The following is a 72,089-nucleotide window of genomic DNA, read 5'->3' as shown; positions in this document are numbered from 1 at the left end:
TCCTCCTGCCTCAGCCTCCCAAGTAGCTGGGACTACAGGCACGCACCACCATACCTAGTTGGTCAATTAATTTCTTTCTATTTTTAGTAGAGACAGGGTCTCGCTCAGGCTGGTTTCGAACTCCCGACCTCGAGCAATCCACCCGCCTCAGCCTCCCAGAGTGCTAGGATTACAGGCGTGAGCCACCACGCCCGGCTAGGGTTAAGGTTTTTTACTTCAGCATTTTGAATATGTCATGCCACTTTCTCCTGGCCTATAAGGTTTCCACTGAAGTTTGTTGCAATTGTATTAGAGCTCCATTATATGTTATTATTTTTTTTTCTTTTTCTTTGCTTTCTTTAGGACCCTTTCTTTATCCATCACCTTTGGGAGCTTGATTATTAAATGTTTTGAGGCAGCCTTGTTTGGGTTAAATCTGCTGGATGTTCTATGACCTTTTTGTACCTGAATATTGATAACTTTCTCTCGGTATGGGAACTTCTCTGTTATTATTTCTTTGAACAAACTTTCTACCCCAGTCTCTCTCTCTACCTCCTCTTTAAGACAATAACTCTTAGATTTGCTCTTTTGAGGCCATTTTCTAGATCTCGTAGGTATACTTTCTTCTTATTTTTTTCTTTTTTCTCTTCCATGTATTTTTCAAATAGCCTGTCTTCAAGCTCACCAACTCTCTCCTCTGCTTGATCAGTTCTGCTGTTGAGAGACTCTGACCTATTTTTCAGTTTGTCAGCTGAGTTCTTAAGCTCTGGAATTTCTGCTTGATTTTAAAAAATTATTTCAATCTCTCTATTAAATTTCTCTGATAGGCTTCTGAATTCCTTCTCTGTGTTGTCTTGAAGTTCATTAAGCTTCTTCAGGACAGTTATTTTGAATTCTTTGTCTGGAAGGCCACCTATCTCCATCACTCCGGGATTGGTCACTGATATCTTATTTAGTTCATTCGGTGAGGTCGTGTTTTCCTGTATGTTCTTGATGGTTGTGGATGTTCGTCTATGTCTGGGCATTGAAGATGTAGGTATTTGTTTTAATCTTCACAGTCTGGACTTGTTTGAACCCATCCTTCTTGAGAAGGTTTTCCAGATACTCAAAGGGATTTGAGTCTTGTGATCTAAATCTCTGGTCGCTATATCAGCACTGATGATGCCCCAAGCCCAGTAATGCTGTGACTCTTGCAGACTCCTGGTGGTACCACCTTGGTGGTCTTGGATAAGACACAGGAGAATGCCCTGGATTACCAGGCAAAGTCTCTCACTCTCTTCCCTCACTGTCTGTGCTATATGCTGCTGGAGTTGGGGGAGGTGATGCGCACACTCCCTCATGGCCACCAGCACCAGGTCACAGCTGAAGCCAGCCTGGTCTCATCCAAAGCCCATGGGGACTGTTGCCTGGCTACCTCTGATGTTTGAAGCCCAGTCATTCTTTTTTTTTTTTTTTTTTTTTTGAGACAGAGTCTCACTTTGTTGCCCAGGCTAGAGTGAGTGCCGTGGTGTTAGCCTGGCTCACAGCAACCTCAATCTCTGGGGCTCAGCCATCCTACTGCCTCAGCCTCCCGAGTAGCTGGGACTACAGGCATGCGCCACCATGCCCGGCTAATTTTTTGTATATATATTTTTAGTTGGTCAATTAATTTATTTCTATTTTTGGTAGAGACGGGGTCTCACTCAGGCTGGTTTCGAACTCCTGACCTTGAGCAATCCTCCCGCCTCGGCCTCCCAAAGTGCTAGGATTACAGGCGTGAGCCACCGCGCCCCGGCCTTTTTTTTTTTTTTTTTTTTTTAGCACAGTCATTCTTTACTCGGCAGGTGGTGAGTCTGGCCAGGTCTGGGTCCTTCCCTTCAAGGGAGCCTGTTTCCTTCTGTTTCCTTCTGTCCTAGGGTGGGCCCACAAATGTCATCCAGGAACTAAGGCCTGGACTCAGGGGCCTCAGGAGTCTGCTTGGTGATTTATTTTACTGTGGCTGAGCTGGTACCCTAGTTGCAAAACAAAGTCCTCTGAGCAACTCCTTTTCATTTCCCCAAGTGGAAGAAGACTCTCTCTGAGCTGTACTGTCTGGAGTTGGGGGAGGAGTGACCCAGGCACTGGCTTGGCTGCAGCTGCTGGTGTCTCATTGGGTCAAGTGCACCCCAAGTCCACTGGTTGTGACTGAGTACAACCTTCGTGGCCCAACTGGTTTACAAATCCAGTTCAGGCCCCAGACTGCTTTTTGGCAGGTGACAGTAGGGCCCCCTGGAACTTGCGTTTCCAGGCAGAGAATTTCACTCTGGCCAGGCTGGTCTAAATGCTCCCTCCACTGGCACCGGCAGAATTCTGCCTTGTTCTGTGTTCCCCTCTGCCAGGGCGGCCCTGAGTTCCAATGCGAAGTCCCACGAGCTCTTCACTCTCCCTCCCTCGGGCACGCAGGTTCTCTCTCCACTCCGAGTGCTGCTGCGACTGCCGGGGGACGGCGGACGGGTGGCGTAGGCAATGCAAGATCCTTTTCTGCCCACTTCTGTGCCTCTTTCCTTGATACAACGTTAAAACAAAGTAGGGGATGGGTATATACAAACACAATGAGTGAGATGTGCAACGTTTGGGGGATGGTCACACTTGAAGCTCTGACTCGAGGGAGGAGGGGGGCATAGGCAATATATGTAACCTAAACATTTGTACCCCCATAATATGCTGAAATAAAAAAAAGAATAAAAATTAAAAAAAAACCACAAAGTAGTATGATTTTTGGTTCTTCTGAAGGTGCTTGCTTGCATGGATAGTTGTTGAATTAGGTGTTTGTGCAGAGGGACGATCTATTCGGCCATCTTGCTCTGCTCCCTCTGCAAATTTGTATTTTAGTTATCCTGAGATATAGTTTGTACAAGAAAGTCAGGATAAATGCTTTATTGTTTTCCTTTGTTTAGTAGACTTTGTAATAATACACTGATTAAATAGTAACAATTCTGGTCTCTGGATGGAGTATAATGTTTTGAGTTTTTACTTCATTTATACTTTTATTTCTAAAAACGTTTTAACAAAAATATCTAACTTTAAAATCATAAAAATACTTTTTTTGAATAAACAATCGGGTCATAAAGACCTATTTGCAACTAGTAAAATTGCTCTGATCTTCTGAAGTATTAAAACTTGATTGCATGTCAAAAAATTTTTAAGGAAATCTGAAACTGAAGTGTTTTCTGGAGGTTTCTAATGAAAGCATTTTATACTGAAGTTAAGACCTCTGTTTTCTGTCATTTTCAGAGAGATAGCACCTCTCATGCCGGGGCATGGGTTCAGTACTCACGCAGAGGAATGAAAGTCACTTCCTGAATCACTTTCTACCAGCCTAGACTTTCTCCAGAGATTTCCCATCCACACACAGGCCACGCTGACAATACTCAGAGGTTACAAAACCTGACAAATCACAGCTTGAGGGGAGAAAAAGCTTTAGGACTGAAAACTATCAAGAGAAATTGAAAATGAAAGGTGAATGCAATTATATTTATGTAATTTACAGCTACATTAGAATGGGGAAAAAACTCAAAATAGGAACATTTTTAAAAATCTGAAGATTGTAACAATTAGCAGTATCATACTGCTGAGCTGTGTTACGTTACGAATAGTCTTTGCCAATGAGACATTAAATTTAATAAGTTAATAAAAAAGTTATAATTTGGGGGAAAATAATAGGGTAGTTTTTCATTTTGAATTTCAAAACTGTGCTTCAGTCTTCAGGATGTTTTTATTTAGGGTGTGTGTGTGTGTGTGTGTGTGTGTGCGTGGTGTGGTTGTGTGGGTGTGAGTGTGTGTGTGTGTGTGTGTGTGTGTGTGTGTGTGTTGGGGGGAATTGTTGGTATGAGTTATATTCCTTTCTTGTCCCAGCCTGGGCTGACAGAAGTTGAGTAATACAGTCTAGCTTTGGTTGATTGTTTTCTTTCAAAGAAGAAGAAATTCTTTCCATACTATCTTACACAGTTTGCCTAAGTCATTTAGCCACAAACGCATACCTAAATATTTCTCTTTCTCAAAATAATTTGATTTTAGAGAAGTATGCGGGGACCCACCAGGACCTTAATTTTTTCTCTCAACTATTTATTTTGAGAATGTTCAAAGCTACAGAAAAGTTGAAAATAGTTCAATAAATACCCATTGTTATGGGCTTATTTGGGTTTCTACAAAATTCAGATATTGTAGTCCTACACTACAGTATTTAGGAATGTGACTGGTTTTGGAGATAGTATCTTTAAAGAGGCAAATAAGTTAAGGTGAGGCTGTTAGGATAGGCCCTAATCCAACCTGACTGTTGTTTTATAAGAAGAGGAGACCTGGACACATGGAGATGCCAGTAGGCATGTGCAGAGGGTGGCCCTGTGAAGAGGCAGCGAGAACCCAGGACGGTGGACTCAGAGGAGACCAACCTGCTGATGCTTTGAGCTTAAACTTCCAGAATCTAGAACTGGGACAAAGTAAATCTGTGTTGTTTAAGCCACCCATTCTGTGGTATTTTATTATGTTACCCTAAGCAAACTAATACACCCATATAACTTTCATACACATTCACTAATTGTTAATATTTTGTCACTTTTGTGCGGTCCCTCTCTCCATCTCCCCACCCCCCACATATACTGACCTACAAAGTAAATACAGACTCACACACACACATCATACATGCCTATACATATATGTATGCATACATGTACTGCACTTTTGGCAGGGGCAGAGGGAATGGGAACCATTTGAATGTTAGTTGCAGGAATTAGGACATTTTTTTTCTCTGAATACTTTAGTGGGCACCTCCCAGAAACCAGCACATTTGCTTCTAAAACCACACTACAAGTTTCACATTCAGAAAATATAAACAGTAATCCAATGCATTTAAACTAGAATAGTCATCCAGACTTTTTTAGGGCTTTTATGACATTAATCTTTTTAATGAGCAGTTGTGTTGCAGAATATCCCTCAATGTGAATTTGTGTGGTAGTTGCTTCACAATCGGATTCACGTACGACATTCCTGGCAGGAATACCACACAGGCAAGGCTGTGTCCTTCCCATTGAGTCATATCAGAAAGCCCAGTTTATTCTATTATTCGGGATGTTAAATTTGGCTATTTGGTTAAAATAATGTCTTCCAGATTTCACCATTAAAATGTACTCTTTTTCACCTTTGTAATTAATACACTATCTTTTGTTTGAGAGTTTGATATTGTATAAATATTGTGTTCCCCAGTAATCTTTCACTCAATAGTTTTAGCTCATTGGTGAGTCTTGCCAGAATCAATTGTTATGGTGGTGGCTACAATATGGTGATAGTATTTTAAAAAATGGTTAATTGGAATTTTTCTTCAAAAAACAACTTTCCCTTCCTTCTTTCCCCTTTTAATTTGTTTTTCTCCCAATGTAGACTCATGAACTGATTTTATTAAGCTTTTCTAACACATTCCTGTCATTATTCATTTGGATGTTCACATTGTCCCACATTTCACAAGCAGGCATGCTTTTCAATTGACTCCCTGTCCTTATGACATGCCCCTATGGGTTTTGGGGCATGTCCTTGTTTTCTGGCATGAAAAGGTGTTTGTTTACACTGATATACAATAAATAGCAACTTTTTCATTTTTTTTGTTATTTCTCTTAATTTTAATCTAGAAGAGTTGTCCCCCTTTATTTTAAATCATATTGACATATTGAAGAAACTAGTTCAGTTTGTATAAGATTCCATCTTTTAAGTTTGTCCCATTGTTTCCTCATGATATCATTTAATTTTATCACCTCTATTTCCTATAATGAGACTATAGTGAAACTGAGATTTAAATGTTTCATTGGTTACAGGGTAATTATTTTTGGCCGTACACTTCATTAGTTGTACTATACTTTCTATTGTATCACATTAGGATGTAATTTTTAGCTGCCCTACTCTTAAATTTAATAGTTATCCTATTATTAAATTGTGATGTAATTTCGTCATATGTGTATACAATAAAATGCTGTTACCACATTCACAAAACTCATGTTTATGTGTTATTCAAATCAGATATTATTATCTAATGATTATAATGAGATTTTACTGATTTCAGTACATATATCTAATAGCTTGTTGAGAATACATCTTTACATATCAGAAAATTGTTGTAAAATGAAGTAACAACATAATTTTGAAATTAGATTCTAAAACTTTGACCTTTTTCTTTTGCTCCACCAATTCCACATCTAGAGATATTCTACAGACACCTGTCAAGTTCATAATTATAATATATTAGGATATTCAAGACAGCAATATTTATAGTCATAAAAATTTAGAAACAACCAGGCATTCATCAAGAAGGGACTTAATAAACCCAATGTGGAATATTTGTTATTTAACTATTACACAGCCATTAAAGACAGGTAGATCTCTTGAAAGGATACAGAACACTGGGCAAAATTTATTTAGTGAGGAACATAAGTTTCAGAACTTACCAGTGCAATTCTATTTATATTTAAAAGTAAAATAATGGAATGAATGAATAGAGAATATTTGGAAACCTGCAAGAAACTTTTATAAGAAAATGGTAGAGAATAACTTTGACAAAGTCAGACAAGATTTTCTTTTTAAAAAGTATCCATTTTAAGTGAAGATTCATTTAGTTTAAGGCCTACTTTTTCACTTTTTACATTCATTTATAATAGATTACTTTTCAAGATATATCGCCTGATATTTCTGTTGGACAGTCTTCAAAATTTTAAGAATAAGAGGCCTGGATTTTGCAGAATCCAGTATTATTTATTCACTATAAGAAAAGCAAACAAGGTGTTCTAAGCTCACACCTGAGCAAGTCAACCTTAGGACACCCTCTGGCCAATCTATCTGACCATAAATGCGACTTCGAAATTAAGGACTAGGGAAAGATACCTGCTCTTGTTACAGAAATATACTGAAATGCAGAAATCAGAAAACTTCACACATCAGAAAACCTGGAAACCACAGAGACAATAATCACAACAATAACAACAAATACAAATAGAAGAATAAACAAGCCAACAATAACAACAAAATGAACATTCTTAGCGGAATGGTTCATATTGAATAACCACCATCATTGACAAAAATAATAACAATTAGATTAATAGCACACCATTGCACTGGCTAAGGATTGTTATTTCTCAAAAAAACATTATCTGGAGGAGTGTCTCTTGCATATCCTTTTTTTTTTTTTTGGAACGCTTATTCTATTTTGGAGATTCCCTAGTTGAAGATGAGACATAAACTGACAGCTGTTTAATTTCAGGAGCACACTCTGTCCTGCTTGTACAGTCTGCAAACAGCACGTCCTGTGGGCCTGCAGGGGCTGCCAGCCCCCACACTGCCCACCAGTGGTCTGCGCCCTTCCCTCCGGGAGCCCCTTAATGAGCCCTGGACTCCTGCAAGTGAAAAGAGAAGGCAGAGGGGGCGCTGGTCCTGCTGACAAAGCAGTTTCCGCTGCGCCTGGTGGGTTTCGGTTTTCATGTTGGATTCATTCCACCTTTAATTAAAGAAGGTGAGATTTGTTTGTTCCCTTTTGATTTTGGTCACCTTCCCCAATTGAACGTAAGGCTCTGTCTCACCAACAGAAGGTTAACATTTATTCAAGTCAGGAGCGTGGGAGCCAGCTTTTCCTTTCCCACAGATATTCTTGGGATATTCAGCAAAACCTGCTCCTACATTCAGAGATTGCTGGTTTGGTTATATAGTTTACATAAACAGAACGACTAAGTTATCTCTGGCCATCTTTGGATACGACCCCCACACACAGTTGTCTTCTTTATTTCTAGTGATGGTGCTTAGAGTTGGCAATAGACAAAACCGGACTATTGTTAGATTAGCTCAGCCGCACAGGCACCCAGAGACCCACAGTTTTCCAAGGACTGCGATGTCTGACAGCACTGTGACGCCTCTGCCCCTTCTTGGCTCTTCCCCAAGAGAGTTTTACGATGCATCTCTCCTACTCAGATGTCAGCAGACACTTGGAAAGTCACCCCTCACACACTCCTTCCATCCATATTTATGCAACTTCTTTGTGCTTTTATTTAATAGAATTGGCCTCCCCATTCAATCCAATTTTAACACAAAAACAAATAAATTTCTACTTCAATGGAAAGGAAGACGATATGCCTATACTTTGCTTATCTCTGTGGGCTATTCCATTGTGTCATATCATAAGGAAACTGGTCTTTTGGGAAATACATAGAAATTATAACAGAGCAATTAGACAGCTCAATAAAATAAAAAGGAATTTAATTCAGTCTACTGAACAAGGAGAACAATTACGTTAAATACAGCACTAGTGCTTGGTGCATGGAATATTATTCCAGCATTTGCAGACCTCCTGATACCCCCACAAAGCACATTCAAGTTAACGTACTTTAATGGCCTTTGTTAACTGATCTGTAAGAAATGTGTGAAATAAATATCTCTACATCATTTCTATTTTGACCTCTAATAATCTATATTTCTTTCTACTTTCTTGCTGTCTTCTGGTGTATTAATAACTCACTACTTCAACTTCTAACAAAATGCCCTCAAGCCTCAGAATACTTCCAAAATGCTGTTACAAGTTGGGATTTTTCTTTGGTTTTTCTATTCTCGCCTGCACAATTCGACCCCAGGACCTACATTATATTATCTTTCTTATGAGACCCATGTTTTGTGTTTCTTTGTCTATTGATTCCCTGCTTAGTCCACCCATGTCCCCTCTCTCTGCATGCCATCTCTTCCCGATTTTGCCCTGAAGGTGCGCCTGCTCTCTGTGGGTCATACCTGGTAGGCACATAGTTACCTTGTGTGTGAGGAAAACTCTGTACGTTAGGTTTTAGGCTCAGACCTGTCTGCTTCCTTCTCGTCCTTGATTCTCATTCTTCACTATTTTTAAGCCTTGAAATCCCCTGGACCTGAAGTTGTCCCACACTGAGCTCCACGTTTTACTCTCCCTCCCATTTGGGCTCATACTACCTTGGAGTGAAGACTCGAATTTTCAGTATCTTGATTGAGATCTGGTTCTTTAAGCCTCCACACCCAAGCACGGCTCATTCTGTCTCTACTTCTCCTGCTTCCTCTACTCCATCATCTTGTTCTTTCAGCTTCACATAAAGTACTGAAGAACCACTACAATCATTAAATTAATTAACCAAAATTTTAAACTTCTAAATCTAGTATTCAAACTCTGGCAACCTTCATCTGATCCCTAACTTTTTAGTTTAACTTTCATATTTGGCTTCTTAATTTTTTTTTTTTTTTTTTTGAGATGAGGTCTTGATCTGTTACCCAGGGTGGAGTACAGTTGCCTAAGCATAGCTCACTGTAGCCCCAAACTCCTGGGCTCCAGCAATCCTCCTGGTTCAGCCTCCCCAGGGGCTGGGACTACAGGTGAATGCCACTAGACCTGGCTACCTTTTTTTTCCCACTTTTGTAGGGTTAGGGTCTCAAGATGTTGCCCAGGCTGGTCTTGAACTCTTGCCTCAAGCTATCTTCCTGTCTTGGTCTCCCGAAGTGCCAGGATTACAGGCATGAGCCACCATACTCATACTGGCTTCCTCATTTTTAAAAATTTACAATGAAAGATGACTTTAAATATGTAGTTTTACTTTCACGTAAAATTGATGTGAAAAGAAAAAATAATTTTTAATGGTTTTGTTTTATTGTAAAGACTATACAATTTTAGATTTGAAAGAGCGAGTGTTAAAATAATTATTTTGTAATTTATGTAGGGAAAAGAAATAAAAAATAAATAGTATTTATTTTAGCTATATTTCATGAACATATTTGTCCTATGAGCTTTAATTTTTTTATAGCACATACATGTAAAATAGAAACTCCAGGAGAGTCGATACTTTAACACCTACAAAAGTGCCTGGTATTTAGTAGGCACTCAATAAATATTTGCTGACTCAATGGCTATAAAATTTAACAGCTACAAAATAGTATAAAATGAAAAGTAATTTTTCCTGTCTCTCCAGATACTTGGTTTCTACTTCCAGAGGCAATCACTACTTTACCACTTTCTTCTATATTTTTCTAGAGATATTATAAGCCCACCTAAGCATGTGCATATCTATATAGACAAAGCAACAGACATGTGTGTGTTTGCATATGTGTGAGTGTATGTGTGAACACACCATAGCTATTCTTTTTTCTCCCCTCAAACGGGAACTTCCTATACACATTTTCTGCACCTTATCTTTTGCATCAACTATATTTTGGGTGTAATTTTATGTTAATTTTTGAGAAAAAAAACTCTCTTCTTTATAAAGATGACATAGTATTCCTTGTATAATCATATGCTCAGTTTATTTGATGAGTTTGCTATTTCTGCTATTTCAGTTTTCAGGATTTTGTGATTTTAAGCAATGCTGCAATAAACGTTCTTGTAAGGATGACATCGCTCCCATGAGCCAGTGTTTGGAGGATAATTTCTGTCTTAGTTAGTTTGTGCTGCTATAATGAAATACCAGAGACTGGATAATTTATAAAAAACAGAAATTCATTTTCTCGCAATTCTGGAGGCTGGGGAGTCCAAGATCAAGGTGCCAGCAGGTTTGGTGGGAGCTGCTGTCTGCCTCCAGCATGGCACCTTCATGCTGCATCTTCCGCAGGGGAGGACTGCTGTGGGCAAGGAAGCCGAAATCCAGGGGAGGCCTCTTTTCTACATTTTATTTTATTTTATTTTATTTTATTTTATTTTATTTTATTTTATTTTTAGTTGGCCATTTAATTTGTTTCTATTTTTTAGTAGAGACGGGGGTCTCACTCTTGCTCAGGCTAGTTTCGAACTCCTGACCTTGAGCTATCTGCCCACCTCAGCCTCCCAGAGTGCCAGGATTACAGGCGTGAGCCACCGTGCCCAGCCCAGGGAGGCCTCTTTTATAAAGGTCTTCATCCCACTCATAAGGGGAAGAGCCCTCATGATCTAATCATGTCTTAGAAGTTCCACCTCTTAATACCATCACATTGGCCATTAAGTTTCAACACCTGAATTTTGGAGGGGACACGAACCATAGCAATATCCTAGAAGTGAAATCACTGAATCCAAGAGTAAATGCATTTAAAATTCTAATAGATATTGGCAAATCTCCTTCCATAGATATTGTCCTGATTTATACTTCCATCGACAATGTATACCAGCACCATTTTCCTTCACACTGGCCAACACATTGCTATCAGATTTTGAGATCATTGTAACTTACAGTTGAAAAATGATATCACATTGTAAACTTAATGTTCTTTTCTTTACATATAAATGAAGTAAAATACATTAATTACCATCCCATTTTAAAGATACTAGTAATTTGATTCCTAGAATTGTCAAGAACTCTTTATATATTACCAACTTATTTTTACCACTATTTTCTACTTTTGTAATGTCAGTCATCATTTCCTCACTTTTTACCCTCACATAGTTCCTCATGTTCCCACCTCACTGGCTTTGCACTTGTAATTCTCTTTTTCTGAAATGCATGTCTCTAGACTTTCCTTAAATCTGAAATCGGAATCTGAATTCCATATGCACTGAATATCTCTAGGTGGTAACAGAGAGGAGACACTGGTAATAGGAATCATTTCTGGGTAGGAGAATTGGGTAAATGGAAACAGAGATTGAGGGAAGACTGACTTTTCACTGCAATACCTTTTGTACTTTTGAATTTTGTATCAAGTTTATATGTAACCTCTATACAAGCAAACACATGCACAAATACACATACATTGTCAATTCACATCCTTGTCTTGCAAGGCATAGCTTGAATGTAATTTTCAGATAAAAGTTCTTCATAATTAGTATTATTAATACTTATGGACATTAACTACATATACATATTAATTGCATAACATATCCATTTTTACAGAAAAATAAAAAATATGTCTTGTGTAGCTTGCTATCTTTTTTATTCAGAATCTACATCCGATTATTCTTTGAGTTCTGCCAACATGTTTAGCACATTTCTTAATCAATGTAGGTATCGAAAATTGTTTAATTCATTTAGCAAATATTTATTGAGTTGCTGTTCTGGGAAAGTATCTTGGCAATCACGGGCAATAGAATTTACAGTCACAATCCTTGCCCTTAGACATCCCAGTTAATGATGAAGATAAACACAGAGATAAATAATTCTAATAGGTGCAATTTAGAGACATGCAAAAAGGGAAATGATAAACATCAAGTGATTATCTATCTCAGCATTTCCCAAGGAGTCAGTCAAGTGGTATTTTCTTGTGATGATTTTAGGTGATCACCAGGAACACTTTTTATTAGATAATGATTTATTGCAGAAAATACATTAAAAAACTAATAATTTTGTGGAGATTAATTTTGTATGAGGTTCAAGTAGACATTTAATTTTAAGGAGTTAGTCACTGTAAAGTAAAATATTAAGTAAATAAGCGTTTAGACAGAACACAGCCACTGCAGCAGTGGCGTGGCAGAGGTAAGAATGACTGAGGGCTGGCAAATGTCCATCTACCCCATCCCAGCCAAGTCCACGTTGCCTTGATAAAGATGATTATAATCAAATGTTAGAACAGCTTCCCTCTTCTGCGGGTTTACTGTGTATCAAGCATTATGCTATGTGCTCTATGGTAGCACATGTGATAGTCACAACAGCCCAAAGAGATTTGTATTTTCTTGAGGAAAGAGAGGCTGACAGAGGTTAATTAAATGGCATAGATCACTAAGAGGTTTTTTTTTTTTTTTTTTTTTTAATTGCATGCACTTGTACCTACTAGGAGCCAAGTATTGGCAGAAATGATCACTAAAGATTCTGAACTGGTAAATTTTGGAATTTGAGTGAGAATAACAAATTTAAGATGAATAAACACCCTTTATGACAGGTTCTATGAACTGGTTTTATAAACACTTGGGACAAGAGAAGGATTGGGAGTGGAGGTGAGGTCAGGGAGGAAGGAGAAAAGCTTAACCAAAGTTTATTCCAGCTGATCTGTGGGGACAAGAAGTTCATGAGCCAAAGAATTGTAATTTTGGAGTCTGAGTCTGGCCTTGTCATGGGTAAACAAGGGGACATCACGAGTTTTATCTGAGTCATACGGGCAAGGCATTTCTTTGCAGTATGCTGTGTTCCAGAACACAGAAAGGTGGGGGGGGGGATTTCTTCACCTTCACTGTTTGGCAGGATCACAGGGCTTAGGTCAAGTTCAACATTGTCAATACATTTCTTGGTAGACACGTGCAAGAGTTTTTAAAAACTATGTGCCTAGGAGTGGAATTGCTGGGTCAGAAAATGTGTAGCTTTGCTTTTACTAGATAATGCCAAATTGTTTTCCAAAGTGGTTTATCAGTTTACACTTCCACCAACAGTGACTGAAAGCTCCAGTTGTGCCACATCGTCACTCACACTCGAGGGTTTTAAAAGTTTGCCAGCGTGGTGGAAGTGAAGTTGGTCTCTCTGCATTTCCTTCGTTGTTGAGACTGAGCATATTTCACTGTTCATTGCACGTTGAAGTTTCTTCTGCAAAGTGTCTTCGGCCCATTTTTCTATTGGGTTGTTTACCTTTTTCTTACTGATTTGTGGGAGTTCATCGATATGTTTTGGAAGAACAGTTGTAAGAATGACTGAAAAGGTGCTGACCTGAGGAAGATTGAGATTAAATTTGGGAGATCCACAGCAACAGTAACCGGCTCTGTAAACAAATTTCAATGACCCCTGTATGTCTTTTATAATTTATAAGCCTTTCCCTCTCATGTTTTAGATTCTCAGGCCAGTAGGCTGGATGACCTTTCTGAGTTGTTTCCCAGAGATAACAGATTTCTGGAAGACACAAGAGTGGAAACCATGAACCCTGAGCAAGCTTCCTGACACCAAGGCTCACCGTCCCCACCACCTGCCTTCAGTGCCTACGTAGTCCCTCCTAGGCTACGCCACAACCCGCCCCCACGCACCTGGCCTCTCCTTAAAAAGCCCGTGATCTCCGTTGGTTGGAGATTGATTTGAGGCTTCTTCTCCCGTTTTCCCCACGTCTTTCCCATTAAAATTTCCTTTCTGCCTTGGCAAAAAAAAAAACCAAAAAAAAAAAAATGTTTTGATATACTAGACATTTCAGAGTTCTAAGCACTAAATGAGACGATCCATGTCAATTACTTAGCACAGCATTCTCAATACGTATAAACCTTAAAGTTTTTCTGGAAGTTGATTTTATCACTCAAAATATATTACAGTATTTATTTATTTTATTTTAGCATATTATGGGGGTACTAGTGTTAAGGTTACATACATTGCCCATGCCCCCCTCTCCCCCCTCAAGTCAGAGCCTCAAGCGTGACCATCCCCCAAACATTGCACATCTCACTCATTGTGTTTGTATATACCCATCCCCTCCTTCCTCCTCCCACCTGCCCGACACCCGATAAATGTTATTCCTATATGTCCACTGCTGTGTTGATCAGTTAATACCAATTTGCTGGTGAGTACATGTGGTGCTTGTTTTATTACAGTATTTTTTAACTTATCTATTTTTATACAATTTGCCTTCTAGTTAAGAGCCACATAATATTTTATAATTTATTTATCTACTCCTCTATTGATCTTTGCTCCTCCTATGATGATATGACAATTAATATCTTGAAATAGGTATTTGTGCATCTGCCCAGTTATTTCCATGAGGTAAGTCTTAGAAGTGGACATGCTGGATAAAAACATGCATTTCCCTACAAAGAGACTGTACTCACATTTACTACCTCCAAGCAATTATGAAAATGCCTATTTACCCATAATGTTGCCCACAAGGCATTATAATATTTGCCCATGTAAAAATAATAATTCTCTTCTTAATGTTTGAATTTGTATTTTATGCATTATTAGTGAATGTAATGCATATTGATTGTCTATTTTTATTTCCACCATGGTGAAATACAATTTTAGGTTGTGTACTTAGTTTTCTACTGGACTCTGTCATTTCTTTATTGATTAGTTAGAGCTCTTTATATTAAGGCTATCAATACTTTGTCACATATGTTGCTGGACATTTTTTCCAGTTGCCATTTGTTTTAACTTTTTGTAGTTTTAAATAGTTCAACATTTATTTAATGCTATCTAGAATTTATGGTGTGCTTGGAAAGCCTTTTCTATTCTAAACTTATAGTTATTTTTTTGGTATCTCTTTCACACTATTGGATTAATTGGTTTGCACTTCTTCTGTTTTTATTTTTTTATTTTTTTGAGACAGAGTCTCACTCTGCGGCCCGGGCTAGAGTGCTGTGGCATCAGCCTAGCTCACAGCAACCTCAATCTCCTGGGCTCAAGCAATCCTTCTGCCTCAGCCTCCCGAGTATCTGGGACTACAGACATGCACCACCATGCCCGGCTAATTTTTTCTATATATTTTTAGTTGGCTAATTAATTTCTTTCTATTTTTAGTAAAGATGGGGGTCTCACTCTTGCTCAGGCTGGTTTTGAACTCTTGACCTTGAGTGATCCTCCAGCCTCAGCCTCCCAGAGTGCTAGGATTACAGGCGTGAGCCACAGCGCCCAGGTTGCACTTCCATTTTTAATCCAGTTGGAATTTATTATTGAGGATATACATTTTATTCCTAAATGCACAGCCAACTGTCTCAACCTGTTCATTGTATAATTTATTATGCATATCTGGTTGGGAGTTCCTATCTCATTATTTTTCTTTTGAATATGTTTTATTGGCTCTTTTTATACATTTATTATTCCATATATACTTTAGAACCCTTTCTTGCATCCCAAGAAAATCCTGAAAGGACTATATTTGGAATCGCCAGAAATTAGGTGAAAATTGGCATTTGTCTTTATAGCAAGTATTCGATTTAGAAAAAAATTTTTGTCTTCCCACTTTTAAGGTCTTTGAAATAAACTTTTTAATTAACTTCCCCATAAATCTTTTATATTTATTTTTAATTCCTAGGTATTTTATAATTTTGAGGGTTTTTAAAATTTTCACTGAACGAAATCATTTTGCCATTCCATTTTTTAACTTAGTTACTGCTAATGTAACATCTACAAAGTGCTGTGGATCTTTGTATACACACAAACACACACACAAATACACACATCACATCATACAATAAATAATAAAATACCAAGATTTGAAAAATAGATATTTTTGGATACATTATTTAATTTGCATGTTTTAGAACTCTGTGGATCAGCAATTACACTTGTAGATATATACCCAAGAGAAACCAATACATGTGTCCACCAAAAATATGTACAAGAGCCGAGTATGGGTGAGGAAAAAAAAAAAGAAAAAAGAAAAAAATATGTATAAGTTTATAGCAGTTTCATTAACAATAATTAAAAACTGGAAACAACCCAAATGTCCACCAAGAGAATAGACGAAAAAATTGTAGCTTCTTGTTATACAAGGGGATACTGTACAGAGAGCAGCAACAGTAGTAAAAGACCTACTGACATAAGAAACAACATAGAAAAATCTCACAACCATTATCTTGAGTGAAACGAGCTGCCTATAAAGAAATACGTACACAATCATTCCATTTACATGAAGTTCAGAAACAGGCAAAACTAATACTGTAATATAAGTGAGAATAATGGTTACTCCTCAGGAGGTTGAATACTGTCTAGGAAGGGTATTGGGTGGTCTTAGCATACGTTGAAAATCTTTTGTCACTTGATCTAGGTGGTGACATCCCTGGTATATAAATATTGTATATAAAAGTTAATTAAGCTGTACACTTAAGATTTATTCACTTGACTCAACATAAATTTTACCTAATTTTTTAAAAAGTAAGCTTCCTGGCCGGGCGCGGTGGCTCACGCCTGTAATCCTAGCACTCTGGGGGGTCGAGGCGGGCGGATTGCTTAAGGTCAGGAGTTCGAAACCAGCCTGAGCAAGAGCAAGATCCTGTCTCTACTATAAATAGAAAGAAATTAATTGGCCAACTAATATATATATATATAAAATTAGCCACGCATGGTGGCGCATGCCTGTAGTCCCAGCTACTTGGGAGGCTGAGGCAGGAGGATCGCTTGAGCCCAGGAGTTTGAGGTTGCTGTGAGCTAGGCTGATGCCACGGCACTCACTCTAGCCTGGGCAACAAAGGGAGACTCTGTCTCAAAAAAAAAAAAAAAAAAAAAAAGAGAGATATCACCATAAAATCTGACTTCAACATATGATCTTTACTACTTTTCGATAATTTCCTGTTTGTTTCCATTTTCTTGAGAGGAATGTTAAAAGTTCATGAGATATGTCTTGAGATCTGTGACTCATTCATAATTTTATTTGTTTTTTGACAGTGAAAAAAATCACACTTCTTCAGTAATTTTTTTTAATCAAAAGGTTTCCTGTGTAAAAAAAATCTAACACATTAAACTGATCTGTGTTCCCTATGTTATTACTCTAGCCCTATGAAAGCATCTCATGATAAATTGTAATGCAAATTTGAGGTATCTCACTCCCAGAGTGCTAGGATTACAGGTATGAGCCACTGCGCCAGGCCAACCTGACGGTTTTAAAACTCTTGAAGACTTAAACTCCTGTATGCTTTTCATAACTACCCCCCTCACCCGCTTTTTAACCTTAAAGTGCTTTAGGAAATGGTATTCCTTGCAGCAAGTGAATATTTAAGTTCAAAAGTTCCTTGACTTTTTTTCCTGAAAAATTAAAATAATTATAAAAAATATACTTTCTTAAGAGTACCAAAGCACTCATAGGCAGCAGTGTACTATCAATGTTTAACAACTACTGGGGGTGAGGGAGCCTTATTCTGCAGTGCTCACTGATTTCCCTAATGTAAATACATCCAGCACAACTGACTGCAAGGTAGGAATGTGATGTCAGCTAGCCTAGGAAGGCTCCTGGAAATTGGCGGGACAATTGGTGGCTCACACCTGTAATCGCAGCACTTGGAGAGGCTGAGGCAGGAGGATCAGCCCTTGAGGCCAGGAGTTTGAGACCAGCCTGGGCAACATAGTTAGACCTCATCTGTATAACAAAAATAAAAAAAAAAATTCCTGCAATTCAGCATGCTCCAGCATAGCAAGGCAATAGGGAGAACTAACACAAAATAATCATCCCAGTTCAGAAGAGAGAAACCCACTGGCTGGAGAAACAGAGATGGACTTGACAAGGCTGGATAAATGATTTCAGCTAAATTAAACTAACAACCCAAATAACAAAACGGGGAAGAGAAGAGAAAAGGGACCCCTGAATGTTCTCCCATTGCATGGCACTGCGCCTGCATACCCTCCACCGCTGCAGAAAAAAGCTCACACTGTGTTGCTTGCTTGCTTTCTCCAAATGGCCAGCCAGGTGTGAGGGCAGTCTCCTAGGAACAGGCATCAGTGACTTTTCTTTTTCCCCCTAAGAAATAAGAACTGAAACCAACATAATGTCTTTCCAGGATGTTAAACAATACTAAGACTAATTAAAGATAACTTAGCTACTGGCTTACGGCAATTTATTCCCCAAAGATAAGAGGATGAACCACCTAAAATAGACTGATTAGCAAGAGCTGTAGTGCGCTTATCAATACCTGCTCAGGACCGGTGCTCTGTGATTCACAGCTGACATGCCATAAACTTGGCCCAACCTCTAGCAAGTCTCTGCCTTGCAAAAGCCACCTTAGAAATCACCAGGCACTGGTCCTAAACCCCTGCAGATATGCTTCATTCATTTCCTGTTTCCAACCTTATTTAGATCCTGCCAAGTGTGTTTTCACTCCAGTCTAATGAATCTGTTGGTTTCCCAGCAGACTATTATGGGAGTGAGCGGTTGGTATAGTTGTAAGGGAATCTCAGAGATAGAAATTCCCTCTCCCCAGCTCTGGCTGCTCTTGTTTTGGTGATGGTAACACCTAGAACTATGTGATCAATGCTGGGGATAAAAGGCAAAATGCTGAGGGTGGAGGATGGGAAGGACAGAAAAAACACTGAGAGGTCTTGAAATTGCCTCAAGTTCCCTTATCTCTTATCTTCCTGGCCTTGGAAAGAAGTTTTGGTCTTAAAGAGGTGAAGTAAGTCACACGCTTCCTCCCGTTCCTCAAATGACTGTGGACCCAAGAAATCAGTGTCTGTGCCTTTTCCTCCACACAAGCAGCCTAATCCACCGCGAAGGTAAGGATGGCGTCTTCTCAGAGGAAATTCACATTTATAGTGCCTGGACTATAATTCACTCACTACTCAAGCTCTGAATCTTAATATCAAATGTAGGAATTGTTTTTTTAGCTTCAGAAATTCCACAAGCCAAAGAACTATGATAAGAGTTAAAGAGATTGCACCAGGGAGGGTGACCTCCCTCACAGCCACCGCCTTTCTCAAATAGAAAACTCACCAGTATGTGGAAGGACCACATAGTTCTCCTATCTGAAACAAGAAACACAAGGCAGGGTCACCTGGCTGATTAGAGAGTATTCATGAGAATGAACACAGAGGTCATTAAAACCCTCAGGGAGGAAAAAAAAAGATTATTCATATAACATTTTAATCTATCTATATTTTAATTAAACATTTTATTATATATAAATATGCTTCATGAGAATAGTTTTATATTAAATGTCATTCCTGTGAATTTTACTTTCTCATCTTTGCCAGGCCTCGACTTCCCCTCCCTCCCCTCCAGTCACCCCCAGTATCTTCCAAGACCTTCAGGGAGATACCATCAGTGTGGGTGGAAAGAATAAATTGCCTGGCTTTTCAGAGTTTGAATCTCACTCCTTGGTGATTTTGAGCATATTGGCTCTACTTCTGCCTCAGTAAAATAAAAGGAAAAGCACCTAACATCCTAGGGTTAAAAGGCTCAAATGAAGTAATAGAAGGCATGTGGAACCCCACCTGGCAGATAGCAGAAGCACAACCAACTTCCGATGTGATATTCTAAATCCTGTGCTGTCATTTCAACACTGTTCACGGCATCTTCACCAAGAGCACATTCCATTTTAGGAAACCATTTTCTTCACTCATCTACAAGAAGCAACTTCTCGTCCGTTAGTTTTACCATGAGATTGCAGCAATTCGGTCACATCTTCAGGCTTTGTAATATTTAAAGTCAAATGCTTTCTATTTATCATTGTACCACACCCATCTATTGCTACAGAAAATTGTTTCTTTCTTTCTTTTTTTTTTTTTTGTTATAAGACAGGGTCTCACTCTGTTGCCCAGGCAAGAGTACAGTGGTATGATCATAGCTCACAGCAACCTCAAACTCCAGGGCTCAAGTGATCTTCCTGCCTCAGCCTCCCGAGTAGCTGGGACTACAGGCATGTACCACCACACCTGGCTAATTTTTCCATTTTTTGTAGAGACAGGGTCCCACTCTTGCTCAGGCTGCTCTTGAACTTCTGGCCTCAAGCAATCCTCCCACCTCGGCCTCCCAAAGTGCCAGGATTACAGGCATGAGCCATCACGCCCAGCCAGAAATTGCTTCTTATGTAAGAGTAAACTTCCAATCTCACATTCTCTTATATATGTTCCAATTTGTCAACACACAACTAAAATGCAACCTTCTCCGTCTTTTCCCATCCCCCACCTATATATTTTAAACTTCCACGTCCCACTGACCACCTTCATTACACTCTAATCAGAGTATCTGAGAAACCAAAGCTTCCAGTCCCTCCTTTATTTTCCCCGAATTCCTTATCTCCCCCTTTTCCTGGAATTCCTTTCCTTGCTTTGTATAAGATCAAAACAATTAACTGCAGTGAGGTCACATACCTTTCCTTCTTTTAGCCCTAGATAGACTATTTTAAGCAGACTGCTTTGTCCCACAATTGAGGATAGAAGGAGCTATCTATCTAGATTTGTCTGAGCTGTGAGACTTCCTGAGCCCCCTTTCCCATTCTCACCCCAGAAACATATTAGTAGTTCAGCTATAAAAAAACCTCACAGCTTATTAGCTGGGCATCGTGGTGGCCAGCACCTGTAGTCCCAGCTACTTGGGAGGCTGAGGCAGAGGATCACTTGAGCCCAGGAGTTTGAGGTTGCTGTGAGCTAGGCTGACGCCACGGCACTCTAGCCCATGGAACAGAGTGAGACTCTGTCTCAAAAAAAAAAAAATTCACAGCTTGACTTCTCTGCACATGTGTAGAGCATGTTTTCCAAGTTACAACTATTAGAACAAAGCTAGGTTTTCTACTTGATGGACATATATCTTGATCAAGGTAGGTACATTTGTCACATGCGAATGCCACGTGGTTTAAATGTACAGCAATCTTCCCAGTGTGAAGGGGTAACCCCAGGTGTTCCATACTACCAGAGGCTCTTCCCTTAGCCAGAGAGTTCCTAGGTCTTAGCTCAAATATCTAAGGCTTTTAGCCCACATATCTTTTTTTTTTGAGACACAGTCTCACTCTGTTCCCCGGGCTAGAGTGCCATGGCGTCAGCCTAGCTCACAGCAACCTCCAACTCCTGGGCTCAAGTGATCCTCCCTCTTCGGCCTCCCAGAGTGCTAGGATTACAGGCGTGAGCCACTGTGCCCAATCTACCCCAAATAACTAAGATTTATAATTTCTTAAAGCTACCTACTTCAAATTACACTTTAACGACCAACGATCTTCCCAAACGAGACAGGAAGCAAGCCTGCTTGCCTGTCACTAAGACGATGCAAGTGGGGCTCCCCGAAATCCACATCCTAATAGTGCACCTCCTCGGCACCATCGCCATGTCTTCACATTCTAAAGCTCAGAAACCGCGGGCCACACAAAAGGCTAGAGCCGCTGAATAAGCCTGCTGTTGTTTTCTATTTCTTGCTTCTACTAACTTTGTTCTTGTTCTTTTTTTTTTTTTTGAGACAGTCTCACTCTGTTGCCTGGGCTAGAGTGCCGTGGCATCAGCCTAGCTCACAGCAACCTCAAACTCCTGGACTCAAGCGATCCTCCTGCCGCAGCCTCCCAAGTAGCTGGGACTACAGGCATGCACCACCATGCCCGGCTAATTTTTTCTATATATATATATATATTAGTTGGCCAATTAATTTCTTTCTATTTATAGTAGAGACAGGGTCTCACTCTTGCTCAGGCTGGTTTCGAACTCCTGACCTCGAGCAATCCGCCTGCCTTGGCCTCCCAGAGTGCTAGGATTACAGGCGTGAGCCACCACACTCTGCGTTTTTTCTCTTGTCTGCACATTGTAGTTACTTGGGGAGCTTTGAAAAAAATGATGCCTGATTTCCAACCCTAGAGGTGTAATCTATGTGGAGATGCAGCTTAATTTTATTAGGATTTTTAAAACACTCAGGTTGATTTTAGTAGGCAGAATTTGCAAACCTGCTGCTGTACATGGAATACCATTTTCTTCCCAACTCTCTTGTGGGTTGAACTGTGCTCCTTTCCTCTATTCCCACTTCTCCCAGAACCCTGGTATGTTGACGTCCTAATTCCCTGTACCTCAGAATGTGACCTTATTTGGAAATAGTCATTATTAAGTTAAAATGAAGCCATGCTGTAGGGTGGCCCCCTAACCCAATCCAATATGATTGGTCCTTTGTTTTTTTGTTTTTTGTTTTTTTTTTGGAGACAGAGTCTCACTCATTTTATTGCCCAGGCTAGAGTGAGTGCCATGGCATCAGCCTAGCTCACAGCAACCTCAAACTCCTGGGCTCAAGAGATCTTCCTGCCTCAGCCTCCTGAGTAGCTGGGACTACAGGCATGCGCCACCATGCCAGGCTAATTTTTTCTATATATATTAGTTGGTCAACTAATTTCTATTTTTATAGTTGAGACAGGGTCTCGCTCTTGCTCAGGCTGGTTTCGAACTCCTGACCTCAAGCAATCTGCCCGCCTTGGCCTCCCAAGTGTTAGGATTACAGGCATGAGCCACCGCACCCAGCCACGGTTCTTATATTTTAAAAAATGCCCCATAAAAAGTAAATTTTTTAAATGCCCCATGGAAAGACAGACACATAGGGAGAACACCAAGGGAAGATGAAGGCAAAATGGGAGTGTGGTATGAACTAGCTAAGGAACACCAACGATTGCCAACAGACCACCAGCAGCGAGGAGAGAGGTGTGCAACCAGTCCTCAGAAGGAAGCAACTTTGGATTTGTTGCCTCCACAACTATGAGACAATAATCCCTGTTGTTTAAGCCACTCAGTTGGTGGTACTTTGGTATGGCAGCCCTAGCAAACAATGTTTCACCTGAATATTCTTTAGTTTTAGTTTTTATGCAAATAAACCTCCCCTCCAGAAGGACTTTGACACCCTAACATCACCCATGGAGCACCCCCATTGACCACACTATTCCTTTATTGCTTTTTTCCTCACTTTCTTTCAATATATACTTACTGAATATACATGCCAGGGACTGCTTAACTTCCAGAGATAAAAGGATGAACAAAAACAGGCCCTCTCGTGGAATTTATAATCCAGTGGGGAAGACAATCATATAGTCACCCAAGCAAATGTAGAATTCCAGCTGTGCTTTCCATAATAACGAGTCATAACTGTTGCAGTGATGTCCCAGGACAGCTCTTTTTTTATTAAAGATGTCAAGGGAGGCTTCAAGTGTTAAGGAGTAACATTTAAGCTAAAAACTGAAAATTCAGCAGGAATTAGCACAAAAATAGGAGACAGCAATGACTGAAGTATCAGGAAGCAAATGTGCAAAGCCCTTGTGGCTGGAAGATTCCTTGGGCTCCCCTGTGCTGTGCTAAGGTATTATTTTCAAAGGTTTGAACACCGGAGCCTCATACAGATATGGAAGGACCTGTGTCAAACATTCTACTCACCTTAGTAATTAGCTAGGGAACTAGTCAGACAGTAAAGTTAGTTCTAGGATTGAGAAGCAGAACTTCTGCAGATCAGCAGTAATACAAACCAATGTTACAAATAAGACTGCCTATGTTAGACACAAAACTAGTTAACGACCCATAGGGCAATAAAACCAGAATCTTTGAGATTTCTTTTCTACCAGGCAGTTCTACAAGTTAACATGCAACTGAGTAGTGTCTGGGCTCTTGGCAAATGGTAAATAAAGTCAAGCATAGGTACATAGAGAATGTAAATCATCCCGTGCTTGTTAAAAAGTGTCCCAGCGTGACAATGCAAGGACATGCCGCTTCTCTTTTGGCTTCCAAGTTTGGGATCACAGTTCTTAATGGTCCAGTTGTGGAGGCTGAGGGGACAGGGTAGGGTGTCAGACCACGCAGGGCTACGTGGGCAGAGAAAGGGGTTTGCTTTTATTCTTAGAGCAGCAAGATGCCACTGCAGGACTGTCAGCATGACGACGTTACCTAGTTCACAATTCAAAGAGCTCACTGTGGCTGCTGTGTAGAAACTTACCTGTGTCGTTAGTGAGAAATGGAGGAACCAGGCTAGTGGTGCTGGAGACTCGCCCAGACAGTGGTTGAGGGTGGAGAAAGCAGAAAGCTGTGTGAGTGTGTTGGAAAGTGACATTTCTGGGAACATAGGATGACCATCAGGCTTAGTAGGAAAGTGAAGACTCTGAGGTATTATAAGACAAGTGGGAAAGTTACTCACACTGGTAGAAAGCTCAAAAAGGGGCTCCTGGAGTAGAGTAATGTTTCTCAACCTTTTTGTCATTGGTGCTCCCCCACCGCCCTCCCCAGGACATTTTAGAATTTTTTTTTTTCTAATCACTCCCTCCCCCATGAAATTTTACTACCACACATATATTGGATATCTGTCTATGTACTGGGCCTTCTTGCAGGGTGCAAGCCATTGTAATAGCTGAGATTATTTTCCACCTCCCACGAGGAGGGCGTCATCCCGTTGGATGCATAGGTTAGAAGCACGGTCACGAATCGCTTGACAAAGGGACACGTTCTGAAAAATGCATGTTAGGTGATTTCGCTGTTGTGTGAACATCAGAGTGTACTTACAGAAACTGAGATGGTACAGCCTGCTGCACACCCAGGCTACGTGGCATAGCCTATTGCTCCTAGGCTACAAACCTGTGCTGTAGAAAACTTTAACACAATGGTATTTGTGTATCTAAACACAGAAAAGATATGGTAAAAATATGGTGCTATAATCTTATGGGGCCACCATCATGTATAAGGTCCATCACTGACCTAAACATTATTACTCAGAGCATGAATGTGTAAATTTAGGAGTCATTTTAAGTATTAACTAGTTTTTTACAGAAAAAGTTTGCCAACCCCTGATCTATACATTAGGACTTCCTAAAAGCCTAGAAAGAATTTGAAGGCAATACAAGGTAGAAAAAATTGGCTTATTGCAACAGAAAAGGAGAAAGAATAGGTGAAGGAGAATTTGTAGCTTGTTTTTCAAAAGATGAGAAATGTTCACTGTTGGACTCCTAGAAAGACCATCCAAAAACACTGTCGATCAAAGCTATAAAGTAGGGCTTTTTTGTAGAAAGGAGAACACAATTCTGACAGTTTTATTAATCTCTCAAAATGGAGAAATCAGGGAAAGATATTAATAAGGTTTAGCTTCTTAGTGGGAGGTTATGGGGGGGGTCTTGCAGGGTGAGGAATTAGTTGGAATGATAGTTTTTTGGATATTAGAAATCAATAAAAAAATGAAGATGTATAGAATTGTGATCAAAGTCTATAGCTAATAATCTACTAAGCAGTTATCAATTATCATATTTACATTAAGGTCAATATAATGTTAATTTCCTTTTTGTCTTAATTTCAATATTCTAAGATAATAAACAAATTAATAAGTTTACAAAGCTCTGAGGTAAATGGGTACATTAGGAATTCCTGCACTTTGGAGAAAGGATGATTTGGGTTTTCAAAGTGTGCTATCCTTACTTCTTGCAATGATTGTTGGTCTAGCTCAGGGTTTCTCAGCCTAGCACAACTGTGTTTCGAGCCACGTAATTCTTTGCTGGTCTGTGCTGTGCGTTGTAGGGTATGTAGCAACACCCCTGGCCCCTACTCGATAGGTGCCAGTAGCACCACTCTTGGTGTTGTGACAACCAAAAGATGTCTCCAAATGTCACCAAATGTTCCCATGGTGGTGAAGGCAATTTTGAGAACCACTGGTCTAGGTTATTTTAAACAATTTGTATTGTGGGTTGTATGGCAATGCAAATGTTTGATGCAAAGTATTTTTTTAGCCTCTAACTTTCAGTAGCTAGCCATGGAGACACGTACACATTTGATTTTAAACATTAATCACAGAGGATACATTGCTAAATTGTCTCACATTTCCCCATATAATGAATTATCACTATTGTTTCCTCAGGAAACTGGGAAGGGGTTTGAGAGCCATTGCTCTGAATTCTTAACCTCAGTGTTTTAAATAATTATCTTACTTCCAACTCAATTACCTGACCTAACCCCCACTTCTCAGAGCAGGGCCTCTTTCCCCCAAGGCTTCTTGTGATTCAGTGTGAAGACGCCCAATGACTCTGAGTGTACATCTTTAAAAAAAAAATAAAATAAAATCCGTACAGTTTAATAGCAAATTTTGAGAATTTAACTGGCCAATTAAAAATCTTTCCCCAAAAGATAGATAAATAAGACTCTACAACTTCCTGGACCCCTATGAGTCAACTGGAGTGATTTTCATACACTTGCCTTTGCTGTCTGTTCCTCTGCCCATCCTTAAGAACTTGGCCACCCCGCCATCCCCCAGAGTATTCCTACAGAATACTGAATTCCTAAATCATATGCTGCATTTACTCTCTGTGGACAGTGGCTTGTGTTTTTAGGAAATTCAAATAGAATGTGACCACTGTCCTACCTAGTCATGCTTATCCTAATAGATTCCTATGCAACAGGGGCCTGGACAGAGCTTGCTTTTTGATATGATGATCTAGATTTGATTGCTTATCTTTGTTCCTTCCAGCTTTGTTAAGCTGTTACTTAACAGCTACACGACTTCAGAAAAATTAAATTGGCTCTCAGAGTATCAGTTTCCACATATGAGTAATAAGATTAATATATACTTATAGGTTGTTATGTTAGTGGATCACCAGATAGAGGAAGAGAGCAAATCATTACAGTAATACTTATGTGTTTCAGAGCATTGAACTATTCAGGCTTATTTTAAGAAATCTAATTTTTCTTGTCAGAAAGAGAAGTAGAAAAAGAATACTTGGAAAATAATTTTAAAATATTCATACTTTCCATAATTCCTTCTCCTTACCCAGATAAAATATCCAGGGAAATTAAGTTATTATTCTCTATTTGGAACTTAGAAGTCTAGAGACTTACTGTCAGTGACAGGATGTCTCCATCCTCAGGGCACTAGGATGGTACACTTAAATCTAAACTCCTGCTTTCATTCCTGATTACAGCTGTTTCTGCAAATGTTTTCAGAAATATGTCCAAAGTCCCTAACCTACTTCTAAGGACCCCAGGCCATATTTCTTCTCCAATTCCCCAATCCTATGATGCATATGCATTTGTTCTAATTAGTGTAGGGTCTTTCAGTTATTATTCATGATTCAGCTTAAATGCAACCTCTTTCACTAAACAGGTGTTGAAAGTCACAAGAACACAAAGGCTATGGAGTATTAAACTGGATCCAACTTACAGAACTCTTTTATTGGATTTACTTTATATACATTATTTCACAAAGTCTTGCTTTTAACTTTCTGAGCTCCTGTGGTCTTGGGTTTCCCACACAGGAAGATTAAGGGCTAACAGTAACAAGAAGGAATGTGATGAGGGGAGACAGTGAGAGAGTCTGAATTTGTGTCTCAATTTGGGATACAAAGAGAAAATATAGGCCTAAGAGATCCTTGGAAGAAGAGGTGAGAGAAATTATAAATGAGGGTTCTCTCTGTCACATTGTAGAATGATATGTGCCCATATTCATAGTCTAGGAAAACTCCAACTTTGTGCATTGGCTTTCTCAGGGAAACCCTTTTCAGAGGGGGGAAAACCCAGAAGGTATAATCAGTCCCCATCATGGACCCCATGAGTAAGACTTTATCTCCAGAGGATGTGGGCACGGTGCCCTTTCTGTTTGGAGAGTCTTGGTATACGCCCAATTGCCACTTGGTGGCCTTCTCCACATCTACCTCCCAGTAGTGCCTCCCGGAGGTGAAGCTTTCCAGACCCAACACAGTGGCCCCGAAGTCGAATCTCCCTGGGTTGCCAGGCACATCCTGCTGGGCACTTCCAAGTCTCACTCTCCTCAGGTCCTCAGACAGGACCAGGCAGGGATGAGCTGTTTTGGGATCCAAAGTTATGAGTCCTACAAGGAGAGAAAAACTTAGTTAGCCTAGAGGTTCATCGATGCCGGTATCTGAGACATAATTTCATTTTTTTATTTAAAAAAAGTTTGTTTTTTTTTTTTTTTTAGAGACGGGGTCTCACTCTTGCTCAGGCTGGTTTTGAACTCCTGACCTTGAGCAATCCGCCCGCCTCGGCCTCCCAGAGTGCTAGGATTACAGGCGTGAGCCACCGCGCCCGGCCTTAAAAAAAGTTTTGTTTTGTTTTTTTCCCTGACATAGGGTCTCGTTGTGCTGCCCAGGCTGGACTGCAGTGGCATGATCATAACTCACTGCAGCCTCTAACTCCTGGGCTCAAGCGATCCTCCTGCCTCAGCTTCCCAAGTAATTGGGACTACAGGCACCCACCACACATGCCTGATCATTTTTTAATTTTTTGTAGAGATGAGGTCTCACTACGTTGCCTGGACAGGTCTCAAATCCCTGGCCTCAAGAGATCCTCCTGCCTCACCCCCACAAAGTGCTGGGATTATAGGTGTGATTACCGTGCCTGGTTCAGAGACACAGTTTCTAACGTGCAGGGGCTCCTTGCTGGGTGGGCACAAGTTTCAGGCACAGACATGGTAGAGGCAACTTAGATGCATCCAGGAAAAGGAACTTCGAAGCTTTACTTCAACATGGACATCATAGAGGAAAAAAGCCACTAAGATGTTGGAAAGGGACACAATCTAAAACCTAAGGAGGAAGAACAAAACACAACTAATGGGCTATGGAGAGGTTTAGAAGCAGCTTCACTCCAGTGGCTACAAAACTGTCCTGGTAAACAGTTCCACCCAGACATCATCTGGGACCCAACTCTAGTCTCCTGTAGATCTTTTTTAAGCCTGGAGCAGCCAGAGGCACTGGAGTCTGCTACCAGAGCAGGTGATTCATGGCTCTTCCCTGTGACTCACTCTATGCATCTTAAACATCCCCAGGGTGTGAAGTAGATGCCTAGAAATTGCTGACAGTAGGCCCTTGATATTTAGTAAATCAAGAGAATATACGAACAGAGACTAGAAAACCCATGAGAATCCTTGAGAAAATCAAGTTGGGAGCAAGAACACTCAATGTGCTTCCTTAGATTTGAATGTATATGCCTTCTCCTATCTTTGACTAATCCTTTCTTTATCTCTTTCTGTCCAACTTCTAATTATTGTGATTTTTCAGGTTTGGTCCTGAGATTTTTTTCTTTCTACTACTTGTATTCTTTCCCCCTCGGTAACTGCACCTACCTTAAGTTTTAAATACCTTCTATATGTTCAGGACTCACTCCATAAATATACTGTCAAATGCCAGAGGGACAAAACACAGCAATCCCAAATATAAAACACCCAAAATGGACCTCCAAGCCTATCCTTCCGCAGGCTCCACATCTTAGCTAACAGCTCTCTTGTCACCTTAGTTATCTAAGCAATGAACCTGGAGTAGTCCTTTGTTTCCTACTTCCTACCTCTAACATCTGATCCAGCAGCAGATCCAGTAAATTCTATTGCTTGACTTCAGTAAGTTAAATTAACTTAGACCTTGGGACTTGCAGTGCAATTCACATCATTATTAGGGTGGTGTCAAAAGCCACATCTTGATTTTTAAATTTCAAGTTGTCCTGGACTTTCAGTATCTCCAGAAGACTGGCAGAAAGAAATGCAAATTCTCTCTGGAAAAATGCATACCTCCATTCCTGGACTCAGAGAATTTCTAAAAATATTATCTGAGAAAAAAAGGAAGCTTACTATTAAAAATAAGTAAGCATATACTCACAAAATAAAAAAACCACTATTGAGTGAGACTGGCAGAAATAAATCTCTAAGAAAATTTAGATATCAGAATTATCAGGCATAGATGCTAAAGTCACTTTGCTTACTATCTTTCAAAAAAAATAAAATCTTAAAAATATCTATAAGATATAGGAAATCAAAATCAAGACTAAACAGATTTGACATAGAACCAAGCAGATTATCGAGAAATCAAAACCAAAATGATTAAATTAAATGTACCAGTGGGTGATTAAAAGGAAAGAAAGCTACAGACCAATATCCCTCATGAACATAAATATGAAAAACTTAATAAAATGTTAGCACACTGAATACAGCAATATGTAAATGGATAAAACATTATCAAACATTTAACCTGGGAATACACAGCTGGTTCAACATATCAATATAATTCACCATATTAACATTAACTTGATAAATTCAACATTCATTCATGATAAAAATTCTTAGCAAACTAAGAATAGAGGGGTCTTCTTCAACTTGATGAAGGGCAAGTATGGAAAGCCTATAGCTATCATCAAACTTTAGAGTGAAAGACTTAGTGCTTTCTTTCTTTCTAAGATCAAGAATAAGGCAAGTGTCTGCTTTCATCACTGCTATTTAACATACTGCAAATCTGAGTCAGTACAATAGGCAAGAGAAATATAGAAAAGGCTTACAGATTGGAAAGGCACAAATAAACTGTCTGCACTCATAGATTACATGACTGTCTTTGTAGAAAATCCCTAAGAAATGTAAAACGTAAAACTATACAACTTTTAGAAGGAAATCTTTGTTGGGGCATGCAAAGATTTTTTAAAAAATAGAACAGAAAAAGCACAAATCATAAAAATAAAAAATTGATAAACTGAACTTCATCAAAATTTAAAACCTCTACTCTTCAAAAGACACACTGTTAGGGAAATGAGAATATAAACCAGAGTGGGAGAAAATATTTGAAAAACACATATCTGACAAATGCCTGCTAAATGGAATATATAAAGAAATTCCAGAACTCAGTAAGAAAACACACAACCTAATTTAAAAAATGGGGAAAAGGTTTGTACGTGTACATAACCTAAGTTGAGGGCAAATGAACACATGAAAAGGGCAAATGAACAGAGGGCAAATGAACACATGAAAATACACTCAACATCATTAGTCATTCTGGAAGTGTATATTAAAATAAGATACCACTAACATGTCTATTAGGTTGGATCTAATAAAACATAGTGACAATCCTAAATGCTGGCAATACTAAATCTCTCACATGTTACTAGTTGGAATGTAAAATGGCATAAGCAGTTTGGAAAACCAGTTTGGCAACCCCACTCCTCAACAACCAAGAGCTAAGAAGCCATGCCCACACAAATATCTGTACACTGGTACTTATAGCATAAAGCTGGAAACAACTCCTATCCATAGAATTGCAAAACAGTAAATAAATCATGGTATATTTATACAATGGAATAGCACCAACAATAAAAAGAAACAAATTACTGACACACCTAACAACTCGGATGTACTGTCCCTCAGTTGCATTGTGCAAGGGGAGAAAGCTAGCCTCAAAAGACCACATGCTATATGATGCCATTGATAGGACATTCTAGAAAAGGCAAAACTATAGGGACAGAAGAAATAAATCCTTTTATATATACTGAATTTTTGCCCCTAGAAGTTTTAAATCTTTTAGTGGAATCTGCCTGCAATTACATTTCAGGGATGGGAAACTGGTAAAAAAAAATTTGTATGGGAAAAGCTTTCAACATAAGGTCACAGTTATTTTCTTGATAGTTGTCTAATGTATGTAGCATTATTAAGGTCTCTAGTCTTTTAAAATTTTTAAACGACTGGAATTTACTTTTATTTCGGGTGGGATGGTCACTTGATTCTCAAATAAAAAACTGAAGTGCCCTATAGTCATGACTATGTATCAACTTACTGTGGAACGCTCTTAGTATTTGGCTCATTCCTAGTGTTTGACATAAACTCAGGTCTGTGATGGGAGCAGGCTCTAGACACTGAAGCAGTAGTGACTCACCCCTATAAAGAAAGGACAGTGTCAGTCATCTGCACAGATTGCAGGCCCCTTCATCTCATGTACGGATCTCATACATGACCTCCCAACTCAAGCCCAGCATCTTAAGTGTTTAACCCATCAGCCTCGGATTCTGACTCAACTGTTTCCAAATGAAAACTTACCTTTCCAAACAATGTCTTGCATTCTGAGGGGAAAAAAAGAGACAACGTTACTACTGGGTATTTGAGCTAAGTCTTTTGTGAGCTGTGCCCATGAAAATAGCATTTCTTGCAATAATAAAATCAATTTCCATGTAATTACTTCAGTGTCATGGTGCTAATTTTTAGACATCAAATTTTAATATGGAGTAGGAAAAGTCAGGAAAACACTTGAAATCATTTTATTACATTCCCATTTTGTTATGTTCTATACCTCAGCTCAGCCATCTTATTAGAATGTTCATTCTTCGAATGACACCCATCTATTTGCTTTCTAAGCTGGAGGTGGCTTGCTAGGCTGGGAGGGAAGTGAGAGCCCGGTCAGGAACCAAGCTTAGCCACACCCGCCGGCACTGTCTGGAGCTGGGCTTGGCACTGGAACTAAACTGTTTCCTAAGGGTTTGCTTATAGGGGCTTTCCAAATGCACTAACATTGCAATATGGACCTGGCAGAGGGATATGGACAGAATCTTACAAAGATAGTAACTTGCTTTCTGAAAAGGCAATATATTAATATGTTACTGCATAAAATTTAAAGTATACAATATTTAGTCTATCCAGGCCACTATAACAACATATTATACCATAGACAGACTGGGTAGCTTATTCACAACAAAATTTTATTTCTCACAGTTTTGGAGGCTGGGAATTTTAAGATCAAAGTGCTGGCAGATTAGATGCCTGGTGGAGGCTTGATCCCCAGTGGTGAGGCTTCATCTCATTCTAATCTCACATGGCCCAAGGGGTGAGAGGTCTTTCTTGGCCTCTTTTATTAATATAAGGGCACTGATCCCATTTGTGAGGGCTCTGCCCCCAGCACCCAATCACCTCCCCAAAGCCTCACCTCCTAATACCATCACCTTGAGGGGGAGGATTTCAACATATATATTTTAGAAGAGCACATTCAGAACATAGCAGATACTATACAAATAACTCTCATCCTTGGTTCCAAAGGTTACCAAGGAGTACAATGGGCGTGATTTGCGATAACCTTTTGCCAAAGTCAACAAGCACAAATGTATACATGTATTTTTATATAATATTCTCTAAAATTCAAACAGAAAGCAATTAGTTCTGTGTCTTTCTTTTCTCACTTAATGAGCTACCTTGAAAATACTATTTTAGTGCCTATATAGAGTTGTTTTCTACTCTGTGGTTGCAGAATGTCCCACTGTATGGGTGCATTAATTACTTAACATACTGAGGCACATCTCACTTCAAACTTACTGTTGATAATTTACAACTGGAAACTAGCTACATGACCTTTCTGTATGGCTGCAGACCACTGGAGATTGTGTTCTGGGAGAGACCCTAATGAGCACTGTCCATGTCTCCTTTCTCAGACAATAAAGGGTTTTTTCCCAGAGTCTTACCTTGAGCACTGCGAAGGCGGGCTCCCCACACTTCTTCTCAAGCTCCGCAGTGACCCTTTGGAGGCTGCAGATCTGCTCAGAAACTCTGACCTCGCTCTCCTTCAGTTTGTTCATGTTCTCTCTCCCCACATGGCTCAGTCTCTGCAGAAATATCTCTTTATTACTATTCGACAACCAGTAACTTCTCTTATTCCCTAATTCAACCGAATCTACAGAAACTTGTGCTCCTGCCTGCCACCCCAGAAACAGACATAATTAGGTAAGGCCACGATAACCTTCTGTGTCAGGCAGGACACCTCTCAGTAGAAACTTGATTCTTTGACATCTAATGGGCACGTGTTTAAGTTGATGTGGGCATGTGTACGCATATTCCACTTACCCAGATTAGCAACGTGCACCTAAAGGACATAATATTTTCTATCTTTTCATTAACTTAAATTAATAAGGAATAAATAATTATGCCACTGGTATCAGTTTCCTTTTTATCCTTCCAAATATACACTCCACCTAGTCACATAAGGACATGATTATTTAGGAAAAAAAAAATCAATGATGACATATTATATTCTATTGCTAATGAAAGCTTATTTTTTTCTTGGAGAGTGCTCCTTACACGTATTCACAGAGCTACGATATCCTTTTAATATGTTGACAAATATTCCATATTATGTATTGTAGTACAATTTATTATGTGAGTTTTATATTGACAGATATAGACGTTTCTAATCTCTTGCTATCTATAAGTGTTATTATAGTAACAATACCTACTACTTATTGATTGCTTAATAGGTACAAGACACTAATGAACTTTACGTAGATTATCTCACTCAAAACTCTTAACAATGTTATGAATTAGGGGCCACTGTTATCTCCATTTTATAGCTAAAGAAACTGAGACAGAGGTGAAACAAGAGGTCCAAGACCACTCAGGAGCTAGTAAGTAGCAGAACACAGATAGGACTCCATCTATCTGGCTTCACAGGTTAATGCTAATAACCCATGGCCCTACATTGACACTCAGTTTTATAGCGTTGCTTGCCCATGTGTCTTTCTACAGGTGTATAAATATATCTGCAGTATAATGTAGTAATATATATACAAATATATTTATAGCTATATTTTGCCTTACCTATGTGTCTTTTTATATGCACGTAGGATAAATTCATAGGAATAGAATTGCGAGGCGGGTCTATACATTCATTTAACACATCTGTGGTTGTCACGGATGTCTCACTCTGGAATTGACATAATGTTCAGCTCTTCTTTTTCTCATTTCTCAAATATTAACATTATGAGGATGTTGTTTTCAACATCTCACCTGTAGCATTTCCTGGGAGGACTTCTCTAGCTCTGTAGCAAACCCGATCAATTGATTCGGACCGGCTTCTCCCAAATTTAAGTCAGATGTGCATCCTGGTAGTCTCTGGAAGTTTAGCTCATTCACTTCACTCAACAACCGGAGCCTCGTTCTATATTCAGACTCAATCATCTCTTTATAATTCTGTTCTTCTTCCTTCCTCATATAGATGTGATAGACTTCAGGTTAAATGTGACAGATAGATGATCTATATTTATGTCTTATATCTACCTTACATTGACCACAATGTATTCTTTCCAGCTCTAACCACTTCTCACCACCTCTCTGCTACCCACACTCCTAGCTTACCACCACCTTACCCTAATTATCACGGCAGTCCCTTTCCAGATCTCCCCACCTCAGCTTCCACCCTCCCCTTCATTCGGCAGCTAGAGTGTTTCTGTGAAAGTGGAAGTTAAGTCATGTGGCTCTTTCATTCACAACCTTCCAGTAGTGTCCCTGGGTCACTGAAGGTCAGCTGCCCTAAATGACCGGCCCCTTTTCTTCTAATTGCACCAGCCACAGCCCCCACTGCCACTACACACCCCAGCCAGGCACACACCAGCCTCGCAGCTTTGCGCTTGCCATTCCCTGCACCTAGAATATTCTCCCCCACAACCAACACGCGGCTCAATCCCCTGCCTCCTTGAGTCTCCTCAAGTGCCACTTTCTGAATGACAAGGTCCTGATTGCTTTTATTTAAAAGTGCATCCCACCTCTTTCCTGTTTTTAAAAAATTTTATAGCACTTACCATGTAACATGCTGTACATTAAACTTATTTTGTTTACATCCACTAGAATGTAAGGTTCACAAAAGCAGAACTGTTTGTGGTGGTTTTTTTTTTTTTTTTTGTCCTAATAATGGACCCCTAGCACCCTGCATTGTCCCTGGCAAATAGTGGGACTTCAATATCTATTGAACATGTGGTGCTTGGGGCTGAAGAAAATGGGATCAGTTTGAAAAATTCTTATCTAGACAGGCATTTCTTCTTTCCATCCCCAACTGGATATTTATTTTCTTTAAAAAGTGAAAGAGGACTGGGCACGGTGGCTCACACCTGTAATCCCAGCACTTTGGAGGTCAAGACAGGAGGATCACTTGAGCCTAGGAGTTCAAGACCAGCCTGGGCAACATGGTGAGACCCCCATCCCTACAAAAAATAGAAAAATTAGCCGTGCACGGTGGTGCGCACCTGTAGTCCCAGCTAGTTGGGAGGCTGAGGCAAGAGGATCGCTTGAGCCCAGGAGCTTGAGGCTGCAGTGAGCTATGATGACACCACTGCAGTCCAGCCTGGGCAACAGAACAAGATCCTCCCATCTAAAAAAAATAAAGAAAAAGTGAGAGAGAATACCTAAAATCTGTGCTACCTGGCACAGAATAAGAATAAAGACATAGTTTGAAATTAGAAGTGAAACATGGCTAACAGATGGTAAACTCTCAATTTGAATAGCAATTCTGAAGTTAATCTTTAAAGTGCTGCACAATTTATACAGCCACCAAAAATATTAGAGGTGCTCATTCTATATCACTGTTATGAACCATGTTATTAATTTTTTTGATCATTGCCAATAAGGGTTGCAAATGCCATCTATCAATTTAATATAGTTAATTTGTATTTCTCGTACCATGAGCAAAGTTCAGAAACTTTTTATGTGTTTAAAAGATATTTGCCCTTTTTCTGCAAAACTCGTTTCTTTGATCATTTTTCTATTAAATTTCTAGTCTTTTTCTTATTGACTTTAAGAGCTTTTTATGTGTTAATATTAGCACTTTTCCTACTTATGGATTTCAGATTTTTTCTGCTTTGTAATTTGTCTTTTGACTTTGCTTACAACTTATTTGCTATCTAACATTATTGGTAATTTTCTCCTAAGAATCAAGGTAAGCACTGACCTGAACCATCATCATTCTTTCTTGCTCATCAGCCAATAAGCTTTTAGCTACTTCAAGTTTCTCTTTCAGTGTGTTCAATATTTCTTGGAGTAACTTCTGTGGAGAAGGAGAGCACAGAATTCCAGGTGAGTTAATTGTTTTAGAACAAATGGAGTCCTAACCTTAAAGAACTAAAAAGCCAATAGCTCTATGTTTTCTTAGCCTTGAAGTTGAAGGTTCCACTAAATATGAATTTGTCTGGTATTCTTTAATAAACATTAACTAAGGGAATGAATGGTTTTGGAGAATCAGGGTATCTGTCCAATCAGTCAGTCAATCATCCATCGGAGTAGCTGGCCAGAATATTTTGGGATCTGTGTCAAGCTTACCCTGTAATTCTTGGCGGCTTCTTGTATCCTGTACACCACATGATGCTTGTGCTCCTTGGACTGGAAGCAGATGCTGCACAATGTGATTTGGTCATCCTCACAGAACAGCTGGGTTGGCTCCAGGTGTGTCTTACAATAGGCATCTTCTGTGATGTTGTGCTGCAACTGGTGGCTGAACCTTTTGGACATCTTGGTAGATGCCCCTAGTGGAAGACCGGACTATTTGTTTCTGATGTGGATTACCTCCCTGCACGCTGAACAGGAAAAGACTGGCAGGCTTCCTTCGTTTTCTGGAACAGGCACAATTGGCAGCGTCAGGGTCCACAAAGACCCAAGGAAACAATCCACACTGATAGAGGAGGTCAGGGCACCCCGGACTTCTCAAATCCAACAGCTCTTTGGCAGCCACGTGCTTGGGGAAGGAGACAGACTTATGCCAGCATTCTAAGATCAGAGGGGCTCTCCCAAATCTTCTGACAATCTTGAGCAACAGGCTGAAAATTAATGACTAGCAGCAGCATAATACAACACTTCCTTGTAGGTCATTTAGAAAAAAAAGTGCTCAATAAAAGCACAGTTCTAACAAGCACTTGAGGAACTACAGGACCAGGGGGGGAGGAAACAGAGTACAAAGTCCACTGCTAGAACTGCAGATCAAAGGGCCGGCACAGAGGCTCCCGCCTATAATCCTAGCACTGTGGGAGGCTGAGGCATGCAGATTATTTGAGCTCAGGAGTTCGAGACCAGCCTGGGCAAGAGACCAGCCTGGGCAAGAGCGAGACCCTGTCGCTATCAAAAAATAGAAAAAATGAGCCGGGCATGGTGGTACATGCCTGGAGTCCCTGCTACTCAGGAGGCTGAGGCAGAAAGATCACTTGAGCCCAGGAGTTTGAGGTTGCCGTGAGCTAGGCAGATGCCATGGCACTGTAGTACAGGCTACAGACACTGACTCAAAAAAAAAAAAAAAAAAAACTTATGGAGCTCTTCATCAATAACTTAAATGCAAAGGAATCCTAAATAAAAAAGGTGGAAATCTTGGCCTTAAAAGACATATTCCTTAAAAGGCAATGGAATTGTAGATAAATGCATCTATAATTTTGGTATGTTACGTTGGTTTCCCAACCACAAGGGTTATACAATTTTGCACTCCAGGCAATATATGAGAAAGGTATTAAACTTCTGGATTATTGCCTACCAGCTGGGGTGAGAAATAGTATCTTCATACACTTTCAAGTTTCAGCTATTTTACTATGTGTAAAGCTTTTATTTTCATATGCTTAAAGAACCACTTTTATTTCTTTTGCTGTGAACCCTATGGTCAAGCCTCTTATTTTCTTCTATCAGGTTTTTGGCCTTTGTTTTCTGGTCAATTTTAAAAGATATTTATAGATCTAAAAGAGTAGCTTCATGAGTTCTTGACTCTTTGCCAAAAGAAAAAAAAGAGTACCCCCTTGTATATTATAAAAATTGCAAATATTTTCTGTTTATTTGTTTGAATGTGCTCTAATTTTTTCTTCTGCTTGGCTTTCAACTCCCTGGTAGCTTCCCTGCTCTTGCCTCCCTAAACATGTCCAGGGTGACTCCCCCGAGTCACCAAAATAAATAAATTCAATTCAAATTTTCCTTGAGTTCCCAGCAAGTTAACAGCACACTGTGCCCTTTCTCCTGGAACATTATTTACTTCTCTTGTCTACTAAGATCCTGGAGCGGATGTCCCTCCTACTTGACTGGTCTGGTTCCCAATGGCTGTTTTTGTCTCTGCCTCCTCTTGAACCTCTAAATCTTAGTGTGCTCCAGAATTCAGTTCTGGTCTGGAATTCCAGTCCTACAGTCTCTCCCTAGGTAATCTCATTCTTTTCCAAAGATTTAAGTTTCACTCTCCAATTTAAATCTCCCTGCTGGACACAAAGGTGTCAGCTCTTTTGCAATTGAATGTCTAAATAAGCACCCCAAATTAACATCTAAAACTGCCCTGGATCTATACTACTCAATCTGAAATACCTTCCTCATTAGTCATATCCTCATTTTATTTTCTTTGTAGCTAACTAATTTAATCTAAGAACAAATTTGTGTGTCACTTTCCATCCGCAAAAAGACTAAGTTCCTTAGATGCATAAAGATATTCTGTTGGGCGTAGTGGCTCTTGTCAGTAATCCTAGCACATAGGATGGCTGAGGCGGTGGGAGGATGCCTTAAGGTCAAGAGTTTGTTTGTTTGTTTGTCTAAGACAGAGCTATCGCCTTGGGTAATGTGCAATGGTATCATCATAACTCACTACAACCTCAAACTCCTGGGCTCAAGCGCTCCTCCCGCCTCGGCCTCCCAGAGTACTAGGATTACAGATGTGAGCACTACGCCTGACCCTGAGGTCAGGAGTAGAAGACCAACCTGAGCAAGAATTAGACTCTGTCTCTACAAAAAGTAGAAAAATTAGCCAGGCCTTGGGGTGCGCGCTGCCAGTCCCTGCTACTAGGAAGGCTGAAGCAGGAGCATGGCTTGAACCCAGGAGTTGGGGGCTGCAGTGAGCTACGTGACACCACTGCACACTACCCAGGGTGACAGAGTGAGACCCTGACTCAAAAAAAACCCAAAACGATCTTGTCTTGTCAAACCAGCAAAAATTTAAGGTGAAATCAGAGGACAGGACAGAGATTAAATACTCTTACAAAAACCAAGAGAACCAGGGCTGTTGAAGCACAATGTTTCCCCAAGATTTGCTAAATTCATAACTACCCTTATTTTTTTTTTTCTAATTTTTTTTCTTTGCCCTGCCTTTGGCTTCCCCACTTATTCTTTTATCCTGACAAGCTTCCATACTAAGATCGAGTTTAGGAATTTAAAGAAAGCCACGATTAAGAAAGAAAACCATGATATATAGAGCAAAGCTCACTTACTTTCTTTGTAGTAATCCTGGGTATTTTCCTCTAGGGAAAGTAGCTGCAACTATGGAAAGTGAAGACCTTTCAGCTGCTCTGTTGCTCGCTCAGCCCCTCCCTCTACCACCAGGGAGGCATCTGTGAAGTTTCAAATCATATTCTACAATTAATCTACCCAGTGATTATCAGACTCTCAGGGAGCTTTGGAATCACCTGACTTTATTAAAATGCAGATTTCTTGGTCCCACCCCCAGGAGCTCTGATTGAGTAGATTAGGGTGGGGTCTGTGAATTAACAACTCTAAGAGGTTCCCAGAAACTGCTGAACAGCCCGGACTCTGGATCTGGAGTTTCAACTCTTTGGTTGAGTGAGTATCTTGTTCTTTGTTCTGTCCCCAGTACCTTGTACTGTGAGTGCCTAACACATCTAGCCCCTTAAGTATTTTTTTAAATGATTCTCACCCATAAGCTGGCAATTTCACAGGAAGAAAATCTTGAAGTTAATACTCTAAAATGTTGTGTTTTCTCCTTTAGCCATACCATTTTATTTTAAGCTGTTAAACATCTTTACTAGAGAATAATGCCTTACTTCATGGTCAGTGTCTAGAATGTCTGCTGAAGGAAGTGATCATTCCATTATTGGTAGATAGGAAAATCAGGAGTAAAGATAAATGCCTGACTACGGAATTTGTGCTTGCCTGGAGGTTGAGGGACAATCTGAAATAGTTCATATTTGGCCTCGGTAAAGACGAAATCTGCACAGTTTACTAAGTTTTGTAGTTCCGTACCTGAAAGATTTTTATCGAGTTAATTAATCAATCACGATGCTAATTAAACCAGTGATCCCCCACCCCCCACAGGATAATGAGAAGTCTTCTGCCTGGCTATCTGATCTTTCAAAACTTTGTCCTTCCCTATGGAATCTCAAGCACACCCTTTATCTTATCTCAATATTCTACACCTACTCCCATTTCCAACTCCTAATTCTCCAGTCTTCTAGGAATGCACCACTTTCATTCCTGTGTGTCCCCTGCTCCTCAGCCAGGGCAGCCTCTTTTTCTACTCTTTGATTTTTTTCTATCCAGTCTTCCTTTCTCTTCCAAATCTCGGTACAGCCAACATCTGTGAAGATGTCCCTTATTCTATCACTTTTTCTAACCATCCTCTGAGCTTCATAATTCATAACTCTTGAGTTTATTCATTTTGATAGCCAACCTATATAATCTTTGCATCGAAGGACAGAGTTCTCACGTTGTGAAGTCTCTTAAAGCCTATCTTAGTTGTAAGGTAAATAAATTATTAATTCTAGAAGATTCGCTATTTTAAGATAATTTTAAAAACAGTGCAAAAAAAGCATGCTAAACTCTTCCTACATCCCACAGTCCTGTGAGGGAGGTAGTATCAGAATACACCTACAGCTGGTAAAGCAAAGAGGATGTAATTGAGCACGAGCATTGGGTGAAGAAAATTGCAGGTGTGGGATTTGAATCCCAGCCAGTCTGGTGCCAAATTTCATAATCCTTCCCTACTATCCTACCTTACCCAATTAAGTGTTAACCAAATGTTTTACCAATTTATTAAAAAAGAAGAAGATACCTCAAATTTGCATTACAATTTATCATGAGATGCTTTCATAGGGCTAGAGTAATAACATAGGGAACACAGATCAGTTTAATGTGTTAAGATTTTTTTTACACAGGAAACCTTTTGATTAAAAAAAATTACTGAAGAAGTGTGATTTTTTTCACTGTCAAAAAACAAATAAAATTATGAATGAGTCACGGATCTCAAGACATATCTCATGAACTTTTAACATTCCTCTCAAGAAAATGGAAATAAACAGGAAATTATCGAAAAGTAGTAAAGATCATATGTTGAAGTCAGATTTTATGGTGATATCTCTTTTTTTTTTTTTTTGAGACAGAGTCTCGCTTTGTTGCCCAGGCTAGAGTGAGTGCTGTGGCATCAGCCTAGCTCACAGCAACCTCAAACTCCTGGACTCAAGCAATCCTGCTGCCTCAGCCTCCCTAGTAGCTGGGACTACAGGCATGCGCTACCATGCCCGGCTACTTTTTTCTATATATATTAGTTGGCCAATTAATTTCTTTCTATTTATAGTAGAGATGGGGTCTCGCTCTTGCTCAGGCTGGTTTCTAACTGCTGACCTCGAGCAATCCTCCAGCCTTGGCCTCCCAGAGTGCTAGGATTATAGGTGTGAGCCACCTCGCCTAGCCTATGGTGATATCTCTTTATAAAAGTTTTTATGAACACAAATATGTTAGTAAACATTTTAAGACTAAATAAACTGGTTTCTGCTGTCTAAGCCATGTAAAAATCCTATTTTCTAAATTTAGTAGTTTACACACGATGCATCTGCCTGTGTTTAGATGCTTCTTCAGATTTTTTTTCCCAAAAACATAATAATTCCCATGGAAATTCGTCTGTAAGTAATTTTAGATGATCATTCCTCTTGGAGGTATGGGAGGATAAATTTGGCAGAAATATCTATGGGTTGTATATACTAATCACAGTTTATATGATGCGCATATGAATAAAAATGTTTCCTTCATATTATTAAATCTTATATTTGACTAGTGTCGATGCTAGCTTAAGTGCATCTTCTGATTATTACCAAAGCAGTGTATCTAATACTTGAAATTACTGTTAGAATAATTGAATGCCTGATTTATCAATGCTTTCCTAGAAGTAGTGGGTAGAACACAGGGATTGCTTAAACATTTTGGTGATTACTATTTTGAAGGAAAGTAAATAGTATTGTTACAGCCAGTTAATTTATTCTTTAGCCTGAAACTATTTCCATGGGCATTATGATTCTAATTATAAACTCCATGGAGGATAATAATCATCTATCATTCTACCAGCTTATTGTAAAGGTCCCAGACTCCTAATTCAGATTTTGTTTTTGTTTTTATTCCCTTAGGTGAGTTAAAAGAAGTTTCCTTTTTAAAGGGCTGTGGGCTGGGCCGATAGTTAATGGTTCAAGATCCCTGTGTGTAAGGTGGGAATGAAAAAGAAGAGAGGATGCACAGTCCTTAAGGCAAAACAGGCAAACAAAGAGTGAGGTGTCTGATAGCATCGTAAGCCCCTCCTAGTTTGTACCAAGCTTTGTGTGAGGAACTAATATTAATACTAAAGAACCGGGTAACAGAAAATATAGTGGCGCTCATGCCAAACATTTCTGCAATTATAAATCCTCACTGGTGAAGGAGCTATTCTTTCTACTCAAGGATATTTTACAGACACCTCTTTCTTAGTCCTGATTCTCTCCCACAGGCTTGTCCCCGAAATGCATTCCGGAGGTAGCGTTCTGAGTCTCCACGATGGCGGCATCATCGACTCTGTGAAGACGGTCTATCGTGTCCTGCTGACACGTCTATTAACCACACTCTTCCAATCTAGAGACAAAGGGAGATGAGGGCTCTGTTTTCTCACTCAAGGTTCTATCCACTGGTATGTTCGTCAGGGTTCTCCAGAGATCGAATCAATAGGACACACAAACACACAGGAGGGGGTTTCCTGGGGGACTTGGCTTACTCAGAGATGGAGGCCGCGAAGTCCCGCGATACACAGGCTGCACGCCGGCGCCCGGGATGCTGGTGGCGGCGCGTGGTCCAGTCCGGAGGCCTCGGGCCCTGGGGAGCTGATGTAACCTGGAGTCCAACGGCCGGGGAACCTGGAGTTCTGATGTTCGAGAACAGGAGAGGAAATATCTCCCAGCTCCAGAAGGTAGATACTATGGTTAGCCTTTATCGGTTTTGTTCCCTCAGGGCCCTGGGCGGAATGATATCTGCCCACACTGAGGCGGGGCTTCGCCACCTCACCCGCTCACACTCCCGCCCTAGTCTCCTCTGACTGCGGGTTCCCCCACCGCCACACCCCAAAACAATGCTTTCCCAGGTCTCTAGGTAGTCCTTGATCCGCTCATGTTGACAGTGAAAATCCATCATCACGGTTGGGAAGAAAAAAAAAATTCCCTAGCCTCCCCCCTGAAGCAAGGTATGGACGCGTCCCTATGTTCTGCCACTGGGATCTACGACAAAGTTTTGTGCCACTTCCAAGTAATGTCTTAAAGGGAGAGGCCGTACCTTGCTCCCCTCGAGCCCGCCTTCACTGTGCACACAATGGTAGGAACTGGGCCATCGAATATCCCGCAAGTTGGAAGCTACCCGTGTCAGAGAAACAAGAAACAGGAGTCAGGGTCCTGCAGTTCATTGTGCCTACCAGATATTAAATGAGTAAACTTGCACCCTATTGAAGCCGCCATTACTTTTTACTGTCACTCATAGCTGAGGCTAACTCTAACACATTGACTGTCCCAAAGTTAAGGTCTGGAACAGCTTACTATAGGATTTATTTTTGAGGGGGCAGAGGCCGTGCTGGGGATGGGAGGTGGCTGAGGAACAGGGGATGAAGCTATGGGAGGAGCAGTATTAGTTGTGGAGAAGAGCTCAGACTAGCTCTGCCTTCTAGACTATTTGGCTTTAAGGACAAATGACCTCAATATTTGTAACCTGCAAACCAAAAGCATTTTCTCAAAACTGATAGTTCCTGGAAAGAGAGACAATAGGAGGAAACCAATATTTATGTCTAGGTCCTTTCGTTTGCTCTTAGTCCTGCATGGGTAAGCCTTGGTGTTTTAGCTGCTGCAAGCTTGGTAGGAAAGTGCTAGAACCACTGTGACTCCAGGCCCATGTTCTCGCTAAGACACCTCAACTGCACCACTGCAGAGTGAGCGTCAGCTGAAAATCTTCCCATCTATTGTAACCATCCTTGCCATACACTTGAGCCTTCTCAAAACCACCTTGGGAAAGTTAATAATCTTGGAATGGTGCCTGTGAACATAGCCAGAGTTACTCTGTTGAGGTCATGCCAAGGAAATATTTTTTTTTCCTTATTTGCTTTCCTCATTGGACACCTTCAATAAATAAGCCCTCCCTTAGATACAGGGAGACGGAGAATGGACCCTGGTGGGCAGAATTCTGAGAAGGCCCCAGGATTCTCAGCCCCTAATATGAATACACCTCCCAGTTTTTCACAAACAAGCACTAATATGGGTGTAGATATGAGAGATTTTACAGATGTGATCACGGTCTCAAATTAGTTGACTTTAACATAGGGAAGATTACCCTAGTTAGGCCTGACCTACTCAAGTGAGCCCCTAAAAAGGACTGTGCTTCTCGTGGTAGGAGAGATTCAGCTGAGGGATTGGTGGCTTGGGAGATGGTGGGGGGACACATGGCATGAATCTAAGAGTCGCCCCTGGGAGCTGACAGCAACCCCTACCTGCCACTCAGCAGGAAAGTGGGGCCCTCAGCCAGTCCTATAACTTCAAGGCACTGAATTCTGTCAATGATTTAAGTAAGCCTAGAAGAAGACCCCAAACTGAAGACAATACATCCTGGCTAACCTTCTGAGACTCTGAGCAGAGAACCCAGCCATAGCAAGCTGGATTTCTGACCTATGGAACTGGGAGCTCATAAATGCATATTGTTTTCAGATGCTATTTGTGGCCATTTGTTACAAAGCAATAGAAAACTGATACAGACACTTACTTCCTTGAACAGCTGCTTGGTGCCTGAGGGGAGAAAGAATTATGGTTAGAGATGGATTCTCCAAGCAACTCCTGAATCTCATATTGAATTCAGAAAACAAATCAAGAATTCTATTTTAACACAAAATTATTTTATTAGACCAGAATGATAGCCTCAAGACAAACCTAGAATGGTTTTGACACAGAATTTAACCTAGAAAAAGAATATACTCCGTTGGGATGTTTTTCCTGACAAAAAAATAAGATTTACCCCTTCTCCTGCTAGGGGGACACCCCTCCTTGAATCACAAAGTCATTAGAGGATACAAAGTTTTTATTTTTTAAGGATTCACCCTACTTATCTCTATACCTGTCCACATAAGACAGTGAACTAAATGTCTTCACGTCCTTTTAAATGAGCATGAATTGCTATTGGTTTCAGGTTTTTTCTGACCAGATTCTGCATCCCCTGTAGAGTAGCCTCCTGCCTAGGTGGACAGATTCTTGCAGCTGACTTTTTATTTTGCTCCCACTTCTCACCCATTCAGGGGAGGCTTCCTGTTTGACCATTAGCAGATAACCCTGTAAATCCACGTCGGTAGAAGTTAGTGGCATGGCCCCTTCTCAGTCTTACAAAAGCCTGTACCAGGTCCTTATATATTCTTACCACTGGCTTTCCACTTTAAGAAGTGAAATCCTTCTTCAAAGGGAGTCTTAAAGAGAACCACAACATACAGGTAGAAGATGAGCTTATCTAGCCCTCTGTTGATCCAACAGCTACCTGATGCCTGTCTCTGCATGCACACAACTGTTAGAGTGCAACCGTGTAGGAAGAAATATACATGTGGTCCCTACCCCCTGGGGCAGTTTTTCTAGCCTGCAGGTAGCCGTGTCAGTTTAGAATTACAACTAGCTTTACAGAATAGAAGATTCAGCGTGCCTTTTCCACAGCAGGGCTAACTGTGCTCCAGGAGCTGCCTGACCCCAGTTAGGCCAGAGTCTTTGTTCCTATGAGTTGTGGTCAGCAGTCTGTACGCCACCAGCATAAGAGTTACAGTCTAATGCAGGAGAATCAAAAAATAAACTGCAACACTGACTAAGGCCATGAATGAGAGGTACAAAGGACTATGAGGTTTATATGTGAGAGGCAGAATTTAATTATCCAAGGAGATCTGGAAACATTTCCCTAGGCAGCTCGAGCTCAGGAGGCAGGAAATGTGTGTGTGTGTGTGTGTGTGTGTGTGTGTGAGTGTGTGTGTGTGTGTGTGTGTTGTGTGTAAGGGTGGGGGGGGCCGGGAAAAGCAAAAATGCCCTTCACCCCGAGATCCTTCATCAGTCCCTAAGACTGATTTCTAGAGGGAATCATTGCTGGACAAATAGATAAATGAAACCAATATTCTTTAAGATGATTGTTGGTTTGAAGGGAAAGCAATTACCAAGTACAGGACAAATGCATCCTCTGTTTCCTCCTGTCATCTAGCTGTGTCTTCTGTCTTGTTCTTTCAAAACTTTTAAGGTTTTGAAAAGGTTAGTGTTTTACATGATGGTTTTCATGGCTCCATCATGGGCCTTCCTACATATCATATGAATTTATATAAAAGGTAGGGATGCCACAAGGGCAGTATTTTTATGCTATGTGGAAGTTTTATATTTATAAAGCCAAACTCAAGAGTAGGCTTCCCTAAACTTTTGAGTGAGTTTAGTCTTGTTATATAATTCTAGCAAATTTTACCACTCAAAGGGTGTTATGTTTGGTCTCATTTATAAAGCCATATTATTTCATATAGTCAGGCTATAGTTATCAATTTAACATAGTCAGTGTCTTTAAATACTTCAATTGTCTGACTTAGGATAAAACTCCCTCAGCATGAAATTCTTATAAGTGATAATCAGGCTTATAAAAATAGTGAACCTGAAATTCTTAAGCATTGCAATGTTTTGTATATATTTAGATCTCTACTTATAATTTAGAATGACACTTAGAATGACAAATCTAAATCAGTGACTCAATTGTATGTTTTAAATTGCTGTTATATGGCTATTTCTATAAGCCAAGTTCTCCTAAACATTACCAACAACACTGAATAGGTTTTTACGTATTCAAAAGTGTGAGCCAGGAGTACTCCTATAATCCTAGGACTTTGGGAGGCTGAGGTAGGAGGATCACTTGAATCCAGGACTTCGAGGTTGCGGTGAACTATGATCATGCCATGGCACTCTAGCTCCCAGGCAACAGAGCAAGATCCTGTCTCAAAAAAAAAAAAAAAAAAGCATGAAGAGGTTGGTGATATTTGAGTTGGAAAATGCTAGCCCACTAGGAAATGGTTAAACGAGATTGCCCTGGGCTGCAGATCTCAGCTGGGTATGAGCTCAAAGGTGCAGACACCCAGGATGCTTCTCTGCACCCACTGAGGAAACTGACATCAAACCATGTGATTCTGATGAATCCCTTCCTATGTGATTTATTCTTTTTGTAGTTCTTTTGCAGCCTGCTTGAAGTGGCATAATGACCAGATATGTCAACAAGGATGTTGACTGGGACCTTGTCAGAGGCCCTGGCAGGGCTCACTGACTCTTATTCACACATTGGTGACCTCATAACCCTTCTAGCTTCTATTGCCAAAGCTTGAAACATCCCTCCCTCCTAGTAACATATGCAAACATCACTCAATAGATTTTTGCATGTCCTTGGCTCTTAGCATACTCAAGTGTCTTTCATTTAAATTGAGAGTTTGATCTTGATGGAATGTTGCATTTTTTCCATATATAGACATTTCTGCTACATGCAATGTATTTTCCTTAAAAACAAACAAAAAGACACCTCACTTTGCCAAAATAATGTACTAAAAATAATAGTGCTTCTATAAGTGTTAGGGTAGAACACTCAATCCCTATACAACTCAAAACAGATGCTTATAAAAATGTTAACAACCTTTAAAAAAAAAAGCCACATGTGAAATCAAAGACGTATAAACTTCTAACAACAACACAAACAAAAATATAGGGTAACTGTTGATTCAGCTTTTTCAAGAAGTGAAAGTTATTTGGTAGGAGGTTGGGGAAAGGGTTGAGTCTGCCAAGTTAGGGTGGCAAGGGCAAAACACAGAGGCCGCAAAAGCAGCATCTCTGTAACAGAATCTGGTCAACCTGAGCTAAGAAGAGTACGGGGTGAATGGTCTTCATGGCAGTGGAGAGAGTACCACACGGACGGCTTGTGCACTTGGCTGTCTCCATGCACTTGCCTTCAACTGCTCTTTCTTGGAACCAAACTTCAACATGCTAGGAAACGGTCATGTTTGAACCAGTGTGCTTTTTTTGTCAAACTAAAACAATTCCCTTATTTTGCATTATAGGAACATGCTGTTTTTTAGCCCTACAGTTGATTTCTAATCCTAGTAGGACAATTCCCAAGGATGTTTAAGATCTAATTGAACTTTGAGTTCCACCTGCCTTCTATGATCTTCATAACTGAGACTTCTCATTCTGCATATTCTTTCTGGGCAGTTATCTGTTCTCTAGTCTTCAGTTACATTCTATATCCCAAAACTTTATCTCTAGTCTAGACCCTCCTGCTGACCTTCAGTCTCCTATAAACGTACATATTAATTACCGGGACTTTCTATTCAAATGTTGTGCAGGTACCTCAAAGTCAGCATGTCCAAAATGAGATGTATACACACACATATACACCCTTTTCCCTCCCTATGTCGAAGGCAACACATCCATGCAGTTGTTCAAGAATATTGGTAATTACTACTGGGGACTTCATGAAGATAAAAAAAAAAGAAAAGAACAAAGAATATTGGTATTGTCTTTGAATGAGTACCTTCCCCATACTTCTCTAGTTAATCACTAAGTCTTAGCTATGTAAGACTTTACACTTTCTTAGAGAGCCCACTTCTCTCTATCCCACTGCCATTGTCCCAGTTGAGCTTTCAGCTGAGCACTGTAACCAAATAGCAAGTTCTATGAAAGTTTTTAACTATTCTAATCCCAACCTGCAGCCAGTTATAAAAAAAATAATTGATCATGCCAGTCTCTTGTTTAACACTTCAGTGCACATGCATTTACTTTGAATCAAGTAAAATTCTTTTTGCTTTACAAGACCCTGCCTATTTTCTCCCAAATACTGAAGGGGAGCTTGGGTTAGTCCCACTTCAGTCCTTCCTACATAACAATGGTGCCTCTGGACCTCCTTCTTCCCTCAGACCCTAGCAGAGTGGAAGAAATGACTCTGAGGGAGAGTCCTTAAGTATTTTTTAGGAACTGTGTCTAGGTTTGGTTTCTTTATATATCCACCGCAGCCATTTCACTATAGGTTTAGGATCATGACTGTCCAATTACTTTTTGGACTTATCCTTGAGGCTAGAACTTATATTTTCCAGCCTTTAGAACAGTTCAAGTCCTCACATTTAAGCAGACTAGTGTTCATGAGAATACTAGTGAAAAGGAGCTACAACCTCTGACCCTGGACTCACTGAAAATGCATCGTGAATCATGTGGCCATCCTCATTTGGAGGAACCCCTAGCATACTTCGTTTTTCTCTTCTAAGGGAGTTGTTCTCTTGTGAGACTCTACTGCCTTGTGTAGAGAATTAAGGATTTCTTGGACCTCATTCTAAAGAGGATCACTATTCACTCCTCTTGGTGGTTGCTATGCTAGATCTATAAAGTAGAAAAGGTATAGCACAAACTTAGGCATGAATTAGAATGTGAAAATTAGCAGTTACTCCAAGTCAAAATGGGGCTGTTCGTACTTCTGAGCTTCTAATGTTGACAGTCAGGGATGGAAAAATGATTTAGGTGATAGGAATTATTTTGAAGACCCAGGGTCTTAAGGAAATAAGGAATGAGAATGAACCCCTGGAATTTTCAAAGCGAATACAATCTAACCTTGAAGATTTCTTTTGCCTTCTCAATGGTAAACATTGTGTGAGACTTGTTCCTGAGATAGAAAGCAGATCTCGCAAAGGGGCATCTGATCTCTCAGCACAGACCCTCTTCTGTTTTCCTTGGTGTACCTCATCTATACTATTCTTGAAATTCATTATATGCCATCTCAGGTGCTCTCCTATCCCAGCCATCATCCCCTGTCGACTTGTAAATATTCTTGCACTTGAGACAGGTGCCACAACCAGGAGTTTCTTTCCAACTGCTTAAGAGGCTCTTATCATAGCAAGACCTGTGTCCACATTCAGCTGCCAGCAGTGTGTACAAATAGAATAAGACAGCTCTGTTTTTGAAATTAGGTAGATCCAAGGTAGTCTTTGTCCTTTTTGGGGAGGGAGAGAAGGATTAAGGAGAAGAGAAAAATAAATAAAACTCACTCATCTTAACCGAACGTTTGCAACAACAGGAATTTGTCTTTGGTTTCAGCTCACAATCACATTCCTTCTTCTTTTGAATCTCCCTCTGAGTCACACTTGCCATTCTCAGCCTGTAGAGAAGTTGTCTTGGACTTAAGTCCTCTACCCTAGACATCTCTCAGAATGTTGTTGTCTACACACTGGCAGCTCTTGTGTGTAAGAAGGGGCGGAAGACAGTTTTGGTAAGAGAGTAAAAGCATGCACCAGGAGCCAGTCTCCAGCTGCCTGGAAACCCAGCCTTTGTGGGGTAGTTTGATTTGTTCCAGCCATGGTTCTCAATCATCCTTGCATAGTAGAATTACCTGGGGAGCTATAAAGATTCTATGCCTAAACCTGTGGCTTCCAAGCTTTAGAGTACTGTACATCAGAATCACAGGGGTGTCTTGTTAAATGCACAGATTGCTGAACGCCCCCTCCCCCATAGAGGTTTTGATTCAGTAGGTCTGGGCTGGGGCCCAAGAGTTTGCATTTACAACAAGTCTCAGGTGATGAGTACTACCCACTGAGTACTCTAGATCGCTTAGGCGCTATACCAACTAAACCAGAACCTCTAGTGGTGGGATATGAACTTCAGGTTTTTTTGGTTTTTTTTTTTTTTGAGACAGAGTCTCACTCTGTTGCCCAGGCGAGAGTGCCATGGCGTCAGCCTAGCTCACAGCAACCTCAAACTCCTGGGCTCAAGTGATCCTTCTGCCTCAGCCTCCTGAGTACCTGGGACTACAGGCATGCGCCACCATGCCCGGCTAATTTTTGCTATATGTTTTTAGTTGACCAATTAATTTCTTTCTATTTTTAGTAGAGACAGGGTCTCACTCTTGCTTAGGGTGGTCTCGAACTCCTGACCTTGAGCGATCCTGCTGCCTTGGCCTCCCAGAGAGCTAGGATTACATGCGTGAGCCACCGCGCCCGGCCTTCAGGTTGTTTTTTAACTCCTCAGTTGCTTCGTATGTGCAGCTAAGTTAAGGGACCACTACCCTATGAGAGACCAGAGGATTTAAAGAGGGAGTGGTGCACCACCTAGAAGACAGCATGTGTAGAGAAGTAGGAGTAAGGGTGAGATGTCAGCACCCTGGCCCAGCCTGTGGCCACAAGGGCACTGCACCCCAGGTGCTCTGGCAGCAACCGGCAATGGCTTCAGTCTTCTGGGGTACTCTTCCCCAAATATTCCTGAAGCCTTCCTTTAGATTCCCCCACCTTCAACTGTGTTCACAGCAGCACTGCCTGGCCCCTGTGTCCCAGCTCCTGAAAGACATTTAGCTCTTAGTTCTTAGATTTGTGGCTGTTCTCCCTGAGGAATCTTGCACAGTTCCTGGGCATTATTATGAACAATGACAATGAATCCCATATGGGATTCCCTAGAATCCTATAAATTCCCAGCTACACCTAGAACCGCCATTCTTCCCTAGGATTCTCACCAACTCCATTGGCATCTCAGCCCAGCGAATGTTTCCTTGGGTCTTTGCACCTCAGCAGTCAAGGAAGAGCTGTGGTGGCAAAGAAGGCTCCCATTTGGTTTTTCTCAACAGGCTCCACTGGCTTTTTGAAAGCAACATCATAAGGTTACCTAGAAGTAAGCACTCTCTTCTCTGACCTTAACATTTATGGCTACAAATAATCGATAGACATGGAAGGAGTGTTCTCTGGCAGCATCCAGCACCAGTTATTATTGGGTAGTTGGGGGCAGGGGAGACCCTCAGCCCATCCATCTTCAGGGCTGGACTTAAGGGGATGTTTGCCAGCCAACCTGCTTTTGGACACAATTGCAGACTCATAGAGTTTAGTGTCTGTGGCTCATTCGGCTCTGTGGGAATGGCAGCATAGCTCTGCAGTTGATACCATGGACTCTAAAATGAGGCCACCTCTGTGAATCCAGGACAAATGACATGACTAGAGTTTGTTTTCTCATCTGTAAATGGGGCTGGAACTAATGTCTACCTTACAGGGCCATGGGGAGGATTAACTAATCTTCTAGGTGTTGAGAATGGCACCTGGCATGAGTGAGTGATATTTGTATTAGCCATTCTCATGTTTTTTCCCTACAGACACTATTTTTTGGTGAGAGATAAAGAGTCTTATGAATAAATATTAAGATTTTCTTAAGAAAAGCAGAAAAGTGGACATCCTCATTAAAAAGAAGAGGAAGCAACCTGTATATACATAAGCATCTGTTTCTCCACTCATACAATGCTAGTCTAATGTGAAATGATAATTTATTTTCTAATCCACTGGGTGGATCACACCACTTAGAACTCAAAATGTGTTTGATAATTCCTGCAGAATTATGTGAAAGGGTGTCGTATGATAAAAATAAGACAGAACAAGTGACCTTTGCATTGTTAGGGTGTTTTTTTATCCACCTTATCCTTTACCAATATTAAATCCTATTCACATAGAAGTAATTCAAATTATTTATCTCTAATAATCTTAAGTCCCAGAATCTGTATTAGAAAGGGGAAAGAAGTTAGAAAAGAAGTCCTTTTTCTTAATAGTCCATCCTAAATTTAGGGCATGTTTTTTAAATTCTTATGTATACTTGTTTTAACTGCTTTGAAAAGTTTTCTGCTCAGGCTTCCCAACTCATACAAGTTCCTTTTGACTTCCCTTTTTATCTCTTTAGAAGACAAAGTACATAAAGCACTCAGCATGATGCCAGAAAGAGAACATTTTCAACATTTAACTTTTCTTAAAGCAAGGGAAGAACAAGAGAGGCTTTGTTATCCAGAAACAAACAAACAAAACACTTTACCTTAAATCATCAAGTAAGACGAGAGTAAGTTGTCAAAGCTCTAGACAGTAAGCTCAATGGCCCACTGAGGCAACTTGGCAGGAGTGGCTGGTTACAGCTTGCAACTGACTCTATGGAGTTACAGGACCTGGGCCCCTTCCCCCACAGACCTGGCCCCCATGTGCTGCTACCTCTTTATAAAGGTGAATATTTCCAAACCAAATTGTAAAGATTTAAATATTTCTGAGAAAAAAGAATGTTGCAATGTAGATTTTTTTCACTTATAATATTTCGACTCACTGTCAGATCATGTATTTTATTTTATTTATTTTTTGAGACAGAGTCTCACTCTGTTGCCCCAGGTAGAGTGCAGTGGTGTCATCACAGCTCACTGCAACCTGCCAAGCACAGTTAATTTTTCTAGAGACCCGGTCTCATTCTTGCTCAGGCTCACCTTGAGCTCAAGCAATCCTCCTGTCTCAGCCTCCCAGAGTGCTAGAATTATAGGCGTGAGCCACCATGCCTGACCCCCGCCCCAACCATTCCTTCTGTTATATATTCCCCACTGTCAATATTAAAGAGTCAACTGTATTTTTAAAACCAGGCTTTTAAGCAAAATATTTTTCAGATAAGCCCGCATCTAGCCCACTGCCTCACCAATAAATAAGTTCTCACTATATCTGCAAAGTTTCCTTTTTCTGTATGCCCTAACCTTGATTTCATTGGGGTGATAGTTGAGGCTATGAACCCCTTAGGTTACCCTTGGCATCACCTTCTTAGGAGGAGGCAAGCCAGAGAGGAAGCTGCTGAGCTATTGATCTCAGAAATTGTGTCTATGAATTAAGCCTAGTCATTGAGTTCAGAGAGATGACAAGGAAGTCTGTATTTCCAAGAGTGAGTATAGCCAGTGATGTCAGATATCTGTCCCACCATCATGCCCCAAGACAGCTGTCCAGTTTCCTTTTGACAGCACTTGAAGAGGTAACTGGAAACTTTTACCCACTGGCAAGTCAAAAAGTGAGATGCAGTGGTGAGTGGACAAAAGAGAATGACTGGGAGGCGGGGCACCCAGTTTCCTAGTCTTGCTATGAATCATGTAGTGAGCAAGTATGAGGGACCAACCCCAGTTTATTTGAGCCTCAGTTTTCTTCATCATCTATGAAAGGTAGTTGGACTACATGAACTCTGGGTTTCCTGCTAGATATAAGACTGGTTCTTGTGTCTTTTGCAGCAACATGGATGGAACTGGAGGCCATTATTTTAAATGAAACAACTCAGACACAGAGAGACATATACCACATGCTCTCACTTATAAGTGCCAGCTAAACTGTGTACACATGGACACAAAGAGTTGAATAATAGATAGTAGAGCCTTGGAAAGGGGGGAGGGTAGGAGGGGGTGAGGGATGAGAAGTTACTTAATGGGTACAATGTGCATTATTTGTGTGATGGATACTCTAAAAGCCCTCACTTCACCACTACATGATCTATCAATGTAACAAAATTAACAGCAGTACCCCATAAATTTATACAAATAAAAAGATGTACTCCAGATAGAGTCTTCAATTTCATGCCAAACAATGCCTTAAACATGAAATATTATAGCGTATCCTTCTTACCATCATCTCATCACGTATATGGTCTAGAATATGTGACTATAATAAATGTGTTTTATATGATTGCTAAAAAAAAGACTGTATTCTATAATAATATGATTCCTCCATTTGTTCATTTAAAACTTATTTACTGATAGATCAGACTCTTGCTATGTGCAAATAATTCTTCTAGTCACAGATGAACAAGACATGGTTATTGTGTTATGGAGCTTATAAAAGAGAAGGGTTTATGTGGAAGAGAGAAATGGGGTAGAACAGATGGGTGCAACTGGAACATAGACTATTCCAGTCTTCCTATTCCAAATTGGAATGCCAGCTCTGTGATATACCACAACTCTATTGTGAGGCTTATTCTAATGATTCTGGTCCACGTCAAAGACTCTTGGGTTTGTGTGGGAATCACATACTGAGTGGAGATGGTAGTTTATAAATTCTTTATCCAGTGGTGGCAGTTAGTGTTATAGTTTTTTTTGTTTGTTTGTTTTTTTTGCTGCACCCTTACTTAAGACTAACTTCTAGCAATATTTTGAAGCAGTGCTCAGTTAGTATCCCAAAAGCAATCTAAGCAGTTGAGGTTTCATGATGCCAACTGATGCCACCTCTCATCCTGTTTAAAATAATATAACTCTTTGCTCTGATTGTTTCTATTTCTTGGCTTAAATTCTCATCCTAGTAATTCACATATACTATACAAAAGATAGATTATTAAAACATTGTGATTGGCCGGGCGCTGTGGCTCACGCCTGTAATCCTAGCTCTTGGGAGGCCGAGGCGGGCGGATTGCTCAAGGTCAGGAGTTCAAAACCAGCCTGAGCAAGAGTGAGACCCCGTCTCTACTATAAATACAAAGAAATTAATTGGCCAACTGATATATATATAAAAAATTAGCCGGGCATGGTGGCGCATGCCTGTAGTCCCAGCTACCGGGGAGGCTGAGGCAGAAGGATCACTCGAGCCCAGGAGTTCGAGGTTGCTGTGAGCTAGGCTGACGCCACGGCACTCACTCTAGCCTGGGCAACAAAGCGAGACTCTGTCTCAAAAAAAAAAAAAAAAAAAAAAAAAAAAAAAAAAAAAAAAAAACATTGTGATTAATGACTTCAGAAAAGTAAGTTTTGACTAGGAGAAAGGAAAGTGAAGAAAGAAACTTTCTAGGGCCAGAAAACCTCCTTTTCCCAAAGTTCAAGATAAGAAAAAAATCCAACATCCTGTTGGAGATAAGTGGGAAAGAAGTAACAGTTGGAGCCTTGGGAGTCAGAAAGAAATTAATGGAATAACTTGGGTAATGGAGACCCATGGGAAGTTGCCAACTGGTAGGGTGATAGGATGGAAATAGAAATGTGTTGTGATGAATTAGTGGGCTGGCCACACTGGGTAGACACTGAGGAGGAGTTTTTATGATCCCACCTCCTGGCATATGATGAATGAAGGGTGCATCATGACAAGAACTGACCCCCAGAAGATGACACGTGAGTCTCTGGCATTTGGCATGACTCCCAGTGGTCACTGAACACAGTCTCCATCCTGGGCATTCACTTTTTCCTGGGCCTAAAAAAATGTCTGCACATTTGATTTCTGTCTAGGAAGAACTGATAGAGAATAAAGAGTTTGAGAGGGCCTAGTCTGCACATTTTCAAAGTGTGAAAATGAGTGAGCAAAATTATATTTATACTAAACTAGAATTCTTTCCATTCTATAGTATGATGGCCTCTGGAGGCAACTTCCAACAAGAGCATCGTTTTAGATGCTTCCGAGATGACACGTGGGTGAGGACCATAGTCTGTAGGGCAGAGCAAGACACATGCCCATGGCAATCCATTGTGCATCTGAAGTCCAGGGATACCTCAATGGAATAGTTCTCACTTTGTTGGGATGAATGGAATTAAAGTACAGAGTACTTGACAAAGTTGCAGTTAGCTTAGTCTTTGGCCTAGCAGAGAAAAAGGCCTAATGAGACAAGGAATATATACTACAGTCCTTTCAGTTCTTAGCTAGGCTCTGTTAGTGGAGTTTCCCAAAAGATTTAGACATTTCCAATTAGAGATCATTGTAATTTAAATCTCTGCACTAGTTCATACCAAATTACCCAAACCTCCAGTCTAAAACCAATGTGCTGAAGTGGTTTCACAGCGCTGTGTATGTACAGTAATCAACGCTCACAGTGGTAACTCTGTTAGAAGCAAATGTCCTCAGTATCCTGCATGTGGCTTTCAGAGAGAGATTCAGTAAAAGTTTGGGGTTGATGATGAACCCAGAGGACAGGAGTTCCACATTAAGTCATAATCGGCTTTGTGTTGGGAGAGTGGACATCAGTTGGTGAAATCAGGCTCAGAGGAGACAAGAGAGTTTCTTGTAATAACAGCATAGCAACAGATCAGCTACTTTTTACTCGACACAGTGGAACCACAGGGAGGACTTTTCTAACCTCAGAATAGAAGTGTAACCCTGCCCTAATGTCCATCATTGAGAAAATGTCTACAGCGGATTTGATGGAGAATCTCAGGGAAGAACTCACCTGTTTCATCTGCTTGGACTATTTCAACAGCCCAGTGACCACCGAGTGTGGGCACAGCTTTTGTCTGATGTGTCTCCTCAAGAGCTGGGAGGAGCATAACACCCCTTTATCTTGTCCTGAGTGCTGGAGGACCCTGGAGGGCCCGCACTTCCAGCCCAACGAGCGCCTGGGGAGGCTGGCTAGCATCGGCAGACAGCTCAGGTCCCAGGTGCTGCAGGGCGAGGACGAGCAGAGCGTCTGCGGCAGGTCTTCAGCGGCCAGCAAAGCCTTCTCGGAGGAGGAGCAGAGCGGGGGTGCTTTCTCGGTCCAGAATCACGGGGCGACCAGGGCACTTCTCCCCAGCGAGACGGAGGAGCACCACAAAGTAAGCCCGGCTGCTCCCAGGAGTCCCAGAGCACAAGTCAGACGCCATCACTTAACTTTCCTAACGTTCTCTAGCGGCGACAGTCAGCCCTGGCACCTCACCTCGGCCTTGTGTGCAGCCTGCCTTCTTCCTCCGTTGTTGAGTCCTGGTCATCTTGTAGTTATTTGGTCTTTGAGGCCGCTGGTGCTCTGCTCATTTGCCACAGAAAGTGTGTTTCTATTGCAGGAGAAACTCCAGGGAATCCTAAATCTCCTGCGTAAGAAGAAAAAGGAAGTTCAGACGATATTAACCCACGAGAGGGAGAGAGTGATACTGTGTAAGGTCAGTGTCTGTCTTACTCTGGGATCTTGTATATGATTCTATAGAGGGACTAAAGGGATACGTAGTGAAATATCAGCAAACAAAAAAAAAAAAAAGAGAGAGAGAGAGAGAGAGAGAAAGAGAGAGAGACACATTTTTTCAGTTCCAGTCTTGCAGTGTGGAGGATCCTTGCTTTGGGCTGCCTCCCTCTGCTTATCCACCTGGGAATCTCAAGGCTCAGCTCCAATTCCCCCAGCTCCAGGCCATTTCCCTTTTTTCCTCCTTGTTTGTACCTAGACAACTCTGTGGCCACCTCTATTATGGCTGTGATTAAAATCATTTAAAATACAAGTTATACTCATAGGCATATAACATAGGATGAAAATCAGTTTGAAAAAGGAATATCTCAAATGCTTTTTGGGGGGAAAAAGAGAATGTAAATTAAAAAGAATAAAGAGAAAGAGATATTAAGGCAAAATAAGTAGTTTGAATTATACCAGGCAAATGCTCATAGTCAGTCACAGATCTGGATTTGAGCTATGTAGCAGCCAAAGCAAAGAACTAAATGTTTAATTAGACATTAGAAGAAATACGTGTATTTGATTCTCCCAATAGACTGTGAGTTCTTACGTGGGAGTATTTATGATGTATATTCCTATTCCTAGTGTGTGATCCAATACCTACTTTCATTAAATACATATTGGTTGAATAAATGAACATACATTTTTCATAATTTTTCTTCTTACTTTATTTTGTTTTACTGGTCACCTCCTGTCATATTTTTGCTTATTCTTGGTTTCTCCCACTAGACTGGCAACCTCCTGGGAACAGAAATCTTGGTTTTGTTTACTATTGTATGTATAGCATACACATCTTTGAAAACATCAAAGTCTCCACCGAGCTAGTCAGAGGAATATATGTATTATGTGTCAGGTTTCAGGAATTATCACAGTGGAACTCTAGGACTTGTAGGATTAAAAATCTACAGACACGGGTGTGTCTTTTACTAACTTTATTATCTTGGGGTGTGTGTGTGTGTGATGGCAGGAAGAAACAAAGACTTTTAAACAGGTCGTTGTGTCGGAATATATGAAAATGCACCAGTTCCTGAAGGAAGAGGAGCAGCTGCAACTCCAGCTACTAGAAAAGGAAGAGAAAGAGAACGTGAGGAAACTGAGGAACAGTGAGACCCAGCTGACCCAGCAGATCCGGAGCCTAAGCAAGATGATCGGACAGATAGAGTCCACATGTCAGAACTCAATTTTAGAATCATTGGAGGTGAGAATAAAATACTTCTGAGAGCACTGGGAAAATGAATGGGAAAAATTATGGTAACCCATAGGAAATGATTTCTTTTTTATTCACCTGGAAAGCTAAGTTCTGGCCCCGAAGTAGCTTTCCCAAAGATTTGACATCCTATATGTTAATAAAGTCTTGAGGAGGAGGAAAAACAGAAGAATGCCCATCCCAAACATGCCTGAGGATGATTTCAGTTTCTTCTGTGCCCACCTCTGCAACCACTGCTTTGTCAAATATTTATTTAAGTTTATTAATGTGATTTTGCTACATGCTGGGCACATTAAATGAAGCTTCAGAAAGACCTGATTAAGATAAGAACGATTATGATATGGACCAGAGGTGGATGTCATGTCCCGAATGGGTTTGTGCAGCAATATTTAACCACGCAACCCTATGGCAGTAAGGCGACTGGCTTGTCAAGTAGCCTAAGTGTGGAATGCAGTGTCCCGTGTCCCCAGTCCCTGTTCCTCACCGTCTTCACTGGCTTCTAGGCAGCTGCATTTTCTGGGGCCTTCTTAAACATAAGCCACATGACCCTATTTCAGCTCCAGTTCTGTTTCATGGGCTGGTTCCATACCATGCTGCTATTTGATTTAGTGCCTTCCAGACACACCGCTCCCAGCTCCCACAGGGTTAGCGAGTCTCAGCTCTCACCAGGCCCTTTCCTTTGTTTATCTCTGAAGCTCCTTCTCCCCTGAGACTGATAGTTTGGCTTCTTTATCAGCAACAGGTTCTTTGGACAAAGGGATGGTGTGAGAAAAAGTAAAGGACAAAGTATTCTCTAGTCGTTGTGAGAAAGAGCTTGTGTTGACCCAAACCCATCCCTAGAAGAACTGGGGGTTGTATTCCACTGCCACTTTGCAAAGGCCTGTGTCCAGAATGGGTTCTGTCTTTGCCAGCCATCAAAGTGCACGCATGCTAACTGTATTTCTTTTATGCCCTAGGAGGTGAGAGGTGCCCTGGAAAGGTAGGGTGTTCCTTTTGTGTTCAGCTGTGCAAGCTGCAGGGGTATGAGGCGGGTGCGAGCGGGTCTGGGAGTGTCTGCCGTGGCTGGGGACGTGAGATGTGCTCTCAGGTTGGAGCAGCCTGCCGTCTGTGCAGAAGACGGAGTGCACGTCTCTGCTTTCTTGCAGGAACGAGCCCCTCCTGCTTCAATCTCCAGAGGCCACTACCACTGAGCTGAGTTTGTGCCGAGTCACCGGGATGAGGAAGATGCTAAGGAAATTCAGCAGTAAGTCAGCCCGACCGTCAGACCTCCAGGGATCCCAGGGCTAACCTCAGGGTGTGTGAATGCAGCTTCTCCCAGCTAGAATACTCACCACCTGATGCTAGGTGCTGAGCTAAGGTGTCCTGAGCCTGCATGATGCACCAGGGATCGCTAGGGCCACAGACCAGCCCTGCGTTTGAGCAGAGAGAAGCGGTGAAGCGTGACTGATGTTTTATCTGGCTTTGTTTTCTGGCTAAGGAATCCTGCTCCCTCCTTCGTTTGTTTTTATTGTTCTGATTTGTCCACTCCTAGCCCTTGCATGTTTGCACACACACATTCCCCCCTCTTGCAGAGGATTCTGCATTTCTAGCTCTGTTTCTGTCAGGATAAACACTGACTTACATTCTAAAATCCCAGTGAGGGACCAACCATTTAGAGAACTGTCCCTTTCGAATGCGCCAGATATTTAGACTGGCTAGCACCAAGAGGTCAGCATTAGTTCTCAGCTTTTATCGTGTTGACAATCTGACCTTCAGAGGAAGGCCTAATGAGCTTTGGACTCAACAGATACTAATAAGTGCCTGCCTGGCCTGGTGCTATGCTGTTAGACTCTGGGCTTTCTTACAATGATAAATAAGCCAGATGTTGCCTTTGCTCTTGTAGAATTGTCAGTAAAATCAAGGAGAAAGACATTGATCATACAGATAATTAGTTATGGTTGGGATTTGGTCTACAAGTACGAAATTGTATGATAGTGGCACCTAATCTTTCTGAACAGTCAGTGAACGTTGGAGGCCCCTTCCATGAGCTCTTTTCGGGAGGGTGGGGGCGCAGGCCTCCCACTGGTTCACAGCGTGCTTCATCAAATGGTCACCAGGTATTGCACTAAACTCATAAGAAGCTGCCTTTGAGCATGACATAATGAGAAACGCTTATTAGAAATTGGTATTCAAACACTCAGTAACTGTGTCATCTTGGTGAAGCTTCCTAACCTTTACGAATCTCCGTTTTCTTTTTTATAAAAGTGGGAGAAAATTAATAATGCTTGCAATGATTAAATGAAATAATGTGTAGAAAAGGCTTGGCCCATAAGGAAGACTTCAGCGAATGCTATAACCTCAGTCATTTATTTGGGTCAACGCTGCCAATATTTCATTCCCACCCAAAGTAGAGGATCAGAGCCAGCCGTGGCTGCTATGAATGCAAGCAACAGAAGGTGGTGTCTCTGTGTGGATAAGCAGCTCTGAGCTCTAACACTGTCTCATGAACAGAACGACTTCCATTCCACTCTCAGAGACTCCCTTCTCACTCTCAGGCAGGCTGGTATTGCTCTCCCCATGACTCTTCCCTCTTTCCCTTTAGAGGTTCACTCTTTTTGTTTTATGGAACAGTGAAAGAAGTGCTTAGAGGCCAGGCATATTGGCATCTATAGTCCTGGCAGGTGTGGGAACCAGATGTCACGTCCCCATGTTCCCTGGTTCTTGGTTTCTAGTACTGAAGAATCATTACTGGTACTGAGTCAACAGAGCAAATGAGCAGACCGAGCAGATGCAAGCAAGCACAGCACCAAAGTTACTAAACCCTAGTACATTCCAGAGAAGGAATGGGCCAGCCCCTGAGAGTGGAGGAGACCCTGAGTTTAACAGGATTTCTCCCTTTATGTTGATTCCTTAATTCTATGCTAAGTGGGGGTGGAATATTCATGATTTTTCTTGGAAAAAGGTGGAGAGTTTCTGGAATGGTGAAATCCTCCCCTTCTCTATCCTTGTATGGCAGTTCCCCGGAAGTTGCCATGGTATTTGTATACTGTCATGGCGCAGGTGGATGTGTTTTGCTATGTTAAAGGGGGTCAGTCACTTGAGGATACTGTCATCTTACTTGTAAGTGTGCTCCAGAGACCCTCATTTGTGGCCTTGGTCATATCTCCACTTTGTGGCTTTTCTGCCTCTTTCAGGTTGATCAGTCCTTGGAGATCCCTTAACACATCATCTGTTCCTTCTTGGAAGCCCCCCTTCTGGTCAATTTGTTCTTCCTAGTATAAAAAGCATCTCCTAATGTTATCTGTTTCCCAATAGAAACAGATAAAGCATCTGTTCCCCTTCCTCCATGCCCCCACCTAAAAGTCTTAGCTACTCAGGAGGCTGAGGCTGGAGGATCCCTTGAGCCCAGGAGTTTGAGGTTGCAGTGAGCTGTGATAATGCCACTGCACTCTAGCCCAGGTGACAGAGTGAGACTCTGTCTCAGAAAAAAAAAAAGTGCTTAGAGATTCTGTTCTAAACAAAACCATTCCCCTTCTTATTCACTTAAATTTCACTGAAAAAAAAAAAAGGACAAAATACTAAGAATTTAATTCAAATTTCACATATATAAGAGGTTTTTCAAAACGTCAAAGGATTCTTTCTTATCTCTTCTTGCAGCGGAGATAACTCTGGATCCAGCCACGGCCAATGCCTACCTAGTCTTGTCTGAGGATCTGAAAAGCGTGAAATACGGAGGGATCAGACAGCAGTTACCTGACAACCCGGAAAGATTTGACCAGTCTGCAACTGTGCTGGGCGCTCAGACCTTCACCTGTGGGAGACACTACTGGGAGGTGGAAGTGGGAAACAAGACCGAGTGGGAAGTAGGCATCTGCAAGGACTCGGTGAGCAGGAAGGGGAATCTCCCAAAGCCGCCCGGGGACCTCTTCTCACTCATAGGCTTAAAAATTGGAGATGATTATAGTCTTTGGGTCTCATCGCCTTTAAAGGGCCAGCATGTCAGAGAGCCCGTGCATAAGGTCGGTGTGTTCTTAGACTACGAGTCTGGAAACATAGCGTTCTACAACGTGACCGATGAGTCCCTCATCTACAGCTTCCCCCCAGCCTCTTTCCAAGAGGCCCTCAGGCCCATCTTCTCCCCTTGTCTCCCAAACGAAGGGACGAACATAGATCCTCTAACCATCTGCTCTCTGAAAAGCCAAGTCTGAGGGACATGCCTTTGAGCCTTCCCTGAGGATGAGGTCTAAGACTAACAGATAGCTATTAATGAAGATGACTAATACAGTGACGGGATTAACATCAGGTGATCTGAGACACCCCCCACCCCAGAGTTTCCATACACTTGAGCCCTCAGCGAACAGCTAAATTGGATGATCAACTTCAACACCAGTAGAAGAGAGCTGATCATGTCCTGTGTCTTTAACTAAATTCTTTATCTAGACTCCCCCATGTACCTGCCGGTCACTCAAACTATAGGGACAGAACTAGCCCTTATAGTGCTGAATCCCACTGTCATAGGCCAGTTTTATAAATATATGTCACTTTTGCAAGCGTGTGTATTTATTTGACTCTCAGAAACAGTTGGGTTTGAATGTGTCTTTGGCTTACATGCGGGGTTCTGCGTGCTGGGTGGTCCCAGTCCCTTGGGGGCTGAAGCCTGGGTTACCCTTTCCAGGGTGGGTGAGAGGGACTGAGGGCGCAGCCTTCTCTGAAAAGTCACTTTTCTTCCCATCCCATGAGGCCTGGAGTATTTGTACTCAGGAAAGCTTGTATGTCCAGAACGTCACAAATATTTGTGTGAATATCATCATGTCCTTCATGTTACCATAATCATAAGAGGCTGGTACCTTCTGTTAATATGTTAAAAGATGACAGAAGAAAATTTCTATTCTATAAAAGTAGTATGGCAATGGATGCCAAGTGACTTTATTGTGTTTGATGTAGGTTATTTTCTGTACTTTTGCTATTTGCTATGTGCAGAAGGCTTTCAATCCTTGGAAGGCCAGAGCGTACTGTCCTGTCTTAGAATGCCAGGGGTCATGGGGAATGGGGTGCTGTCTGAGTGGAGCTCTTTTGGCTAGTCTCGGACCAACTCCTGGTACAGGTCTGCATGTTCTCAATTCTTAGTGGTTTGTTCCTGCAGGTTAGTGTTAAGTTTTTGTTTTTGTGTTTGTTTGAGACAGAGTCTCACTCTGTCTACCCAGGTAGAGTGCTGTGGCATCAGCCTAGCTCACAGCAACCACAAATTCCTGGGCTCAAGCGATCCTCCTGCCTCAGCCTCCCTGAGTAGCTGGGACTACAGGCACACACCACCATGCTCCGATAATTTTTCTATTTTTAGTAGAGATGGGGTCTTATTGCTTTTGCTCAGGCTGGTCTCTAACTCCCAACCTCAAATGATCCCCCACTTTGGCCTCCCAGAGTGCTAGGATTACAGGGCCTGTTTTTGTTTTTTAAATGGATTTCTACCTTGCTCACATTGCAGAACATCACCAATCACATAGGGTATCCTGGTAGCTTCTCTCAAGTCTCAGAAAAGTCATTGCTCCAAGGCAGACAAGAATTTAACCACCACACGTGACTGCATAATTGCTGCGATTTTTATCACAGATATTTGTCTGCAAATGGGAGACTAGGCTGGAAACAAATTGATAATTCAACCTGTTAATCAGCACACAAAGCCATAAAAGGAAGTGAGGTCAGTGAAGTAACTGCGTTTATTTTAGGGGTCATGCTCATCTTTCTCTTTGATCTAAATCTTTCTCTTTCAACCTTATACTTTTCAGTCTTGTACCATCGAAGGCAGGGGAGCAGATAGGAATTATTCTTAGGATCTAGGAAATGTTCTCTTCTGTTTTTTGTCGTCATCATTTGCATTTTCACCCTGACATCACAGACAATTAGGGTCAGAGATGTGCAAGGGAGGAGAACCTCATGCATCCTCTTCAGGTGATTTGTGTCTTTCTTTGTTACCCATTTGTTATTTTCTCAGATAGACTTTATTTCTTGATTTCTCACCTCATAGGCTAAGAAGTCATAAAAAGCAAACGCCAAACATTTGGAATACATTTTTCTGTTACCAAAAAATCCCACATTTTTGGGGGGTAAATGAACATAAAAGTTATACATTTTAATTTAGTGTGTTACATTTAATTGTAGTATAATCCAGGTGATAGATCCCCTCTTTTTTCTTCTTTGTCCCAACTGGGTTGATATTGTCAAGTAAACTAGCTTATTTTTTTCTCTGGCAAAATCATCCTGAGTGTATCTTTGCTGTACCATTGTTTTACACCGAGACTGCCAGTGATTCAGTGTGTGGGAAGGTAGAATCGACAGTATTTTTACTCTTTTGAATTTGCATAAACAACCATGAAAAAGTTGCAAGAAAATTTACACTCGAGTGTCCCCCATGGAACCTGCCACCACCCCTCAAGGTGTTCCCCTCGTCTTCCCCTTTAAATTCTTCTCCAAATTTCTGTCTTCCGCCCTTTCTTGAGTGGACAGTTTCCCGAGGAGACAGCAGTTCACAAGCAGCCTCTTTGTTCAGTGGACATGATCCAAATGGAATCTGGAATATCTGGAATCATAGCCGTTTTCTTCTCTCCCTCTCCAAAATTAGCTGGAAGAAAAGGGATATGTCTAGTCCTGAGGTTGAGGACACCAAAAGTGATCTTCCACATTGGATTGCAGTTTGACTACTTTGTTTGTTGCTTTTCTTTGTCTTAGAATACCTTAAAAATAAAATATTATACATCTCTTGCCCTGAAACCTGGTCCAATACAGCTTCACAATTCTTCAATAAGATATTTAATGTACTCTTCAAATTATTCCCTCTTCCCCCTCCTCTCCCCCCGCCCTCCCCCACAATGATGTAACTTCAACCTATTATGCTTAGAGAGTATAATCTTATCTGACTTTAGATTACTTTACAAGGCCTTTTTACGCTAATTTAACTCAAGAATGTGCCCAATCCACCCTTCTGTATTCTTGGATTTTTTTCCCTGGCGGGTACCTTGAAGAAGCAAAAACAGAATAATAGGTCACAGTAGGAAAATGGAAGAACACTGAAATGTGCAAAGGATAAAATAAAAATTGTGTGTAATCTTACTACCGTGTTTCCCCAAAAATAAGACCTACGCATAAAATAAACCCTGGCAGGCTTTCTAAGCATTTGTGTAATATAAGCCCTACCCCAAAAATAAGACCTAGTGATGGGTGTGGCTACACAGCATATCTGCACAACCCATGCGTTTTGTTGTGGAGCGGTAAAGAAGACGAGCAGGTTACATGGATAAGAGCTGCTCATTTAATGAGAGCTCTATTGCTCGGCATGAGAAATTGGGGTCAATGGTTCTAAAGGAAATAGAGTCAAAAGAAATTCAGGATGGAATTTGGAGTTTGGAGAGTTATGATGATGTTCCAGAAGAAGACGACTTAACTATATTTGAATAAATGTAGATTGTTGTAACATACTTAAAAAAAATAATACATCCCCTGAAAATAAGCCTAGGGTGTCTTCTTGAGGAAAAATAAATATAAGAACCCTGTCTTATTTTCGGGAAACACGGTACATGGAGATAACCAATGCTTGTATTTTGGTGTGTCATCTTTCTAGTCTTTTGTATATATACTTCAAGCAAGAAAAAAATTGATATTACCTTAATATTACCTTCATATCATTACATATCTCTTGAATCTATGAGTTTTTCATCCCTAAACGTATAAGCATGTCTTCCAAGAATTAGTGCATTTTGTTAAATTACGTTTATCATATCCAAAGACTTACATTATAAATGATACCATGATATTATCTAATAAACAGTCCATGTAAAAATTTCTCACTTGTCCTTATAATGTTCTTTATAGCTGATTTTTTTTTACTTTGTAATCCAGAAATAATATAGGATCATGCATTGACTTTAATCATCTTAGAGAATAAAATAATGATTTTTAATGGGAGCAATATTTCATTATATGACTGTCCCTAATTTATGTAATCATCCCCCTACTGTGGAACATTTAGATTTTCTCTTTGTAGCTACTATAAATGACCCTGTGATGAACACAAGTATGCATAAACCTTTGGGTGTGTCTCTAATTATTTCTCAAGTTTATTGCTTATAGGCAGGAAAGCTCCCTGTGGATCCTGCCTCATGTGCTGTGATCACACATCCCCAGCAAAAGTTCTATGTGTCCTGCAAGTAGTCCCAAAGGTCCTACTCACTCACATCCACACCAAAGGGGCAGGCACACTAGCTTTGAGACCAGAGAAAGAACATGTTTTCCCCTGCCCTAGGGTCTTGACAGAAGCATGGCACTTACTTTCCAAAAAAGCTACACTGAGAGGAACTGGGGTAGTGCTTGAGCTTTGAAATAAGACAATCCTTGGTTTGGATGCTTGGCTTCATCACAAGGCAACTGTTTTAATTTTCACAAGTCATTTCAATTATCAGGGACAATTATGTGAGAGCACGTAAAATCAGTTAGTGCACGGGGCATGATGACTTTTTGCTAGTTCTCCTCTCCCCTCTTTGAAAGCTCCATTTTATAACTTTAGAAAGGACGCAGAAAAGCCACAGGGTGCTTGTGTGGACTATGGAGGACACAGGCACCAAAATCTTTGAACTATTTCCAAGCGAGGTGTTACTATTTTAGGGAGAAAAGTGTTAACACAAAATTCAGCTGGAGAAAAAGAAAACCTCTATGGATTATTTTATTTTTCATGAAAGTCCTTCCGAACTTCATGCTTGAGAGCATCCCATTACCCAACTTAAAAACCATCGGCTAATAGAAGCCGTACTAAATAAATAAAAATAAAAACTATTTTAAAGTAGTCATCCTATTTTCCATTCCTTCAGTCCTGGCAATCTCACTCCTTTGCCCTGGGCTCCTAGGACACCATGTGAACTTTGCTAATCCTTAGTTCTTCCAGCGCTTAAAGTGTCGCACACAGAGAAATGGGCTAATGCAGCCTTCTGCAATCGCTGTGCTCAGTCAGTGGTGCTCAAGGTGATTCAAGGTGTCCTGCGACACCAACCCTGTCAGTTGTTGGATGGGACTTGGGTGGCCACCACCAGCTGCAAACACTCCTGTCTGCCTAATGAAAATCATGTTAGATGCACGGCGTGGTGTGGAAAAGGCTGGAAAGCATCGCGTCCTTCTGCCATATTTGTGCAGTGACAGGGAGAGAGGTCACTCGCGGTTGCCCGGATGCCCTGTTAGAGCTTTCTTATTGACAGCGGGCAAATGGAAAAAGGTTTTGTGAAGCTAGGAGCTTATACAAATGAGGAGAATCTTCTCTGAAAAAAGATAATAAAAAAATTACAAATTATAAAATTAGATCCAGGATATTAGACGGTCTCAAAGGAAATGAGGAGCCTGCAATTTAAATTTCACTAACTCCGCAGGACATCTGTTCCCGGATTAGCCTGAGGTGAAGAAGTGCAAAGGCAGTGAAGCCCGACCTTCTGGGTTCCAATGACGGCCCCATCCCCTACTGCCTGTGCTGCACTACCTCCCTGTGCCTCAGTTTCCTTGCCAGGAAAATGTGTTGAAAATGGTATCGGCCTCATAGGATTGTTGTGTGTATCAAATGGCATAACACTGGCACCTAGAACATCGCTCAATTCAAGGTATCATTACCCAATCATTGTTAACTCTTAATAGTTCCTTACTAAGCTCTGACCTCTACACCAGCCAAACTCTGCATTTTTGGACTCTGCCTTATGTGTCTCTGTATCTCACAGTTTTGACCAAGAACTTACATCTGAGGTCAGAATATTGCCTCTACTGCTCTCATTCCTGCCCTGATGGTCCTAATCCTATCCTTAATGGAAACCCTACCTCTGTAGAGTCCCTTGGTCCCCTGACTTCCTTTCTGTGTCCCCACTGAAAATCACAGAGTGCCGTGACTGCTCTGTGACCCAGCCAGGTGCAGGTTTGTCCCAACAGGCTTGAACCCAAACCAGGTCCTTGCACATTCCTAGGCACTAATAAAGTTGTCTAGGTTGTTGCCCAAAACACTGAAAGGAAGTGGCCCTGGCCCTGAGCCAAATTCCTTAAACCCTCATAAAAACTCCATACCCTGGCCCTGGCTGCAAACATACTTAGGTAGAACACTCTTTTCTCTTGCTGTCTGTCGTAAGGACAGCTGCAACACCCTGTTCCCCTAACAGATGCTTTGCACTCATCACCCTGGCATCCAGTGCTTCTTCCTTTAGAATCCCAACAGGCCCCATCTCGGGACAGTTTGGGGCACTCCCTCATGGGAACCCCCCTGCCACCCCTTTTGGGGCACTGCCCATGTTTGGTGTGACGAAACAGCTTCAAAACCTATTGCCTGAAATCTGGTCCTTTCAAGTTCCTAATTCTCTCACTCTGTCAGGAAGTCTTCCTAAACATTCTTCAGCATTTCAAATAGTGCCTTTTATTTGACCCACTGATTCTTTTCCTTCTGGTTCAAATACTAAAGTCTTCTGAATTATATAAATCATGACATTCAGAGCTGGTATTTATTATTTTTTTCCTGGGTTGTGTTTTTAACAGTGATGGTAGATTCACCAGTCAAAACTTGGTTCAAAGAGAAATTTCTCCTCCACCAGTTTGCTTGGTTCTATTTTGATGTGGGACATCCTCTCTCTACAGAGCAGCTGGGTGCCCCGCCCTCCATCCAGATGGAAAATGAATGTCCAGGGTGCTCTGAGCAGGCAGATTATCCATTAGATGATGGGGGTGTGTGTGTGCGTCTGTGTGTGTGTGTGTGTATGTCTGAGCATGTGAGATGAAGGAGGCATGGTGTAGGGACAGTCCTAGCAGGGCTCAGATTGTTTCCAGAGTCTGTTTTCCTTGGCTTCCCTTCTTGTTTCTTCAAATGGCATCCCTCCCCTTCAAGTTGTCACTCTCCTTTCCCCCAATCCTCTGTGTCTTCCAGTTATTCAGTCTCTCAGAAATGAAACACTGGCTCTGCAAGCCTACTTGAAAGGAGACTCACGAGGGTTTCTTGGCCCCGAGGTGGAGATGCGAAGTGCCGCGAAGACGGGCAGAGAAGGACCAGACTGTGGCTTGGTGTGTCCATCCCTCACACGTCTGTCTTTGTACAGAAGCCAGGGGACCCGCTTGAGATGACTCTGGAGGGATCCACGCTGCTTTTACACACATCCGTGTTATTTTCTAACTAGCTCTTTTCAATTAACGGGCATTATTCGGAGGCCAGTTTTAAGCAATACAAATACTGAGAACAACACTAGACTAAATACAGTATAATAAGTTTTGTTTTTAAAGTCTAAAACAGCCAGGCGCGGTGGCTCACGCCTGTAATCCTAGCACTCTGGGAGGCTGAGGCGGGCGGATTGCTCGAGGTCAGGAGTTCGAAACCAGCCTAGAGCAAGAGCAAGACCCCGTCTCTACTATAAAAATAGAAAGAAATTAATTGGCCAACTAATATATATAGAAAATTAGCCGGGCATGGTGGCGCATGCCAGCTACTCAGGAGGCTGAGGCAGGAGGATCGCTTGAGCCCAGGAGTTTGAGGTTGCTGTGAGCTAGGTTGACGCCACGGCACTCACTCTAGCCTGGTCAACAAGCGAGACTCTGTCTCAAAAAAAAAAAAAAAAAAAAAAATTGGGCTGTTTCTGGAAAGGAAAAAAAAAAAGAGAAATACCAAAAGATTAAATTTTTAAAAATTAATAAGAGAAAAAAAATAAAGTCTAAATCTTCTGTGGTTATTTAAACTCTGGGCACTAAAGCTAATAATGTAAGGTTTCTTCTTTCTTCCTTTGACATACTGTGTTTCCCCCAAAATAAGAACTACCCATAAAATAAGCTCTAGCAGGATTGCATTTGTGCAATATAAGCCCTATCTCGAAAATAAGACCTAGTGGTGGGTGTGGCCACGCAGTGCATCTGCACAACCCATGCATTTCGTGGCAGAGCGGTAAAGAAGACTAGCAGCCCTTCTCATCTGCCCCATGAGAGCTCTATTGCTCCACATGGGAGATTGGGGCTAATGGTTCGAAAGGAAATAGAGTCACAAGAAATTTAGGATGGAATTGGGAGTTTGGAAAGTTATAATGATGTTCCAGAAGAAGACGACTTCACTATATTTGAATAAATGTAGATTGTTGTAACATACTTAAAAAAAATAACACATCCCCTGAAAATAAGCCCTAGGGTGTCTTATTGAGGAAAAATAAATATAAGACCCTGTCTTATTTTCAGGGAAACACGGTAGATCTAAGAAACCATTTAAAATTTTGTTAGACATTTTAAAGGGTACTTGTTATATGTGTTGTCTATTTTGAGGTGCCGGGAATGTTCTGTTCTTATTTGGTACGGGTTACACCTTGTGTTTGGTTTGTGAAAATGCATTGAGCTGGAAATGTATATGTTCAATTTTTGTATGTACATTGTGTCTTGATGAAAACTTTAAAAAAATGTGGCTGACTCTTGCTGCAGGTTAGGTC

General features: G+C 41.0%; 2 protein-coding genes across 4 annotated transcripts; one reads left to right on the top strand and one right to left on the bottom strand.

Moving 5' to 3' along the window:
- Window positions 1–27,493: 27,493 nt before the first annotated feature.
- Window positions 27,494–40,060, bottom strand: TRIML2 (tripartite motif family like 2). The gene is given in 8 exon segments (XM_012784230.3): window positions 27,494–28,053; window positions 31,766–31,866; window positions 32,026–32,048; window positions 33,435–33,575; window positions 34,753–34,947; window positions 36,686–36,781; window positions 37,054–37,343; window positions 39,948–40,060. Coding segments are annotated over 7 exon segments (1,305 nt in total). The 5' UTR covers window positions 37,243–37,343; window positions 39,948–40,060.
- A 3,429-nt stretch (window positions 40,061–43,489) lies between these two features.
- On the top strand, window positions 43,490–64,162 carry TRIML1 (tripartite motif family like 1). Of its 3 annotated transcripts, none has more exons than XM_012784226.2 (6): window positions 43,490–43,675; window positions 58,288–58,383; window positions 59,410–59,640; window positions 60,606–60,628; window positions 60,795–60,892; window positions 63,286–64,162. In XM_012784226.2, exons 1-6 carry the CDS (start codon window positions 43,490–43,492, stop codon window positions 63,834–63,836), a joined length of 1,185 nt encoding a protein of 394 aa, XP_012639680.2. In that variant the 3' UTR covers window positions 63,837–64,162. The 3 variants fall into 3 exon arrangements, with proteins under 3 accessions (XP_012639680.2, XP_075866890.1, XP_012639679.1); XM_076010775.1 differs by lacking the exon at window positions 43,490–43,675 and adding an exon at window positions 57,498–58,062 and having other exon boundaries at window positions 59,434–59,640; XM_012784225.3 differs by lacking the exon at window positions 43,490–43,675 and adding an exon at window positions 57,498–58,062.
- Window positions 64,163–72,089: the final 7,927 nt, after the last annotated feature.

Source organism: Microcebus murinus, chromosome 15 (genome assembly GCF_040939455.1).
Source record: "Microcebus murinus isolate Inina chromosome 15, M.murinus_Inina_mat1.0, whole genome shotgun sequence".
NCBI classification, from domain to species: Eukaryota; Metazoa; Chordata; class Mammalia; order Primates; family Cheirogaleidae; genus Microcebus; species Microcebus murinus.
This window is presented reverse-complemented; position numbering and strand designations above follow the sequence as displayed.

What these genes read in the sequence shown, in the direction of transcription:
- TRIML1 (XM_012784225.3), top strand. Translation starts at nt 57,637, where the DNA reads ATGTCCATCATTGAGAAAATGTCTACAGCGGATTTGATGGAGAATCTC. An exon ending in AGACGGAGGAGCACCACAAA is followed by an intron (nt 58,063 to 58,287) that starts GTAAGCCCGGCT and finishes TTTCTATTGCAG; the next exon opens with GAGAAACTCCAGGGAATCCT. An exon ending in CAATTTTAGAATCATTGGAG is followed by an intron (nt 59,641 to 60,605) that starts GTGAGAATAAAA and finishes TTTATGCCCTAG; the next exon opens with GAGGTGAGAGGTGCCCTGGA.